This window comes from Leptosomus discolor, chromosome 4, assembly GCF_034619465.1.
Source record: "Leptosomus discolor isolate bLepDis1 chromosome 4, bLepDis1.hap2, whole genome shotgun sequence".
NCBI lineage: Eukaryota > Metazoa > Chordata > Aves > Leptosomiformes > Leptosomidae > Leptosomus > Leptosomus discolor.
The window spans coordinates 7,372,607-7,433,554 of record NC_141394.1 but is presented as its reverse complement, the minus strand read 5'-3'; the positions used below and the strand labels follow the sequence as shown (position 1 = coordinate 7,433,554).

The 60,948-nt window shown below is 38.0% G+C and overlaps 2 protein-coding genes across 2 annotated transcripts in view; both read left to right on the top strand.

Annotated features, from left to right (window-relative positions):
* The first annotated feature begins 393 nt into the window (after window positions 1–393).
* Window positions 394–18,069, top strand: MYOZ2 (myozenin 2). Its single transcript, XM_009948010.2, has 5 exons — window positions 394–469; window positions 5,710–5,879; window positions 8,526–8,655; window positions 10,408–10,591; window positions 17,838–18,069. The coding sequence occupies exons 1-5, from the start codon at window positions 394–396 to the stop codon at window positions 18,067–18,069; spliced, it is 792 nt and encodes a 263-aa protein (XP_009946312.1).
* A 27,822-nt stretch (window positions 18,070–45,891) lies between these two features.
* The window catches only part of USP53 (ubiquitin specific peptidase 53), a 23,947-nt gene continuing 8,890 nt past the window's right edge, over window positions 45,892–60,948 (top strand). Inside the window, exons 1-12 of the mRNA XM_086464251.1 lie at window positions 45,892–46,035; window positions 48,005–48,097; window positions 51,865–51,999; window positions 53,609–53,722; window positions 53,809–53,891; window positions 54,163–54,268; window positions 55,087–55,233; window positions 55,747–55,896; window positions 56,401–56,575; window positions 57,519–57,668; window positions 58,416–58,559; window positions 58,821–59,553. Of these exons, the coding sequence (XP_086320377.1) occupies window positions 45,892–46,035; window positions 48,005–48,097; window positions 51,865–51,999; window positions 53,609–53,722; window positions 53,809–53,891; window positions 54,163–54,268; window positions 55,087–55,233; window positions 55,747–55,896; window positions 56,401–56,575; window positions 57,519–57,668; window positions 58,416–58,559; window positions 58,821–59,553 (2,174 nt within the window). The remainder of the gene's footprint in view (window positions 46,036–48,004; window positions 48,098–51,864; window positions 52,000–53,608; window positions 53,723–53,808; window positions 53,892–54,162; window positions 54,269–55,086; window positions 55,234–55,746; window positions 55,897–56,400; window positions 56,576–57,518; window positions 57,669–58,415; window positions 58,560–58,820; window positions 59,554–60,948) is intronic.

Sequence of the window (60,948 nt, the reverse complement as noted above, 5' to 3'; positions counted from 1 at the left end):
GTCAAAATGTAACATTTCTGAAATTATAAACCAAGACATAATTAGAATATTAGTTATGCATTTACATTCTTTAATATAACGTGTAGATGTGAGAAGGCCTAGACCACTGACACTGATTTTGCTACAGAATTTACGTAGCCAACTCAAAGTCCATTCCTTTGAATCTTCTATCCATCAGAACATGTCCTAGCATCTGTCTGCAAGCAAGAACTGCCAGTGCATTTTGCACAATTTAAAGTGCAGTATTTCTAAACCATAAACAACTAACTTCACTATTCAGCCATTCTAAATGGCTATTAGAAATTAAAGTTGGCCAAATTGTGCAAGCTGGCTCAACAATGTAAAAATGTGTTGTTTTTTTTCAGCAAGGAAAAATCGTATCAGAAAATCACAATGTTATCACATTCTGCCATGGTCAAAGAGAGGAAACAACAAGCATCAGCCATTATGGATGAAATACACAGAAATGGTACAGCGCTGAACCCAGCTTACTGTATATGCAATGTCCTCTAGCCCTCCCTAATACATTATTTTTTAATCATAGAGTTTAACTCTCTTACAGCTTTGTCTCTGGGTGTTTTGCCATAAATAATCTTGTGGGAGTATCACGCTGCCTATGGTAACTAATCCTTTTGTAGTTGCCTCTTTTAATTTGAAAGCTATTTTCAGATGAACAACTGCTGTGGAGGAATGAAGTAATCTGACAGCTGATGTACATTCTGCTAGGATAGCCTTTCAGAATATTATTTGGGGTTAATAACATTACTTCATTCCATTTTAAACGGTTATCATCTACGAAACATGCTGATCTGTACCCTCTTTTTTTTGCTGTTTCACTCTGCCTTTTCGTATGAACGATAAAATTTTTGAAACAAGTGTTTACATCTCTGTTCCTTCCTCTCAAACTTTACCTTTTCAACTAACAAATTTTACTAGCATTTGGCAATTCTCTCTAATGCACAGCCACCAATTAACCTTACATGACGAAATTTTACTTTTCTCTTGTTGCGCTGATGAAAATGCAGACACTGATGAGAAGGTAGTTTGATTTTCTAAAACAGGTTCTTAAAATTACGCTTCTAGTGTAACAACTCAAGAAGAAATTAACTCAGCTGGGAATGCAAATCTGCTTGGCTTTCATTAGGTATGTGCTGGATGCTTTTGGAGATCCTTCCAATCCTCCTCATGAAGCCCTTTTTACCATCTCTGAAAAACCTTTTTACCTCTCTGAAAAAACAGGGAGCTCCATTAATACTTGGAATTTATGAAAATTATACCACTCATGTAGGATAAAACACAGAACATTAAATTCCCGTACTGAAAATCTTCCTTTGTGGGCTTTTGCTGCAAAGAATTTGGGGATGGTTTCTGTACTCAGTCACTGATCACTGTGATTGCATGAAGAGTAGAACAAAAGACACAAGGTTTTTAGAAAAAGAACCTACAAATTTCAGTGCCTGGTCCTAGTCCTTCTGATATTTCCATAGTTTTTCCTGTAATTTCTATTCCTAAGCAGACCTCTTTCCTCTTTCCATCCTCCACTGCACACACACCTAAGAGCAGACTGGCTATCAGACTTAGAGATTTCACATGTTTGTTTGGAACCAGGAATTTCACATGGTAAATGTTGCTACTATTCATAGCAATATTAATAAATCTACCATGTAGTCCTTGAAATCGTTGGTGTTATTGGATAATCTGTGCTGATGCTTGGCATTTGCCTCACATAATCTGTCCTTTTTATTATTTACGTATTATCAGATCTGCTGTCAATTGATATGACGGCTTATCCTACAAGATATGCTGTGATATGTGGCCACTGCAGGCAATACTAACGCTTTAAGTGTACATCCTACTTCCGCATCTTCTCTGGATGCCTGGGATATTTAAATGTTAAAAAAACATGGAAGTCCATGAAATGGCTGTGAGAAGAGTCTGAAATTTGTAACTGTACAAGCTCAGTGAAATCAGTTAAGAAACAGAAGGATAACCAAAGCTGTAATCACATAAAGTATATGCTAGTTGTTTGGGAACAAATCTGAACAATTCTTGGAAAAATCAAGGAGAAATCTGTTTTTTTAAATGGCTAAATTAAGCTCTATCAATTTCTGACATTTTATTTTTCCTTTAATTGTTAATTCAACAAGCTTAACCTGAGATCTGGAAGGTGCACTGCTGTCTTTCTGGGTTTTGCATCACTATCAGTAATGATGGTCCTGCACCTGGCAATTAGATAAAAATTAAATGTACTGTTCCAGCCAGTCTCACAGATCTATGAAACTCTCCACTGTTAACAGAGGCCAACAGTAACGGAAGATTCTGTAAAGTAAACCCCAGTAGTTTGGAGTGACATAGAGAAAGCACGCCTACTGCATTTTTATTTCGGCCCCTTTTTATTATAACGCTTTCAGGTAAACAGGGAATCTCAAATTCCTTGTTAAAAGATATTCATAGCAGAAACAGTTGTTGACAAGATACAAAATTGGCCAAGATTTTACCAGTGTTTCAAGGATTACCGGTCTCTGGGCAAGACTGGTAATGACTGAAAATCCACACCTCCTGTTGGCTTGTGGGACATAACTTTGTGTTTTAGAGAAGTTCGACACATCATAAAATGCTGCAGGAACAGACACTAACTGTAAACCCTCTTATGGTCTTAGAAGAGAGACTGTAGTAGTAAATCAGCATGTGGATATACTGACTTCCCCAACCCCTTGGTTTTTCACTGGCAGACTTGGACTAATCATAACATTTCTAAGGCTACTTGGTAGAGGTAAACATATACGTAAATACACATGTTTAAGGAAGTCCTTGGAGTTCATCAGGTTAGCCTTCAATTAGACTTAAATCTCATGTCTGGTTCTATACTATTTCTTAAATGCATTCTTCAGTAGCTACATGATTACCTATCTTTCATGATATAGTTAAAAAATCTTATTTGTGTAACTACAACAAACATACTATCTGATATTCATTATTAAAATTTATAATCCATATTAAGGTATTTAGAAGATTGTAAACCGGAGGATTAAAGGGGGATTAGGCAGTGAATGCAGAAGGAACTATATAAATCATATTTAAATACAGTCTGTTATGATTTTAAGCGCAGGAGAGGAAAGACTTGGCAGGAATAAATTAAGAAATGAAGCTAAAAGGTTACAATTAGGATTAAACTATGAATTAAACTCCCAGTATTAATTTACAATGTCGATTTATTACATCAATTTTCTTTTTCTATCAACCTCCAAAAGTCCTCCTTTTCTCATTCTTCATCACCTTTTCTGCACTGCCACTGAAACAATCCCTAGACACATCATAAAAGTAGACAGATGATTAGATTTTAGTTGGCAAGGGATTCAAATGAACTTCACACTTATGTTTTTGGGATGCTGCCTGGATACACAATAGTACACAACTGTGGGTTACAAAGTACCCTGGAGCCTTCAGTTAACATTAACAAGAACAGTTCGTATGTAAGGGAACAGCAAGGCCCAAAATAGATAACGTCCAGCGTGTCCCAGAAGAATAGTGAGTGGTTTGGACAGAGACCTGCAATCACCTTCGCACCCCACTCTCTGAGGATGTACATACTACCCACTTTGTGTGCAAAGAAGAAAAGCTTTTTCTATGTGAAAATGTTGCTGATTTGAGGGGTAAAGTCCTTACTAATATAAAACCATCCAACAGTCCACATTCCTGCAGCAATCTTGAGAAACGATAAAATCAAAATATGACTTGTGGGTCTAAATTTCAGGCCACAGGCCAATAACCAGTGCACTTAACCAAAGAGTCAAAACCCCATCACTATCGGTCACCGATATGGCTCCATGGGGCAAGCTGAGTCATTTTCTTCCATGTCAAGAACTCTCTGTTTTGTAGTTACCTCTTAAATAACAGGAGGTTGTTAGGATTCTTTGTGCATACTATTTTTAAAGCAGAAGTGCATGCTCCAGCTCACAATACAGCTAGCTTGCTCTTGCTCCAGTTAAATCCATTGCAAACCTTCAGTTGAAATCAGTATGAACAGAAGTGAATCAACAGTGATGCACTCCAGGGCCCACAAACTTGTTTGATTTACTAGATGGAAAATTCTTGTCTATACAGCTTCAGCTAAATATTTAATATTCCCGTCTCAATTAAGTTTTCCTATATGTCAGCAAATCACATTGTTTTCCTAACTTAAAGTTACTAGGAGACATATGCCATGTTGAACATGCCATTTACTCAAAATGAAACTCTGCATATGCAATACTGACTTTGACATTAGGTACCTTCTGCAGTTTATTAATTTCTAATGTTAATTTTAAACTGGGCTTCCTGTGTGCTTACTCTGGAAGCAAGATAGTGTCTTACACATAATTTTCTTTCATTTCATTTTAATGTATTAAAATATATGTCAAAGTTCAGAATTTTAAATCCTGTAGACCATAAGAATATATGAAGAACAGAATGCCTTATTATTAAAGAAATAACAGAATGTGACTTTGAATAAGTGGATCAAAGAAACATACTAGACCATTGATATAATCCTCAAAGCACACTGCAGCTTCCTATTTTTCTTCCTGAAGTTTATGAACAACTGAGGAGAAAAATTTCAATTAATAAAATGATAAATATTAAAGTAAGTGGCAATAGGAATTATGTGTTTTAAAATTCTGTTTTTACTATGCAATCCAATTATTGTTACATTTGTTAAATTCTACAGCCTTCTAAGCAGAAAAACTTTAGCAGAAAATAGTTTGTTCACTGTTGAAGTTATTGTATTCTAAGGTTTACGCTTTATCTATAGGTTCAGGACAACTAGAGAGAGAGTTCTGTCACTAAGCAACAGCTTGCTCATTGCCACCATCATCCCAGTTTCCTGAACACTAACATGAAGATGACTGGTAGGGTTTCTGATATTCAGAGTTCTCTATTTACAGTCCAAATTGATCTCCCCTTCCCCTGCTTATGCATTTTCATTTTCAGATCCCTCAGGGGGTCACTAAAGACAAAGAAGGAATCTTTCCCAAGTAGTGAATAAAGTAATATTGCATCTGGTAATTCGGTTTCCTCTTAGAGAGAATTAAAAAGGAAATGTTCTAAATGTACCAACTCCTAGAAGCATGCTGTAATTCTTTGTTAGGGCTCTCATTTTCAACACCTTGAGCTTTATTTTGAAAGCTTCTTTAAAAATAGTTAAAAAACAGTATTTAATAGAGACTTTCTAATGTAAACATTTCTTAAAGGTATAAAACATTCCCTGGATTTCAAAAGCAAGCAGAATATTAAAGAATCATTGACAATAAAATGCTTAGAAGAAATAAGAAACCGGTAGGTATGTTTAAAAGGGGTTACCTGTTCATCCGTCCAATGCAGGACACAGAAAGTTAACTGAAGGCTGGATGTGGGAACCCTGGGGTCAGATGGAATTTTGTTCCTGTTTTCAGCAGAAGCCAGTTTTTACTAGGCTGATATTAAGATGATGTGTAGGACAACTGAAGTAAATTTGGAGGTTGAGGTGCTTAGCATCTTCAAAAAAAGCAGGTTTGTGGTGTTCAATAATCTGCTCCAAAATTCTGGAAGAATGATTAATTTCACTAACACCATATGAAGCTATGCTATGTGTTAGATAAGTATACATTATCATGTTGGTGGATTTCAAGTGTAGGGTATGCAATATCAGGCATTTAAGAAAAACAGAGGATGTAATTATCCATTGTATTTCAGTCTCACCCAGCCTGAACCTTGGAAAAAAGGTCAGCACCCCCAGAGATATCATGGTAGAGGAACTATCAACACTCAGCAACAGAGGTGCAAGACTCTTCAAGAGACGTCAGCGGAGATCTGACAAATACACATATGAAAATTATCATTACGTAGCAAACAAGCCAAGAAATGTGAGTATCTGGTAACAACTTATTATCAAAATACGCTGAGACTAGCTTGGGTTCCCTTGGTGCTCATGATACACATTGCACATGATTTATTTGTAGTCTCAGGAAGAATAAAACCAAAATCCTGTACTAGAATGAAGCTAACATGAAGCGAGCCATTCACATTTTGTTGAGCTCCTATAGACAAAAAATCTGAAAGCCTTAATACTTAAGGACATCAAATTCAAATCATTCTCATTCAAATCTGATTCAGGTTACTAGTGATCAGAGTTCTCCTCCTGTAATAACTGGCTCATTGACTATTCAAAATTAACTAGTTAATGTGAAAATTAACTAGTTAATGATATTCAAAACATTGCAAGAAATGAGTCTGTTTCATGCAATCAGTAAGTATTTTTATTAAAATAGGTTGGTGGTCTCAACGTGGTTCCCAGGCAGCAAAGCGACTCTCACAGCTGGTACTAAGACACTTCTGGCCTGCATGTCTCAACAGGAGGAAAAAAGATGGAGATTGTCACTGAAAGACAGTTATTCTTCGAACCAGTCCTTCAGAAATTAGGTTAAAGCATTAGTGACACCCCAGGAATCCTCATGACAGGAACTAAACGCACCCAATGTTTGTCTCATCTGTGGCCTTTGCAAAATACTTAAACCTTTTGCTTAACCTCTGAAACAGGGACAACAACATTCATAAATTTTACCTAACTCTTCAACGTGCTGCAAGGTTTAATTGTTTGAACATGAATACTCTATGCCCAGTCTAATACAGCATGTGAGCAGCCCCTCTAATTCCAGCGTTGTATTAATTTCTGCATCTCAGTTGCATGTATGCATCCCCAGTGACTTTAGATATAAAGGTACACAACTAAAGAAGCAGAATTTGTCCCAGTACTTTCAAGCTGCTTTGAAAATAAAAATAAATACTACAAAAGTTAATTATTATTAATTAACCTAGAAAATATTTCTTGTAGAACAGCAATTCTCTGTCCCTGAAGCTTTTACAACTAATCATTGCATAGGTGGTGCTGTGTTAGCATCCAACCCGTACAGAATCCATACAAAATACAGACACATTTGTAAAATAATCAGAAACAATAACATGAATGCAATTTGTTGACTTTAAGGAAAACCTTTTGTCTAGTTGCATCTCATAATGAGGCTTTGGGAGCAGACAATAAGACACATTTGCAATTTACCGTTGTCCATGCTAACTAAAATGTTGATGGATCTCACAACAGTCAGAGAGGTTATTACTGGATCTGAGTTCAATATTTCCAATATCACAGCTTAAATCTCTAAAATATTTTTGTTCCCTGCTTGAAGAAGGAATTTTCTATGCTTCGTTGACTGTAAAGGTAAATGCATTTGTAACTCTGCGTCCTTTACATTTCCCATAGAAAAAGATAACTTTACTCAAGAAGAAAAGTACATCTTAATACTCCGTGTCATAGAAGAAAAATGTTTGAGTTTCTTTTTTTATGGTGCAGATATTTCAAACTTCTTTAGTCACTCACTCAACAGAAATTAAATTACACAAGGATCAAATGGGATCATGTTTGAGTTTTGATAAATCTGCCTTTTAAAAATAAATCTGCACAAAAGAAATCCCATATAAAAAATCTGAATGTCTATTGAACACCCAAAACCTACTGATAGAATACTAATATTTAGAAGCCCACCTATTAATCCTATCCCCCCAATTTCTCCCTCTGTTGAATATTAGAAGCTACACAGATGAATTTGGAGCATAACACCATTAATTTCGTCAGAATTTCTGTATCCAGTTCCATGTTTTTGCTGCAAAGTCTGACAGATCAGTTCCTCTCTAAAACACATAGAGCACACGTGCTGTACAGTCAGATGATGTCCTGACACGTGAAAAAAACAACACCTCTTTGCTTTCTGTTCCCTTCCTTTAAATGCCTATTTAGCCACCACTGCTGTGGCCTTAATCATCTTTATGATGCTGCCTGCCAAAATCAATCTTTCTAACATACTTCAGGATGGCTAGAAAACATTCTGCTTTGATCTTTTTTTGTTTCAAGTTAAAACAAGTATTATTTGTTTGTTTTCCTACTTTAAGAAACCCTTACTCTATAACAGTCTATATTTAAATTGCTTTTAGCCTATGTGTCATAGCTAAAATAAGATACTGACTTCTTATGAGACTCTAACTCTATATTTATGCAACAATGATTAAGCCTTTGGATGTTTCCTTAGAACCGATGACCTGATAGGAAGGTGGAAAATAACAGCATATCATGAATCTCCAGAAAGTGACCTGCACTGAAGCTGTTATTTCTATTACAAATAAAGGAAAAGAAAACCCCAAACAAAAGCAATTCAACAAATGCAGTGAAGTTTCAACTGACACGGGAAGAGACACTTTGAAGAATCAGTGCTTTGAAACTCAAATGGCTCAAAGTTGCCAGATTTCTTGAATCTTTCGGTAGCAAGGGTGCCAGAAAATCCCAGGGAGTGCTATCTAGCAAGCAGGGTACCGAACAGCAAGAGAGTACGCCTTCAGATAGCATGCCGTGGGGCTCCGATCTGGGCTGTAAATTGCAGTACTACTCCAACTCCCAACAGAGAATCACAGAGGCTTTTTGGCCTGTGCTGTCAATGATATTTATTTCTATTTGTACGCAGCGTGGAGAGCCCATACAAAGTGTGAAAATGGATGGCCTCAGCGTGGAAGGAATCCCCCAGCATGCCCCAATGACACCTCCTAATACACCTGACCCCCGGAGCCCACCACATCCCGACAACATTGCCCCAGGTAATATATGAGTTTACAGAGATTAAAAATATTTAGTTCTCATTTCAGAGCAGAGGAAGGACCTCTTTGTAAAACAGTATCTTCAACAAGAATTTGTTAATGGACTTACTATTAGAAATTGATAAATTTGAATCAGAATCTTCTACAGAAATGCAAAGTGATGCTCTTCAGTTGCTTCTGTTAATTTTTAAAGATTTGATATGCCTTTTGTACTATTTGTCCCCAAACTGAAAACATACATCAATATGAAGAGAGACTGCTCCTATATTTACTGGTCTTACAAACACAGAGAAACAGATCCTCAGATTTAAAACCAGATTAATATACCGATTTTACTTTGCCAAACCTTTTTTTCTAATATGCAACACTGCTCAACAGTCTGAAAGTTATCCATTGTAGTTTAATTACCCATAAATGTAAATCTGAAGTCACTGTAAGTTTTGATAGAAATCTTTACAGAGGAGTAACTTAAAAAGGAATTTGCCTCTGGCTGCATAAACTGTTCTTTTTTAAGTCCTTAACTGTGAGGCTACTGTTGTCTTTATTTAGAGCAGCTAGCTACAAGAAGGCCTTATTCTGTATTCTTTAAAGACTAGAGAAGGCTAATTTGTTTTCATTAATTTATTCAGTGATATAGCCCTTCTTCCTGTTTATGAATTATCCATGAGCAGACTGTGTTTTTTACAAATTCATTCTTTGTTCAGATTTACTCAATGCATGTTTTGTGCAGACCTTCTCTAGTCTATGTAAACTGGGTCAATGCCACTCTGTTAGTGACTGCTAAGACTGTGCATCTATTGGTCAAATACAATGCGAACAGAGGTAATTTCCATTGCTAAGACATGATAGAAATCTTCAAGCCTTTCTTTAGGCAAGAAAGGTCTGGCAAAAAGAGTAGTTATTAAACCACAGGGTCTTTTTAGGCTTACAGGAGGAAACAGCATTAATTTAAAGAGCTACATGTAATGCGAGGGTAAAAGGCTAGAAAAAGTTTCCCCTGTTTTTCAAATAAATAGAATAACTCATATAATTGGATAATGCCTTGTTGGTTTTCATTCTTCAAACTGTACATTAAGGTGTGGCTCTGTGCCCCCCCCCCCCCCCCCCCCCCTTTATTCCTGCTTTATTGTACTTGGCTTTAGAAGAAAACACACTGAATATGGAATTTATTTATTTAGTAAAATTCTGATCAGAGCCTGATCCTCAGATGATTATGCAGGGAAAACAACTGATTCTTCACTTTTTCAGATGATGAAAAGGACCAGCGAACCAAGTAGGTAGGACATTTCAGAGTATCTAAGGCAGAGGCAAAGACAAAAACCCCACTACAATGGCTGTGATCCTAACTCCTTTTAATACTTCTGGAAAATTTCACTCAATACGATAGAATTACCTTAGTTTTAACCAAAAGTCTGTTTTAAAAATCCTTTCGCTAATGCAGCCCAAGGGCCATGTAGCTATAGTCTGGTTTCAAACAAATATTTATAGTGATAGAAACAAATTTATATAAAACTAAAACAAACTTAGCCTCAAAATAGGGTAGAATACTTCGGAGCAGTTACCTAAAAGGCTGCAAATTCCCCCTGCCAGCTTTCTGTTTCTGTGTAGCTTTGGCCAGGTGACTTGATCCAACTGTTCATTTTACCTAACTGTGCAATGATGGTATGTTACTTCCTAGTTAGACAGGATGGTGGGAAGGAAGCAGAAAACACAAAGTATTATTATAATGGTTTTGCCTTGATCGCCTTGAAGGATATTCTGGACCACTGAAAGAAATTCCTCCTGAAAAGTTCAACACTACTTCTGTGCCAAAGTATTATCAGTCTCCCTGGATAGAAGCCATTAGGGATGATCCAGAGCTGCTGGAAGCTTTATATCCTAAACTTTTTCAACCTGAAGCAAAGCCAGAACTGCCTGACTACAGGAGCTTTAACAGGTAATTCCGAATGGACACTGAATTTTACAGTGCAGAGAAAAATTACTGTGAAATGAAATGTTTCCACCAGATCTAAAAAACCTACCACCTGTGTATATGCATAAACATGAACACACACACAGATTACAAGTCACAAACAAGAGCATTAAAGAGGAAACTAGTCTCTCTCTGAAGTATGGACACAAAACTAAATTGTAGAACCAGGAATGTAAGATGAATTGTTGAAAATATTGAAAGAAAGAAAGAAACAGAATCCAGTGTACTCAATAAATGGGAAACATGGGCAACAGCAATACTTCAAACTCCTTTCAGCATTTCTATTGTTGACTTCATTAGGTATGGGATCATAAGATCTATCAGGAAAACCCTCAGTGAAAATTTTATTTGTAAGCTCTACAGTGCAAATCACTTTTTTTTAAAAAAATACAACTCACATGGCTTGTTTTCTAGGCAGGGACAGAACAGTGAATTTTATCTCTCAACCAATCCCTCACGCCAAATAGTCAGCATATTGCATATTTCATTGCATTTAACCTCTTTAATATCTTCAACAACCTTCAGTAACAAATTAAGAGGAAAAATTACGAACAAACTCAAAAAACATTTAAAGTAGAACAAGATTTGACAGTGAAGTTATTTACATAGTAACTAATATACTAAGACTTTCAGTAGAACTTCCAGATATATGGACAATATTGGGTTTTGAACTACTTTGAAAGTTTTAAAACACATTCTTACTTAGGTTTTTTGCTTTCATTCATACCATTCACACTACCTTTATTTATTGATGTCATGGACAATTTTTCTCTAAATAACCCCTGCTGAGTTCCAGACAGCTGAGCCAAAGTAAAACTCTTCCTCAAAATGCCAGACAGCAATCTATTGAAAAAGAAAATGGCTCATGGCAATATAAACTTAAGGGAAAAAACCACAAACATCATTTGTGTTCCTGCCGTTGAGGTGGGCCTCAACTGTGAGTGCAAGGACTAAAAAAATTACACAATTAAACATCAAAACTGGCACTTCAGAGACTACACTAATTCTGATTTTCTAATGGCAATATACATCCCCATGTTACTAATTAAGTCTGTGTGGCACATTCTTCTCAGTAGACAAAATAGCAAATACAAGTCAGAGATGTGGCACAGCTGCTAACACTGGAACAGTAACAGCACAGTTTATGTACTATGGTTATTGTAACTGAAAACAAAAACAAAAAAATGCCAAAGATACATATACGTGGAATACAGACAGAACCAGTTCTCTCTCACAAGAGAGACTCCAAGTCCAGCATGTGAGTCGTTACTGTCAAAGAGGATCAGACAGGGCACAGAGGCCCCATTAATAGGAATACGCATCTTGAAATGGTATCTGATGTCTCCTTTGTGGATTTTTAGCTGCTCTGTGGTCCCATATTCTGTTAGTTGTCCTCTTTACAACACTAACTGTTCAGATGTCTTTCTACGGGGATTTTCTCTACGTATGACGTGGCAGAACTGTGGCTCACCACTGCACCGATTTCTTGAACATATGGGCATTCATATAAGGGAAAGGCCAATATTCTCCCTGGTAACTGCCATAGAAACCTAAAACCTGGCACATAAATCCAAATCCAGAATGTGAAATTGGAAAATTCAAAACACAAGGCATATAAATATAATCCACCGCAATTCTCCTTCTCATGGAAAAAGTCCTCATCCAGAAGAAAACAAATAAATAAATGTCTGATGGACCTAGAAAAGCTGTTACATACAGTACACTCAGATTTATGTTTTCTAGCAAGAAGAAGCAGATCCAAAAAGAAATTGGGAATTTGCAAAATTGACATTCAAGACAGGAGCCTCTTGGAGAGGATTTTACAGCCATGACATAGATGTCTACATTCCTAAAAATGCACAGGAGAGTGGGGTCTCCAGTTATGGGATTCAAAACAGACAGCACGCTGCATGCCAAGCTAACCAACAGAAAACATTACAGGGAAGGCTAATGTGATTTAAATTTCTCTTTGATAAGGCTAGTAGCATCTCATTCTCTCTGCCTATCTTCAGGTCAGGGCTAGAGGAAGGTCTTCTTTTCCCAAAACAGAGCAGGGGTCAAAGGTATCCTACTAAAATTTCTATAGACAATAAAGCTCATTTCTTTGGAAAGAGCCCTTTCCTTGCATGTGGCCAGCCTGGATTTATTTCTACAGGAATGTCAAACCTTGAGGAGAGGTGCAACAACCTGGTTTGTGGCTCTTTCATGGAAGAGGTGGGAACACTCTTCACTTCTCTTAATAAGGCTTGTGCCATAGTACAAAAAATAATGAACCTCTTTGGACTAGCGGGAGTAAACATCTTTCTCTAGCTGAACGATTAAAGTCACTCAGGGAAAGAGAAACCTGAGCCTACATCTGATTCCAGACCTTTCAATCCCCTTTGTTTAATTAATGCTTACAGTAAATTAAACACATTTAGGAGCAGAAAACAGGACCTACACTTCTCTGCTATTAGTCGTGTGGCCTGATGTCTAGGCTAAGAGTGCTACTCTGACTAATCTAAGCACTATTTTATTTCTGGGTAGCATTTTTGCTGGAGTACTATATGTGAGCAGTGAGGTCCACACTTACAAAGAGAAGCCCTCAGGCTGAAGAGAAACCAAATCTCTTGCAGAACGGTTCCGGTCACAGACATACTATTATTTCACACAGAGGTTCAACATTAACAGCCATGGATTTTGAGTGAAAACACCCTGATGTGCTATTTTGCTCAAAACTTGCTGCAGTAGCATATTATGTGTGCTTTGAAGCATGGAAGTTTAAGCAAAAGATTACTAAATAGGGAATCACAGATGAGCTTTGGTGTAAGATAGGTGCAGCTGCCAGTATAGCTAAGAAAAAGGCAGATCTGAGCATTTGTATAAGGCAACTATTAGACATCTCAGGAATTTTGCAGCCTATGGGCTTTGCACATAAGGTGAGATATCTCTTCGGACTTCTGTGTCCAGATCCTACTAAGTCATTCTGTGCATCCAGGTCACAGCTTCCTGGACTTCTTTAATTGCAGTCTTGGAGAGAAAGCAAATGATACTCTATTAAATAATTAACGTGTGATAGAATGGCACCATTTTATTATCAGTGAGGGTACCAAATAAGGCTTTCTATCATGCTTCATCATTCAATAAAGTGCCATCATTTTTGTTCTCCTGCAAAACACTGGTACAGTCATCATTAGTCAGGAGGGGGTGTGGTTAACAATAAGCGTGATGCATAGACTCCCAAAGGAAACCAGCCTGAGAATCTACCCAGTTCATTCAGTGGTATTTGTTAAACTGGCATTGAGCCTTTATAGGCCATATTCAGGTTCCTTTCAGCTTTCCTTGTTACACAACAAACTGTAAAAGCAACACAACTTCAGCAGCTAGGGATGTCTGATGTGTTGGAACAGGCACATACGTGCATGGCTTAAAAGTATATTCAGGACTAAACAGCATTCAGATTTTTTTTCCACTGCCAGCAATGAAGAGGTGACCCTGGACCCAGAAGCAGTTCAATTTTTGTAACAGTAGCAGAATCAGAACTAAGGAATTCACAGAGGTATTAGTTGGGGTCTAGTACACATTTTATGCTGCAGGGATCTTGCAATACTGGCAGGTCAGGGAAGGAAGAAGCGGTGGCAGCAAATGTCAAATACATTTGCCTTCTGAGGCAGGGCATTCTGTGAGACAGTCAGTAACGGTTGAACAGGAGATAGCACTAGACAGAGTGCATAAGCACAGAAACTGAGTTGTGAAGAACTCTGAATAGACTGTTCAGACCACGCCACCTTTCCTCCTCCTGGATGAAAATGAATCTGTGCTAGCAGAAAAACGCTGCAGTCCAGAGCCATGCCATCTGATTTCTCTTGGAGATTAATTCCTACTAGGATTGAAGAACTATTTACTGTTGAAAAATTTTCTTGCCTCTTTTACCAGTGTGCAAGAACCTAGTGATCATCTGTGGAAAAGACAGCATGAACCTACATTTGTTGAGGAGTTTGTAAAATTAGTTAAATTAGTACCTTTATTCCATCGGCTTTCTTGGAGCTGGATAAAATGTCAAGGTAGGATTATGAGTAACATACGAAGCACTACATCTTACTCACATAAGACAAGCAAGTCTGACTAGTTCTGCCTCTCCTACCAGACAAATTCTTGCTCAGCTTTCTCAATTCCCAAAGACTGCTGTTTCAAAAACACTACAGGAATCCGGTCCATCTGGACTGGACTTAGTTTTTATTGATTAATGGATCCTGAACTCTATTGTAAAAACGCTGAGATCCAGAGCCTCAAAGGAATCTTGGGTACTAACTTAAAGTGATGTGAGATTAGTGGAAGCTGGGTGCTTAGCCAGTTCCTTAGCACCTAAATACCCCTGTGAAATCAGCATTAGCTCTTGCACTAAGCTACCATGAAGCTCTGAGCATTTTGCAGGATCCATTTCCTTGCTCCTATGTCTTCGTTTTGTACAGAATTAGTGACACGTGGTATGTTTTAAGAATGACAGTCCCACTTTAAAATATGAAACATATTTTTTTGTAATTATGCAATTGAAGGTGCTGATCCAATACAGTTAAAAGACTTCATCAGACTTTCCCAAATAATCAACTACAAGTAGCCTTCTATGTTGAGACAATATAATGTTCAATACCAAAGGCTGTAGAAAAAAAATACACAAAAACAAACAAACCAACCAACCCACCAAAAAGAAGCCCTGATAAAACAACAGCTAAAAATAAACGTGGTTGTGCCTCCTATTGCTAATCATACACCTACTTTTTAGGAATATGCAAAGTGAATATTAAACAATCTCTTACACTTCCTGGTGCCACTTCCTACGGCTCTGAACCAGCATTTCCGCCCTTAGCATGAGCAATGACTACTGGAATTTTTTATACACGAGTTCTAGGCTTCTGTATAATGAATCAGAGCCCAGGTGATACAGTTGATGTGCACACAACACAGGTCATTACAACAACTGTTGACAGCCAAGTTATTGCTCACAAAAATACACTGCTGCCGTAAAGGAAAATTAACTCTATTAGCCAATTACTGTACTCTCCTTCATGTTGATCATCATGTGCTTCTGCCTAGCATGCTGGAATGCACAATTTTCTGAGGCCAGACTTTGTATAGGAACTACATAGGGGTTTTTTTCCCACAAAAGATATCTATATTCCACAGAATGCCCTCCTGTTTCCGTTACCTACAGAAACACACTGTATTTAAAACCCCAAAATACTATAAAGAGTAAGTTTTACACTGTAGAATTGTTTTGCATTTTATACAGCTATTATTGTTCTGTTCATATTGATCATCTCTTTAATTTACATAATGATGAGAATTAAATATTACAACAATGTGAGAATGTGTACCTTAATTAGAGCAGCAATTAAACCAATCTTTATTATCCTGTAAGATGTAGATCACTACATTCACTCTGTGCCAATTACCAAGCAATTATTTTTAATCAGTGTCATACGGTATCCAATTTGACACTGTGACCTAGAAGACAGTTTCACAAGAAAAGCTTGATACCACAGGCACTCTGTATAAAGAGTTTCCTTTGACCTCAAGAGAATTTAATGCCCGGACTGGCTGCTGCTGCAAAATCTTGTCTTATCTTCATTTGAGATACAGTTTTAGAGCTTAATCCAAAGCAGCACTCCTCTCTCAGGAAGTGTGCATGCCCAGAACTTTCATGATTTTTTATATCTTACAGGATTGATCCTTCGGAGTTAACACCATCTCCTTCAACAAATGCTGCTCGTACTGAAATTCAGTGCATTATCTGTGTAATGACACACCATCTCTTTTAGGTCACGGATTCATTTTTCTTAATTAATCTCCTTTTGTGCACGTGTGTTGTACTTAATTCTCTCTCGGTTTTGTTTTATCTATAGTTATCTTGCTGAAAATCTTCGTCAGATCTTCTAATGATCTCTTTTTGTTTCTGTTGGTATTAATTTCTCTGGGCTTCAGCTATAATACCTGGAGACACTGGAAATATATACCAGCACATCTGGTTTGTATTCAACACAGAAAAGCTGGTGAAATTCCATTTCAACAAATATTCATTTTTGCATGCCGCCGTGTATCTAGCTTTGCAGAAATCAGGTGCTCATGTGTAGCTTAAAAATCTGACGCTCTTAACTGGCCAAAATACATCCCAGCAAAGTTATGCAGCTGATCAAAATGCAGAGCACATATAACAGTCTGTTTGGCCACATTTGCTTATACAAAGGAGTCTGGAAAAAGTGACAGAAAAGCTCAGGGATTTTTTTTTTCAGCCTAGAAACCTGCAAGTGTAGAAGAATCATAGGATGTATTTGGAAATACTGTTGTTTTAAAAATATCTGCAAATGTATGTAACAGTCAGTTCCTGATTAGTATTTCTTATCTTTTAATTTCTCAGGCTTATCGCCTGAGGGAACATTTACATTTAAACAACATGAAGGACACTGGCCGAAGACTAGGGGCCAATTTCAGTCAAGTGTTTCAAGGTTTAGTTACACAAACATTTTCTTCAGAAACAAAGGTGGAGTAAGAAGTCCCCACCCATTCCCCTCCTTTCCAGAGCCTGTTGTCTTTGGCTGTTCCTTTCTGCTTCACATTACGCTTTACTGTCTCCTCACTTGTATTGCTACAATTGTTGGAGCATAATGATATAAACCAGATTGCTGAAATAATTTGGATTTTAAAATGCTCCTTTGCTTTGAAAAGTCTTTGTTTAACCCAGATCACATAAGTGACCCAAGTTTATAGCACAACCCACATACATTCTAACTGGTACAACAATATGGTGCTGAAATACAGTGTGGTGGGAGGAACAAGCAACTGGGGATGAGAGAAAATGGGGTAAGAACTTCCTAAACTAATTACCTGCTAGAGAGAATGTGCTGAACTATATTTTCAGACTTATCAACTTATCACCACAAAATAAGTTTAGTAACTGTGACTCACCAATGACAAGGTTTTCTTGCAACACCTTTTTCCCTCGGCTTTTCCGTCTATTTGAATTTTAAAGGCTGAAGGCTTTATCTAAGGGAAAATAAATCGAATCATAAGGAGCATTTTCCAGAAAAACAATCAGAATACTTTTCCCAAAAGTTTGAAAATGTAAACAAGAAATTGTAACCTAACTAGCTTTTGTTCTTTTCAGCTGCTGGAAGGAAACGAAAATAGGTATTTTTAAAATCACATTTTACTTTTATTTTTCTAATATCTACAGAGTTGCCACACCCTTCGGTGGTTTTGAGAGAGCATCAAAGCTGGTTAAATTCAAGGTACCAGATTTTAACCTACTGATGCTAAATGATCCCAGATTCATGATCCTTGCAAACCCTCTCGCTACCAGAAGATCCTTCAACAGGACTCCTAAAGGATGGACGTCCGAGAATATTCCTGTAGTGTTCATTCAGCCCTCAGACTCCAACACTGTTCCAGAAACAGAGGACCTGTGAGTGAAGCTGCACTCTACATCGTACAAAATGCTGAAAGCTGCACGTCCATGTATTTTTGGTCCAAATATTACTAAAGGCTACTGACAAAATTTTTCCTTGGCAGCTGGAGTATAAGTAATAATGTCTGATGCTGTGTCTTTTTTCCGGCACCTAGTTTCATCTGTAGGCATAATATAAATAAAGTAATTTGGCAAATATGACTGAGATATTTTGTGTTTATGTTTACATGTTCTTTTACTTTAGTGAAAATGACAATATTTCTGAAATCTTTCTTTGTCATTTAAGAACAAATGTATTAAGGAAAAAAAGTGACGCTGCCATCAAGTGATGCTACTATCACGGTATGCTGATTATGGTGAAACAACCGAGCAATACCACAGCAGTGCACTCAGCGCACTCCAGGTACTGCCTGCTCAAGATAAGCTCTGACAAATCAACCTTTTTTCCCAACCCTGCTTTCAGCTAAAGTTAAGAATTTCGTCATTACTTCAGTGACAGAGAGTTTAGGCCATTTTCCTCCTATGTGGCTCTTACTCAGCTTTAATTGTGGACATCAATATCTGTGTCACCTGGATTTGTTTACAGAAAATGCAGTAAATTTGGCAATGGGAAAGATTACGTAGTGGTATGAAAAAGTACAGAGGTATTTCCTGGGTAAGTCTAGAATGTTTCATTAATCACTACTAAAAAACCCGCCAATGACTGGTTACGTCAAACACACCAAATTAGTATCACTGAGCTATGTTACCACAAATGCTTTTGTTACTAGAAAGAAATTTCATAGAGCTTTTCCTCTACAGCTATAGTATATACTGAGACTTAAAAGCATGCAAGTTTTCTTGCTCTCAATACACTGGTAAGCTCTGACATTTTAGAAATACAAGTATCAGACCCTTATTAAGCATCTGTAGCAACATAGGGAGCAGCTAAAAATCGTAAGAGGGCCACATTTCAGGTTACAACTACATTCTAGTAAGAGGTAAGCATCTGATTAATAATTGCTTGTTTCTAAATGCCCTCATGTTTGAGAAGTACACAACATCTGCAGGCTGGATATTCTAATACACAATTTCATTTCTATGTGTTCTGAAACTGGAAACTTCACTTCAACAAATAGGCCACTCTCATATATGCTAGATACTTCGCTAGGTCATTATGGTCTCTAAGCATGCATACAACATCCAGGAGGTTTCTGGGTGACTCAGATACTTACTTTTCTTTAAATCAGAGTATTCATAAAATTTTGCAAGCTCTATGGTAACATGTTAATCAAATTTTATTTCAAAATGAAACCCACAGATGATGATGATGGTAAGCAAATAAAATGTTTTTCCAGATATTTTCCTTCTTGATGGTTTTGGCGGTGTTGAGATACAAAACTGTGTATTTCAGAAAGAATCTCAACATCTGAAGAAAAGAATGGTAGGGTGAGATTTAAAGTGGGAAAATCACAAAAAGTTTTGCCTACATTTTTGTGGTTGAAATTTGTGTTTGTAAAAATGGTTTCCAGGTTTCAAATCTGATTTCAAGGCAGGTGGTTGGCAAAGAAAATTGAGTCATCTATTTTCTTTAATTTACTTTGTCACATGACTGCACAAAGAAATGTACAGGTCCTGAACAAATTTATGAAAGAAAAAAACACACAACCCCATTAACCGAGAACCCTTTCCTAGCAAGGGGTTACTTTGGGGACCTTAACTGTGCACATTGTACAATTATATGGACAATGACAAACATATGAATTCTTCAAGGCTAGAAATGCAAAGACAAAAGAAAAAACCCATAGTGAGGCGCAATGCAAATGAGCTCTGCAGGAATTTGGTTTTTTATGAGCCAGCATAAGCATTCATAAACCTATTTGAACAGAAATACAGAAAATCGATGCACAGCATATACACAGTGAGGTTTGTGAAGAAGGGATACATAATTTTATTGTATACTCTGTAAAAATTGCTTATATCTGCAGAGCATGCCACTGTGCTTCTTACACAACACAGACAATGCTAACTTTAGTTTCCTACACATCTATGGAGCCACTCACGCAGAATGGGCTCGGGAGGCTTGAGATGTTTGAGAAGTACGGAGCCTGCTACGCATGTGTTCAGTTGATGATCCAAACAACAGCATTAGCTGCGGCTGGAAATTACCGACACTCCTTAAGTCCCCAAATTCTGTCTGAGACTTCTGAAATGAGCTGTGTCACAGGAAAGCTGGTAGCTCTCATTCAACACTCAGTTACAGTTATCACCTGCAGCAGAAGAATAAGAACTCTGTGCCTCCTGCTTTCCTAGCTCTACTACCCCAGAGCGCACACACACTATCAATCAGATGTGCCCAGATCTATCTTTTTAAAACTAAGGCCAGCAGTCAGAGAAGAGGCAGCAGCCATACTATTTAATCCTCCCATACTGGGTGGCTTTTGCCAAACTGCCTATTGGGAACAGGCCCTTGACCACACTAAACTCTTGAACTATGCTTGGGAACTGTTTGGGAGAGCATGAATTGGCAGAAGCCAGGACTGCGCAACGTGCTAAGTATTCAGCAGCCCAGAAGGTCGAGTGCCAGTGTCCAGGAATGTTCCCTGGCTGCATCAGCTGAGATGTAGCCTTATTGTGTAAGTCTCACCGCAATAAACAAATCTCTCTGCCAAAACCCAATTCCTTTGCCACAAAGAAAGATCTCATTAAGACTGGGAATTCAGAGATTCTTTATTAACTTCATGGGGTTTTAGCATGTGCATTTATTTTGTGAGACTTACACGGCACTTGAAACGTATCCTGTAACTAGAGGAAAGATTTATATTCATTTTTGTAGACAAATAGACAGCTCTGAATTGAGAGAATAAATGTCTCCCTAGTTATAGGTCTGGAAAGATCAACAAATACATATTTTTAAATTTTCAGTGGTGCTTCTAAAAGCCTCTTCTAGCTGTAAGGAATACAGCTGAAAAGACAGATTAAAAGGAAAAACACACGAGCAACAGCTTTACACAAACATAACCACAGGTATATAAATATTTCAGAAAATGGGCTTATAACATCATGTACACTTTATCACAAGACACTCATATTTGCTTCCAAAAGAGAAAGGGACTGAAGGGTATGATGAAAAGGCAGAAATGTGGTGGGAGTAAATGTAAAGTTTAAAAAGTCTAGAAGTCTTTGTTCCCAAAGTTTTTTTGGCCTCATTTTTAGTTATATTAAGGTATCCATTGCAGCAGTATAAAGGAAACTTAAAAATTAATTCAAATGTTTTCACTACAAATGTGGTGAATTGAGGAAATAGATAGGCTGTTTCCCAATCTACACAAAATTCTCTGTGATTACAGTATGTAAAAAGAAATGAGATGTATATTTCTGAGTAGCTCCATGAATATAAGAGTTTTTTAAAAAAGTATGCACCTTAAACTTCTTTGGACATGAAAAGCCAGGGTTCATGGCCTGTACTGTCTGCACTGTTGAGGATAAATTGATATCAGCACTAACAGTCATCAGAAGGAGTTCGTTATTTTAACCCTATATAGTTAAACTGAATGAAATGAAACTATGCTTATTGGTGTCTCTTATGACGTTCCTATTTCACACACTTTTGTCAAACTCATAAAAATTATAAATACATATTTCAATTTACTTAGCTAAGATAATAGGCCAAATTACCCTAATATGTAAGTCCTTCACTGGCAGCACTGAAATAATTTCAGAAGTACTACATACAGTACATGATGTGAAATTTGTTCTTGAAGCCAGCAGGCCACAGTCTCTCTGACGCTGGTTTCTGATGATGTGCTATTTGCTTATGTCTGGTATAAGGTATGCTTGTACAAATGGATCAATAAAAAAAACATATGGTTGGTCTCTCCCATTTTCAACAGAAGAACTGCAGCTGATTTGTTCTCTGGATGTTGTGTAATACAGATTACGTATCAGTACCAGGAAATGAACAATTCATGTTGTTACTTATTACTGTCCAGAAACATTTTGTCATACCTAATCTGGTACTTTGGATGCGTATCTTTTTAAACTGCGTACGTCCTTCTTAGACATCTTAAAAATGTCAGCATGTCTTGGCTGCTTTCCCTCCTGCATAATCTATACAACTGACAATTGTGGAAATAAATTATTATTAGATTGTCTCAAAGTATCCGTTTTAATTAATTTAATACGCATTGCCTCAGAAGCAGAAAAATCATACTGGAAATGGAATTCTGATCCCAGTGAAATCAAACAAGGGTTTTGGCACTGACCTCTGTGCAGACAGAATTTCACCGTTTGTGGCATTTATTGCATTTCAAATGTGTATTTGTAATTGAAATTTATGCCACTACCAAAGCTACTGCGTGTTCAGCATCAGAACGGATGTTTTGGATTATAGAGCTTGGCCTAACTATGTATGTAGTTTGTTTTGCATGGTACATACGATGAAGTGCAAGCAGCCCCAATAATGCCTCAGTAATACTCTGGGAAACTGCATGGAACTGTAGGGAAAAAATAAACACATATCTACGAAGATCTTTTTAAAATTATTTTCAGACCACTCACGAATGACTTGCACTCTGCTTCAGTTCTTAGATAGCCTTACTAACCAGCAGAAAATATTCTGGGCCATACCTAAGACAACAGGATAAAATATACTTCCTGAAGTACAGTAAGACTGTGAGCATAAAATCCCATATATGTTAGATTAGAATTTCTCAGGGTAGGGTCCACAAATTATTAGTCTAGACAGAAATACCAGAACATCCCCATAGGGCTGACAAGTCACATAGTACTGGCACCTTCATTATTCCCATGATAGGGGGCCATATAGAAAATATACTTTCTAACCGAAGATATATAGAAAATATTAATAGAGAGCTACGTAGAAAACGCTAAAACTATTAAAACCTGCTTTCCCAGAACTAACATGCATGCAAGTAGGCAATTAATTACTAACCGCTGCAAACGGCCTGAGAAGGAGGCCTGGAATGCTGGAGAAAGAAGCTGATAAGGGGAAACAGAAAAGACGAAACCAAGGATGTAATTCACGGTTCAAAGGTGTCAAAGGCAGGAGGAGACAAGGGCTAACTAGGGCTAGCTACCATCCATCTTCAAACAATAACAAAAGGGAGGTAGCCAGATGTGCACTCAAGGACAGACCAGGCCGAAACCCGAAACCCATCTGGGACTGCAAGCTCAGCCAAATTAGAGATTTCAGGGGAGAGGTGAAAAGTACACAGCAAGGAAGACCTATGGCCTTCATCCCTGAAGACCCCTGTTCATGACCACCTGGAGGGACTGTGCAAGCACACCAAGGAGGGGCCCAAGGTGGAGATTATGGAAATGGAGTGACCAGAAGGAACTGCCTTTTCGGGGATAGATCATGAATATGTACAGATGTCTCTGGAATATGTAGTGTTTTAATTGTATAAATACTGGACAAGCAGCCACGATGGGCACGCACCTTTGTGGTGGAGCGATCCCCCGTGCATCTGCGTGCAATAAACATACCTACTTTATAACCTTTCAGGTTGTAGGTTTTTTTCCGCACGTCACCCAGAGGCTACAGTCTGTTCACAAGCAAATAAAGTGCTCTAAATTATTTATAAACAGTATATTTGGCACAGAGCTGCTATGTAATTGGGTGTGAGAATATAGACTATAAAAAGTTATAAAATGCAGTCAGCATATTGATATAGTTTAAGAAACCAAAATTGCACAGAAAATATTCTTATTAAAAGGAAATTAAAAAGCAACTGAAAGGGTAAAATCCTTTCAAGGAAATAATACATTAGTTTAAACAGCCTGTAGGCTAAGTGTTCAGAGTAAGTTACTAGAGTTCTAACCTGTTCCTCCAAAAAAATTAGCATGGTGTAAGAGTAGAATAGAGGAGACTCAGAAAAAGACAAATAAAACTTCTCTGCAAGGAAACAGTATTTAGACTACCTGAACACAAATAAAAGACGTTATGACAGAGGTCTCCATGAACGGAATAGAAAAGATGAGGAGGGAACAATATCACAGGAGCAAACTGACTCTTAAAAAAAATGACAAGGAACCAATTTTAAAATTATCAGAAAAAATATTTTTTCAAGAAATGCCTAGTTGTGGAACCTGGTTCTTATAAATGTCGGGGGTCAAAACTATTAATAACTTCAAAACAGGATTAACCAAATTCATAGTGGTAACTATGGCTATTACGGATAATGGCTACTACTGAGCTGAATCTGGGGCTTATCACTGGAAAATAGGAAGCTGTGTGAGAAAGATCACCCCACATTTAGCCGGATTCTTTCTATAAATATCTTCTACTGAGCACTGTCAAAGATAGATAAAAGAAGGATCTGGCAGTCCTGTGAAAGGCTTTCTGGCTGTCTTCCGAAAATCATGTGCTAAAGTACCACGACAATTCTAGCAGGTGCCATTAGTACAGGTGTTTATTCATTTACACCAAAACACCATTATGGGAGCAGTTAGAGGAAAGCCAATTTCCACATGTGAATGAGAACACTTAAAATGTAAGTTAGAACCAGAGAGCGCCAGGGTTAACTTAAAACCTCCCACACCGCGAATGGGCGCTGCAGGGAACACAAAAGCCTGACCTCAGCTAGCCTTTGGCAAGGCTCCTGATCCTATGCAGTGAGACCTCACCCTCCCGCCTCCACACTCACCATGTTCCACACGTTAAGTACACACCAGCTCACAGTATATCAAAGGAACTTTTCAGTAAGTTATGATTATTATACAAAGTTTAACGAAAATGGATAAACGAGAAAGGAAGGATTCACTTCACTGATTAGAACACAAGAGTCTTGGGGAAAAGTCTGAAAAATCCAAGCTTTGTACCTGGCTTCAGACTGGTTTTGGACACAACATATAAAATCCATTCCTCAGTTTTCCCATTAATAAAATAGATATACTAATGCAGGCAGTATAAGTTTTTTGGGGGTTTGTTTTGGATTTCATTTAAAACAAGAAATTTCATTGTAAAAATAAAGAAAGTAAAAAATAGGTTTACATGAGTACACACATAATATTCCAGGCTATGGTGCATAATGAATACAAGAACCATTACTAGTAGAATAATATTCTACTTTCATTTTACTTGAAATGACACATTTCATTCTACAGTAGGCAGATTTGAACTGATAAAAGTATCAACAAATTAGTATTTGATGTTTTAAAATATAAAGATGTAACTTTAGTTTTTAAAAAGTCCAAATAACTTCTTTCTTACAGTTAGTTTTTGGGCAAAACTGTGAAATAAATTCAAAGTATGAAGTATTTTCACAAATATTTTGTTTTCAGATGGAAATTGCATTTCCTGTGAACAAACTGTTCATCCAAAACACCTGTCCCAGCATTTGCAAAACTCCCCTTCTTCACATAGACATTGTGAGACAAAGTTAAATAACACTTGCAAGAGGCAGAGGATTTATAAATCACTGCAAGAGTAAAACTAAGCTGACTGTTGTGAGCCAACTATTCTTTCAAAAGCAAATGGAGATTAAAATATTCGACGGAGTTTGTACAAAGAACAGCCTGAACTTTGCCAGTTCAGAGCTGGCTGTACTCATTAACGCCAGAATGCCCTCAGGCTGCTTTCTGCGGAAAGCGTAACTTAGAACTGGATTTCTCTGGAGTTCTGAAGGACATCTGGACAGCCATCTTCCGAAAAGAAAAAGAAAAAAGCTTCACATCTTGTCATGACAGGACCCTTCAGCATGAAAATACATCCAGTTCCTCTGACATAGGAGCAGTAAAAGAACAGAGAAGGATTTAAAAGGACAGTGTAGGGAATGAGGAGGTCTTGGGTGGCATATAGTGGAGCAGGCTAGGAGTCCCTGTGGTGGGAAGGTTAGCAGCCATGCAGCAGTCTGGAAAGTATCACTGTATTTCCTTTGTAAAGTTTCTCTGTAGAGCCAAGTTACTCAAGCTAGGCAAAATATTAACTTTAAACAGTAGTGACTGTAGACATTACACTCAAGATTACTGAAAGATGACTATGCAAGATAACTACAAATTATTATAAACAAACATTTGAGGCATGACAGGCTCTTCCTAGGCTGGCCTACTGTACGTCAAGAAGCCAAGTAAGGCTTAATTCTGGCAGCTGAATTCTAGCAATTTGTCATTCCTCAAGTTCTTAATGAGAACATTTTGACTATTTATTGGCAAGGAAAAATGTAAGAACATGCTGTTCAAGTAGGAAGGAGAAGAGCAAGCTGAATAGCTACAGCAAGCATTACTGAACTAAAATGGAATATGCTTATATTCTAGCACGGTTTTGCAGTAATACAAATTCATTTCATTAATGTATCGTTGCTGAAAAGAAAGTGGTATTACACACAGTTCAAAATAAAACCAAAAAAGTCTCCATATATTTAATGACACTACTTTTATCATTCATTCAGATATGGCTTATAAAATAGGCACAGAGAATGGAAAATATGGAAATTGGAAGCACCAGTGGAAGGAAGCTGTGAAGCAGCTCTGCAGCTCTGCACTTCCATGAGGTGAAGACAGGAGGCATTTGCCCCAGCCCTCCTGTCATCCTCTTCCAAAAGGGTAGCAAAACCACTAGCAGCACATTTTGTTCAGCACAGCGCTCGTATCTGCCACTTGCACCACAGTGGCGAAATCTTAACAATTCTTTCTACCACCCGTATCAGTCTGGCTTAACCTATGGTTGCTCTGAGCTAGTATAGATGAGGCAGTTCAGAGCTGAGCCTGCTCTACTTACAGCTTAATGAAACACAGGACAAAACAAATTCCATTCTACAATGTGTCCCTTGCACATTAAATTTTCTCTTAGCAATGTTTAGAGGCTTGGCCAGTTAAAAAACTTCCTCTAATTTCCAACTGAAATTCATCCATACCCAGCTTAGAGTGATTTCTTAACAAAACTTTTTTTTTTTAATTAAAACAAGCTTCTTTCCTGTCACATTTGCTTCAACTAGGATATTCAAGGACTGTAAGGTCTTCTACGCTTCACTTGTCTAAACTAAACAATTCAAGTTCTTTTAGCCTCTTGTCCACTCCTCTGTTCTAGTACAAATTCTTAAATTATTTTACAACTCTTCAAAGTCCAATTTCTTGCATGTGGATTTCCAGATCTGTTCTCAGTTTGAGAGATAAAGCTTCACCAGCCAAACGTACCACACGTGGCATTAGTACTTCCTTATCTGTGCAAGAAATGTAGGGCTGAATTTATTTAGGCCTAAACTTACATTTTTCACAGTAACATCAAATCATTGGCTCACAGCCACCCTTCCTTTGGCTTATACATCCAGTTCTTTCAAATTTTCTCATCTTCTCTGAGCTTATATCAGAAAGCCTTTCCTATTAGTCCCTGAGCACATGACCTTGTACTTTTTATTATCCTATTTTATCTCATTTTATTTCTCTAGTCCTCAAGGTCATCTAATTATTCCAGTACAACACCACTCTACAGGGACAGCTTCCCAACTTTGTGATGTCAACAAATTTCATTAGCAAGTTCTAGATTTTGTGCCAAGATCACTAATGAAAGTATTAAACAATACCCGTTTCAATTTTAATTTTTGGACGGAGCTCTAACAACTTATCCCTGCCATTCAGCATTACATATTGCCATCTTTTCCTCCGAGATACTTCTTTATCCATCTAACAATTAATTTACTAATTACCCTCTTGTTCAGTTTAACAATTTTCTTTGTCTAGAAAACCAGTTACTGCACCACAGAAAGAAAGCAGCCAAGTCTGGCATGATCTGTCTATGGAATAAAGAAGTTTTATCCTATTTACTTCCACGTCCTTTTTTTTTTCTTTCCTCCTCCAGATTTTTTTTTTTTTAAATCTGTACAAGAAGCTAAAAAGTGCCTGTCCTCTACAAAAAACCCAATATGCCTTAGTGTCCATGTCCTGTTCATGTTACAGAAGACTAGTCAGTTAAGATGTTCATTTCACCTTTGAGCCTCACCAAGAAAATCTTCACTCCAGAAGCAAATGGCTCCTACTCCTCCTTTGCTTGTCCAGAAAAATAGTAGTGACATGCTTTTATAACAGAATCAATAACCAGGGACTAAAAGAAGTTTCTACTAAAGGTTAGAATTGACCTGGCTTTAAATTCATCTGACAACTCAAAAAAAATGTTCCCACAGATTTCTCTACAATTTAAGTAGAGCATAGTACCGGTACATTTGAACTAGCTAGCTCTGGAAACAGAAGAAAGTATAGATGTCTCAGCATAGTAGTTCCTACAAAGTCATCATGTTCTCTGATTACTGGGATTTAAATTTTGTACAGACTAAAGTCATATATATTAAATTTACACCCGTAAAGTAACTTACTAGTTTGCAAATGAAACCCACCATCTTCTGTGCATTGAAGTGTGGCTAAACATTTTTACATTACACTATAAACTATACTACAGGAGTTCTGAAAATTTCAGAAAGGATTAAAAAAAAGAAAAAGAAAAAGAAAAAGGATGAGCTAAATCCTGAAATGCAATGAGCACTGAGAACACCTAACAGATCAAGTGCCTTTTTTTTTCTTTTTTTAATCAGCCTATTCTATAACACAATCCTGTTAAATTTTGCTTGGGTATAGACTGAGGTGTGGACTCAGTTCATATATTTTAAATCAAACAACGTCCAGTTTCTCACACAGGACAAAATCAGCTTTTTAAATACTTGCTAACATTTTTGCATTCTATTATCTGAGGTATTTCATGTATTTTCAACTTTCAGTGAGACAGAGTCTATCTTACATAATGCTAACCACTGTATTAGTCCCAACTTTATTCTCGCTGAATTCTGCGCTTTTGTCTTTGTTTTACTTTGTTTTTACTTTGGCACTTTCACCCAAAAAGCTCAATTTAGCCACACAAACTGTCTATGTGAACCCAAAGACTGAGCTTTCTAAGGGAACCTCTCTCTCATTCTATTCTGTTTCTGTGGCAGACATCCATTCTTACTGGTTTATATCCTAAGAGAAAACAATAAACCAGACCTGCAAATTTGAAAGGATTGTGCAAGACTGATGCAACACAAGCAAAGCTCATCATTAAAACTTTATGTTTTCAAAGGCACCCAGATGAAGACACAGTTTCAAAAAAGTGCCTGATATATACAGCATGCAGAGAATTCTCTCATACTTCTCTTCCAGAAACTAACTTTAAAAACAGAACAGCCTAAAATCGGAAAGGATTTCAGTTGCACTGTTGTTCCACAGAAGTAGATTATTGGACTGGAAACTGGATTATCCAAAAGGAAAAATATTCATTTGCAAGATTTATGCAACCCCCACCCTTTCCCTGGTTCCTAAAGAATGAAGACAATCACGTACACAGAGATCTTGTGCCAGGCCCATTATCATTAAAAAGTCTGGAGAAGAATGAAAACCAATGTTTCTTTTTCTCAGGGTAAAATTCTAGATGACTTCAATGAAATTGCTTTTGCCACCCCATTGAACATTCTAGCACTTGAAATACTACCAGGGGAAAAATGTATGGTCAGGATAATGTACAAGCAAGAGCAAAATACGTTGCATTTTTTCCTGCACCTAAAGAACAAAAACTTAAAAAAAGCTGGTTATGCTCTATGAAAATGTGTCTACAGCTAGCTGGGAAGAGAAGGAAGGAGAAGAAAGTTGAACCGAAATGACAGGAAGTTTAGGACCTCAGCCTGTAAGACAGCATGCAGCAGGCTCCTCCCTGTAAGTCTGTAATGCCCCTTTATTTAAACGCTCTTGCGGTCTCCTGTGTTCTGTATTACCTTCTTTTTTTAACCTAGCTAAAATACGTCAACACGTCTTGACACTCTCATTGCTTCTAAGGCTTAGCTTAGAACCTTTAAGACAAAAACAGTGATGCTTTTTCAGACAGGATCAATTTTCTCCTTCTTTCATTTGTGTCTTCTGCCCTCAATTTCTTTTTCCTTCCTTCTCATCTTACTGCTGATGCTAGCCCTTGTTTCATTGTTTGTTCTTATTTTTCACCTTTACTGTTGTCATCGCTATTCCATACCCTCCTGCTAAAACTGTGTTCCTCCTCTTTGAGTTCTCAACTCTGTTTGGCTCTTGCCCAGCCCTTTCTCATAGACCCAGCACGCATGGCACAGGCATGCAGCACACCTATCAGCAGAAGCACAGCCAGCAAGGCTACAAAGAGCAAAACACCTTTTAAACACAGTGCTCCAGATAGGATGAAAAAGGAGTTGGAAACAAGCTGACTGCACGTCTGCCTGAATGAGTCTTTAAAGAAATGCTCCACTAGCCTATTTTGTAGAAGAAAAAGGTATGTGGATGTGCATATAAATTTTAGACTCTATTACAGGATGTGGGAAGGACAGCAATCAGATGACTAAGCTTCATGTGACTGCTTGCTACAGGCTACATAAGGAAAACCTCACTAGAGTATGTTCAAAAGGAAAGATTGTGGGTATTGGTACTCATGGCAGGGGAGACTTGAGGACTGGAACATAGTTAGGTCAAGTTATCCAAGAAATAATGTGTTCTCACTTAGCTTACTGCAAGCTGAAGAGATGGTTTTTACTTGTTCTGTTCTTGTTTTGCATCTTTTTGTGATAATACAGCTGAACATACAACCTAGAGAACTTGGACTAAAATGTTGTTAGGGTTTCCTTTCAGGCCCCCTAGCAAATGCATACTATTATTATTTCATGTTGTAAGTAATAAAAATACTATTTACTTTTTCTCTGGTTCTTTTACTCCTTTATGGTTCTCCCTCCTACCAATCTGTTTTCCTTATTATGGGTAACTCTCACAGTATTATGAACAGCACTGAGCTAACCACTCGGTGAAAAACCACTGCTCCTGAAGCCAAATAACTACACAAGAGTGTCTTGGAATTTGAAAGATTCTTCCTCCTTTGCATGCAGAAAAGTTCAAATACACAATCTGACGATACCCCAAAGGCTTAGAAAACACGAAAAAACACATATTCTTAAGTAGTTTAGCAACATAGCATCTTAAGTAACCCTTACCTTACTGAAATGAACTTTATCCTGCTACTGCCTATGTAGAATAGTGCCTAGCTTCCCTGGTATCTTTCAAATTGCAGGTTCTTCTAGAAGAATGATTTTCTTCATTCTTCTTCTTCTGAGCAGAGTAGCACAGCCTCAGACACTCTCTTAAGAGCTCAGTAATTACTTCACAAAAACACAATGGCAGTTCCCAGCCACTGGAATCAAATATACTTTCCAATTACAATGGGAATGTCCCGTAAGTGTCTTAAAGTCAACGATAAGTGGTACTTAACACATAACATTCTTTACGATAGGCCCGTAAAACAGACCGGACCATAACAGGCAGGATAATGTGTAGTGCTGAATTACGTTAAGTGAAAATACTTAAAAAAAAATATTTAACTAATAAACCACACATTAAATTCTGCATTAGCTTGTGGAATTTTCTGCCTCAGACCCTACACATAAGATGCTAATTTATTTTTTGCAAAAGCCCCCAGTAAGTACGGACACAGTTCCTGTCTGTTCCTGTCCACAAATCCCAAAGTTAATTTCACACTATTACCACCTCACGAGGAGGAAGAAAGATCACTGCAGGAGAACAAGAGTAACAATGACAAAATCAATGAGCTACTCAATAGAACATTACTTAACTAATTTTTTAAAACCCACAAAATTTAGTCTTCTGTCCTTCCAATATAAGAAGATTTGAAGCAGCCATAATTTCTGTGAATCATTTGAACATGAAGAGGATAGTAACTTGTTTGAAAAGGTTATGAACGTGCTCCAAGTGTTAAGAAGAAATATGAAAGAAAATATAGAACAGGTGTTCTGGTACAGCTACAGGTATGAAAATCTCCATAGAAACACATGATACAAAAAAATTATTTCAGAGGATGGAATCAGAATTTATCTACAGATCAGATAATGGCAACAACAGTACAGATGACTGGAACAGAAAAGTTCTAACTCAAAAATAAACCCTTTTCTGTGCACCTGTGAAACACAGAGTTGCAGCTCGTTCATCAATGAAAATGAGGTATGATGCCTGCAGCTTTGAGCAAAAATATTTAATGTAATTACTTTTAAAGCTTTTGATGTCTCCTAACTATGTTAAGATCTTTCTTTTGGTACATAACTTCCTATAAATATGTTTTAACCTGTATTGGACATGCGCAAAAACTCAACACCCTGGATACGCTTAAGGATCTAGATATGGTCTGCCTTCCTTCTCTTCCAGCTCTGTGTTTCATGTCACACCCCGACCCCCCCCATTAACCACTCTGCCACGCTGTTCTTTTTTCCTTTTGAAAATCTTAATATTGGCCTGTTAGCCTGAAGCCAAGCTCAATGGTTGGATTACTGAGCAGAACTGTAAAAGTCTATTTTACTTTACTCTGGATCCCTCTCCTCCAAGTTTAGCACCTTTTTAACTCTCTGCTCAACTCTCCAGTTCACCAATCTATGTTACTAATACTACCAAGCTTTACATAAACATCAGCACTAAAACCACGTAAGCATTCGTCTGCACCATGCATAGCACATATCCTGTACTGACAATAACTGCAACAGGAAATCATTTGCCCTTGCAGCATTGTTTTGTACTTGCACCATTTATTCTAATTTTAAAATACTTCTTTTAGCTCATTTAGGGCTTCCTGTGCCGCACCTGTGTCATTCTGTGTCTGAACTGTGTGGAAGACTCAATATTAAGATTCACTGGTAGAGAATCTTAAAATATATCATAATTAAAGCTCACAGACTACACTTGCTCTGAGATAAAAGGAACAGAAGAAACAGATATAAATCCCAAGGGACTTCTAAAAGATTAGCAGTGAGAAACAAATCTGTGCTGAAGAAAGGGCAGAGGCAAACAAGAAAGCAGAGTCCACGGAGAAGCAAAAATATCAAAACGAGGTCATAATCAGAATGAGGTCATAATCCTACTTTGGGATTCACAGATGCCTTTGCTTGGCTGGCTTTGCACAGAAGTAATGCAGGGATCAGGGACTAAACTGATACTAACCAAAATGATAAGCAGTATGGGTTTTTTCTAAGTATATAATAACAAGATGCACTAAAACAAAACTGGATTTTTAATGGTAATGCTAACATATCAACTTTTAACATGTTTTTATATTAAAATTTCTAGTGAAAAGTAGAAATTCAAATACCTATCAATAAACAGCTAAGAAAGAACTATTAAAAAAACTAAGAATGCTTATTGTGCCAATATACTGTACAGATCTTAGAACAATGATAGAATCAGATATTCGATACCCTTCAAAAATCACATCTACGAAGCTTTTCAGAAAATAAGCGGCAAACAAATACAATATCTGTTAAAAAAAACAAAAACAAGTATATACATGTCAATTACCGGCCATAACATCTGAAAGTCTCAAGAAACAATACTTTATACAAATCCTGTATTAAGTAACTCAAACTTGTGAACATAACACAACTATCCAAATCACTGAAAAGTGTGGCCATACATACATATATATACACATATAAAGAAAGACTGGAAAATGTAATGAAAATCTCCCCAAAGAATGTTTTTAGTAAAAACTTGGCCACTGGATGAAAAATGAGTGAAACGGACAATTGCCTTTATCAGTGGGCTTCTTGTACTAGCAATATAATGAAAGAAATACTACCAAAAATATTCCAATCAGAATGTATTAAAAAGGACTTTTAAAAAATAAAATGGATAAAAGAACAACAAAAAGTGTAGTATTTAGATATAGGCAGCAAAAGAATTTGATGCAGTGCCTTGTGTTCCGCAGAATCAGTTCTGGAGTGAAACACCGCTGCTATCTGGACGACTTAAAGGAGGTGCAGGAATGGAACTTTACACAGAAATTATTCACTATTGCAGAAGGTGCTCTTGGAAAAGTGAACATGCTTTTATACAAATAAGCACTTTTCCAATCCTGAAAGACCATAAAAAAGGCACTTGGGAGAATACAGAAAGTTCTATTCAGCAGCACGTGCTAAGGACTGATGTTGGGTGTGCTAACACTTAAAATATCATTACTAATCTAGAAATGAAGCATGTTAGTGAAATCTACATGTTTATCCAGGAAGATGATCATAATAGCGAAATATAGAAGGCACTTGAGCAACTACCGAGTATTTATCAACATCTCATTCCTTTTGCAAGTAAGAAAAGGAAACGCCCCTCCCTCCCCAAAATAATAGACGAGATAAAAATTGCAGAGAACACAATTTAGGGCAATGACTCTCAGGCAGATGATATAGAATATAGGACCTTTCTGGGCAACACGGAACTCAAATGCAATGAAGCTCTGAGATGTATGGACAGTTGTTCAGGGTTTGGCTTAAAAGCTGCCCTCACTCCACCCGCGTGCATGTGCTATTTCACGGGCATCTTAAGTAAAGCCAATGTGCACAGACAGATATCCTGAAACGAGCATTGGGAAACAATTGCTGGAAAAACAACTGCTGCCTTGTTCATTTTAACGGGTTATTAACTCAAAAACCCAGTGGTTTGGAATAGTCTCAACAAAGGCTTCCGGGGCTGTGACCGGACGACTTCGAGAGCTGCTCCCCAGTCACCTGAAGTACTGCCACGGCGGCTTCCACACTTGGGACAACCACACCCTCGACCACTGATAAATCGGGGAGGGAGGACGGGGGCGGTGCGGCAGCCCCTTACCTTGGCACAGCTGCCCCTGCCCTCCGCCTTCAGCAGGCCGCGGCGGACCCGCGCCCAGGCCCCGGGCCGCCCGTCCCGCCTCAGGCGCTGAGGGGCGCGAACACCCTCGAGCGCGAGGTCGTCGGGTGTCCCACAGCCCTCCCGCGCCCCCATATGCGCATGCGCACGCACCGCCTGGCGCGGCCACGCCCACCTGCCGGGTTTTCTCGGGGCGCTGTGATTGGCCCGCCCGCCGCCTCCCTCCTCCCGGCGCCGGGCACGCTCGGGAAGATCCGGGCTACCGCCGAGGAGACGCGTTCCCCAGGCGGCGGCGGTCGGCGCCGCCGCTCCCGGCCGCTCCATTGCGCAGGCGCGCCGCGGAGCGCGAGAGGGGCGGGGGCGCGCGCGGGAAGGCGGAACGCGCGCGCGCGCGCGCGAGAGAGAGCGGCCGCCCCCGCCTCCCGACGCGGAGTGGCTGGAGCGCGCGCGCACCCGCGGAGAGCGCGCGCCTCGGGGAGAGAAGTGCGGCGGGGGGAAGCAGAAGTTGCCGTGAGGGCGGGGCAGCGCCGGGAGTCGCCGCCGGGAGGGGGCGAGAGAGGAGCTGCGTGCGGGAGCCGCTGGGGACGGGAGGTGAGTGCGGGGGTCCCGGCGGGGTTCGTGTCCCCGGCGGGGCGGGAGGCGAGGCGGCGACGGCGGGGGAGGCAGCCGCGGTCCTGAGGTGGGGGACGGGGAGCGGAGTCCACCTCTCCTCCCCCGCGGGACGGGGCGAGGTGTGCTGGGCGGCAAGCGGCCGGGGGACGGGATCGGGCGTCGGGACCTCCGCGGGCCGTTCACCTGCTGCTGGCGCGTCTGGCGGCGGGCGGGGCGGGCGGTGGGGGGGTCGCGCTCGCCCGCTGGGGCGGGAACCGTCGTCTCTTCAGGGCGCAGCGCGGAGCCGGTGAGTGGCCGGGCCGAGGAGCCGCCGGCCCCTCGCCGGGCACCCACGGAGGCGGCCGGCGTGGATGGGGTGGGCGGCACCGGGGTTAAATCCCTCCTGAGGATGGCGTGGGTGAGGGTCAGCGACAGATCGCGGAGGCGGGGGGGGGGGGGGGGTGCGTGCTGCTGCCGCCGGCTCCGTCTCCGTGCGTTGTGTAAGCGGCGGGGCCGGCTGCCGCTGAGGCGGGCACGGTTTTGGGGTCGAGATGGAGCGGGCGCGTATGTTGGCTGTGTAGGAGCCAGACCTGAAGTTAATGTTTAACGTGGTAGTCACATGCCCATCAGCGAGTTGTTGTGGAGTGTTTTCAAAGACTGTTTAGAACAGGAAATGCCGGTACAGGTAGTGTGGAGCTGTTTGAAATGTAATCAGTTTACAGTATTTGGAGGCTGTGTTATTTGCTGTATTCATACAAATTAGGGTTTCAGAGGTATGTAGGTAGATGTATACAAATTGTCTGCTTAGCCTCTGGTCCAAGTTTATCCCTTGCTTTGATTTTTCAATGCAGAGTTTATCCCTTGCTTTGATTTTTCAATGGAAATATTTTAAAGTCAGCTTTTCTGTCGTCTTCTCTTGATACGTGTTTTCCCCTTCCCAAAATAACTGTTTTACATATCTCTGCTTAATGCTTTGTTTTGCACATGCAAAAAAAAAAAAAAAAAAAAAAAAAAATCCCTTCTTGCTTAACTTCGAAGCTGCAAGGATTATTTTAAGAGCAAAAACTTAATCACGTGAATAGTATTGTGCCTGATTGATGATGCAGTATCCCCTTCCCCCTCAAGGCGAAGGAAATTGACTTTATTAACTGTTCTGTTTTTGTAGAACGAAAGGGTGATTTTAGATATCAATATAGTGAGATCTTATGTTATAATCTGAACGTAAATTAGCCTGATCAAATGATACATAATCCTGTTTTTCCCCTAGCAAATGTTGCAAAGTACCAGTATTTGCTGGTTGTTTTTTTAAATATCACATTACTTTTGTAAGAAGTTACTGTCCTGGACCAGTGCGATGTTGACAGTAAAAACACCAAAAATATGTACTTGACTTTCCTATCAAAACTGGATAGTGCAGAACCTTTTTCAGTCGGACAGTGTGCATGATGTACTACTGACAGAATTGTTTGGCTATGAGACCCACAGGGCTCCAGGGTCAGGGTATTAGCGCTATCACGTGTTTTAGTTACACTCCCTTCCAAAATCTTGGCAGCAACACTTCGTCATTTTTCCTTGGTTAGTGCCTCTTAATAGAGTAAAACAGTTTAGCCACTTGAGGGACATAGTGATGGTAAGAAACCCATGCAAAGAGTTCTTCAAAAATGTGCTCGTGGTTTAAGCAGAAACAAGTTGGAGTTTGTTGGGGCCAGGTGGAGGGATGATGGGTTGAGGCTGTAACAGGGAGATGGACTGGATCAGAATTTGAGATGTGTGGGCTGTGTGAAAAGTTTGTGGATAGGTTTGTACAGATTTGTTCATGAAGAAATATATGAAGTGTAAAGATTCAGAACATGCTTTTTTTTTCTTGTCAAGCCTATAAAATATAGGTGGGCTTAAAGATGATGCTCATATTACCATTCCTTGTAACTCACTTACATAGATTTCCTGGTGAAATTAGAAGAAAGAAATAAGAAATTAGAAAGCTTTTTGAGAAGGAACAGAACTTGATATTTTGCACTTCTGTAGATGATCAAACATTTAGACAGAAAACTGAAACGCAAGGTTACAGCTTGGACAGATAATCTGGGATAAAAAGGCAATTGTGAGAATTATCGTTGAGAAGATACCTTGTATCTTTTCAAGGTTCAAGAAAGAGTACATGGTGATCTTTGAATAAAGCACTTTGTAAAGGAGTAGGAGGATGCAGAAACAAAAATCTTCTCTGTAGTTTCTGTGCGATGATTCACTGTGAGCGCTGGCCCATGTCATGGGTTTGGAATTGCACTCTTTAACATCTTTACTCAGAGTTCCCATTGCAGCTATTTCTAAAGTTGGTTTCTAGTTGTTAACAGCCCAGAGATGCTGAGCTGTGAACCTGCTGTTTTGGTTTTGGTGCAAACAGGAAAGTTTTTATTGGAACAGCTTAAAGAAAAAATTGAATACTTAACACAACTTACACAAAAGCCATCTGGGATAGCATCTACACTTCTGGTTCTCCCATCTTGAAAGGATACAGAGAAGTATGACGTGCAGGAGCAGTGGTTTGGCGTGAGGGACAGCTAAATGGATAAGGGCTGGAGAAGAGACAATAGAAGTCTTTAAAATAGAAAGGGTTTAAAATCTTCGGAAACTGGTTGGAAGAATTTCCAGAAGAGAGAACCAGCAAACAGCCCTTTTGGCTCTTGGGGACTTCTTAAGTCAGTGACTGAAGGCAGAAGGATTGTGTCTGGCCAGTACTGCTTGGAGATGCCCCACAAAATCAAGGCTAATGGTCACTGCTGGGAATGTGCTTTTTTAATTTTTTTTTTGGTCTTGTGTATTGTTGTTCTTGTTTTGTGTTACATATGTGGCAAGTAGGTGCTATTAATGAGGGTTTTTTTCTCTGATGTTTCAAATAGTGAGAATTTGTGTTCTTTTGGACGTATTTCTTTGACAGCTTTTGAAGTGAATAGTGTTGTTTTCAAAGACAAAGACTGGTGGCTACTAAAAGCGTTAGGCATATCTTATGGCAAGTCAGATCTGTTAACATATACAGTTCAACACCATGGTGAAAGTGGAAAGGGACAGGATTTGTTCAGGGACCAAAAAAATTGAGTCAACCCCATTGAGGTGGATTTAAGGGTGTTTTCATTTCAAACTTCTGCCTTTTTCTACATTTTAAAAGCAACTTCACTGTTCTGGTTTGTTTGTTTTTTAAATGTGAGGGGAAATCATTACAACCTGTAATGTTGTCACAGTACAAAGCAGATTTTTATTATGTTGACAAAAATTGGCAATTTTAAATGTCAAACTTTTGAGCTGTGGAAAACAGTCAAATTCTCACAGTTGCAAGTTGTTGAATTTTTGAGGGGTTTCTTTCTGTTGAGGAGGCGAAAGTAACCGTAGTCCTAATAATGTTGGCTCACTGCAGGAAACCAGTGGTTTCCCATCATAAGTTTATTCCCTTGCAATACATTTAATTACTGTCTTACATTTTTTTGTTTACTTATCTAAATTCCTGAGTTATATATCAGTTTAGAAATGGATTTACCAGAGTTGATAGACCATTGGGTGGGTCGTCAGAGGCTTAAACTGCCAGCACAAGCAAAAAGCTGTGTTGGTTAAAAGTAACCTTAGCATTGGGCATGAGAAAAGTTTGCCATTAGTCATTTATGCAACACACTGAGAGAAGTTGCAAAATGAAGCTGAGATGATGTAAATAATGACTCTTCAGCCAAATTTCAGAGGCACACACAGTCAACAACTTTTGAACCCATTGGCAGGTTTCCACCCAATTTGGCAGAAGGGATAGAAGTCTTAAAGATGATTATGTGTACTTAGGAAGTGCAGCTGGCTGGAAGAGAGAGACCTTGTAAGAAAATGTAAGGAGCAGAGTTGGCATATGCCCCAACGAGGGAGAAGACTGTGCAAGAGCTCAGCTGTGGGACATAAAACTGTGAGGAGCCAGGCATTGATAGTTCCAGTGTTCACAGTACCAACTGTTTATCTCATCAGTTTTATCTAAATGGGTGTTAAAGACACCTAAACCCAAATGGGATTGTAGAAAGTGATTTGTTTAGGTAAAATAGTAACTGTACTGATTTCAAAGCTAGTTTAGTGACATCTTGCATTGAAAAGGCTGTGCCAGCTGCAGTTCCTGACATGCTGGGGTACACCAACAAACCAGGTGATAACGGGCGTTTTTGCTAATTGGTGTATTTGTTGTTCTGGAAGCTCTAAAGGCAAGTGCCAAAAATTTGTGACAGGCATGTATTTTGTCCTGTAAGGCTGCACAACTAGGACTAACCGGGTGCTTGATAGATTGTTGATGACTGAAGAAAAGTGACTGAAATTAGGCAAGGTGGAAGAAGTTACGCTAATAAACAGATGTTGGTCTGAGAGTTCATAGCCCTTGTTTACTGTCTTTGGTTGAGAACAGTCATCCAAAATTGATCCCTTTAGTCTGAAGGGCAAGAATATTTCTTTAGCGGCTACAAATCTTATGTAGCATGTCTGTAATGCTATGTGAAATAACTGTTTTGCTTGAAGGTTGCACCTATTGAAGACTCTTTGTAGTTTAATGACTTACGATCTGTCCTCGGTCACCCACACCTTTGCCAAGCCAAGAACTTACAAAGAACTGGTAAACCTCAGTGGCTAATAAATGCTACAGTGCTCTTAGCAACACTGGCTTACCACAGACATGTAAGAATAGTCTTCCGTTCCTAATTATAGTCCTATAGAGTGTTGAATTTAGGTTAAGGGAGTCAGTGGTCTGAATCCCAGCCATCTAAAAGCTTAACCAAATGTTATGGGGTGGGATGGGGTGTGGAAAGAACCAAGGTTGATCAGCAGCATCACTTCCCTGGTTTATGGAACAGTCTACAATGAGGGAAGGGTTGTCAGCAGAGGAATAATACTCTTGGGGGATGGTCCAAATCCAGAAAAATTTGCTGTGACTGAAGAGCGTACATCCTTGCCAGCGCCTTCCACAATAGCTTTCTTTGATCTTGACTTTTTTTTTTTTTTTAACGAAACCAAACTTTGAGATACTTGCACAATATGAGTTTCAAACCAAGATGCTGCTATAACTTTCTCTCCTTAGGGAGAGGCTGTGATGACAAATGGATGACAGAAATTAATCCCATCCCATCGGCACCATTGGAAGGCTTGTCCACAGTGCTCCACTTACTAGTGAATAAGAAGCTATGCACCATAGTATTTGTTGCAGGGTATTGGTGGAGAGAGAAAGGGTAGTGGAACTTCCTACTCGAGGCTAGGACTTACTAGTCACGTTGGCCAGAGAACTGCCTGTGAAGGTACTAGTATTTCATAGCTGCTCTCTGTTCCTTGGATTGGCTGTGACCGTTTTTGGGGAGAAAGAGTAGTAGATAAAACAATGGGACTATTCAGTGCAAATTTCTAGTTGAGTAGTAGAAGCACAATAATCTTTTAAATGGAATACCTTTCTGATACGCCCTTCGTGTTTTTTCTTAAATATTTGACACGTTTGAATTGCTGTGGGGGGGTGGGGTGCGTACATTTAGTTTGACGTACACAGTTTAAAGACTGCATTTATAGAAAGAGTGGTTTGAGAAGGCTGCATGAATATAGTTTTTAAGCAGCTCAGGAGTATCTTTCAAGTGTTGTATTCAAATTTCCAGAAAAAGGTATACTAATGTTGCAGGAGGCCATATGAATATGATATCACAGTGCTTTGGAAAGTGGGTATCTGGCTTAAGTATGAAAACTGTGCCGTGGATGTGTTTGGCAATTTATTACAATAAGATTGTGTGCACTTACCTGGTGTGATAGTTGAAATTGTATTCACAGCTTTGTGGATGTGAAATCAAGCGGCAGGCATCTTAATGTGATGTGACAGTAACATAGAGCTAATCCAGAACCATTTTATTAAATTCTTGCAGTGAATCATTATAACTTTTCTGAGACCCAGACGAACAGCTATATGCTTAGTGCATGGGATGTTTGTTCTAGGGCATGTCTGAAATGCAAGACAAACTGACTTTCTAGAAGTTCGTAGTGAATGAATGCTTTTTGTCTTAAATTGTTCTGGAAGAACTCTTGTTTCCAAAACAGCGTGTTTATTTCTTAGCAGTTCAAATACAGACGAGGTAAATTCAGAGGTTCTCGCCCTGCCCCCGCCCCCTCTTCCCCCCCAACATCCACTCATAAATCTGTTGTTCAGAAACATGGGGAAATTGTGCTTGAAAGTGTGCTAAGAAAGAAACATGAAAGTTGATGGAATCTCTTCTGCCCTTCTGACTTAACATAAGTAAGTCCCAGGCTGAAAATGAGAACTACAGAGGTAAAATTTTTCTGAATGTTTTATAGTTTTTGTCTGTTGATCTTAGGGGTCAGTTTCACAGATGAGTTTGTAGTGGCTATCTCTGGTTTACACTTAAAAGAAAAAAAAAAACCCACAAATGTTTCACAAGTTTAACATGACTTTGGTTCTATCATTCTGCATTTCTTCAGATGAGAAAATAACTTATGTGTGAAGCAAGGATTCACCTTTTTTTTTTTTTTTTCGGATGGAAATGAATCCTGCTATTCTTGTCTATCCTTGGATTTCTTTAAATAACCAACTGTAGTCCATCCTCACAGTTGAATATGCAAGATCTGTTTCCAAATGAAATTTAGATACCAGAAACATGTAGTTTCCCGGTAACTTCTGTAATTTATCATTGGCATACAGTCCACCTTACTTTCCATCTCCTTCCTTCCTTCATTTTGGCTGCTGTATGCCGAGCAATCGTTACAGTGGGATGCAGACAGCAGGGGACAGGCTGGTTGAATCGCCGCTGTTGGTGGCGTAGCGCCATAAGAGTGGTTTTGGAGATGAAGTGTAGTGTATTCAGTAGGGAATTTGTTTTGGGTTGGGAGAACCTGATACCAAGCATGGTGTTTCTGGGTCAGAATTGTACCGATCCTGTTGTTCCTGTCTAATCAAGGGTAGGAACACAATGAGGGACATCTCAAGTGTGCGTTGGAGTGCAAATACACTTTGCACCGTTATGGCTACCACAGGCCATCTGCACTGTTCCTAATCCAGTCTTTCCTGTGCTTTCCCCTTCAGTGTACCCAGTTTGATATTGCCGATTACCAAAAATTGTTCATCTTAACTTAAGACTTGTCTTCTGGGGCAGCAGCAGGAGGGTGGAGAAAACCACACATAATTCTCCATATGGGAAATTATGTAAAGTGGAATTAAGAACTCCCTATTGCCAGGAAAATACGTGCTCAAGATGATTCTCTGGTATGTCAAGGAGCAAGCTCTTTTTGTGACAAAATATATTAGGTCAGTTTTTCAGTATGGATGTAGAAATACTAAATTGGAAATCAGTAGAAAGTAAATTTGGTGGTTGAAAGCATTGAATGTAAGATTCTTCTGGGCTTCTTAAATTTATTTTTTAAAATCATAATTATATGTTTTTAGGAATTAACAGTTATGGTTCCCTGTGATAGCAGACTTTGGGCCAAATGATGCTTCATATTTTTAAGCCCTTTTGATGTGATACTGACTTCTTGAATATATATGTATATGTATTTTTGTATATGTGTGCATATATATGTATCTGATTATAAACAGCTATACACCTTAGATTTTTTCCTTGAATATTTTTCAAAAATTTTCCTATTTATTCATCTTTACTGCAGTGATTCGTTATATTCTGTTTGTGTACTGTGCTGAAATTTTCTAATGGAAACAGTTGTTAAAAATGGTCTCTTTCCTTTAACTGCTCTGTACAGGTCATGTTATCACTTCTGCATACCTGACTTCAGAGAATCTTTAATCTCTTTCTGTGATAATCTTTGTTTTAGTCTTACCTTCACCTCTGTCCCTGTTTTCTCAGAGTTTGGTCCTTTGTAGAAGAATAGCTGTTTTGCTGTGGAGCACTTTGACTTACATGTGGGGGGAAAAAAAAAAATCAAGTTGTTACTTCTTTTCTGAGACCTCATATGGAATATTGTGTCCAGTTCTGGGCCCCTCAGTTCCAGAAGGACAGGGAACTGCTGGAAAGAGTCCAGCGCAGAGCCACAAAGATGGTTAAGGGGGTGGAACATCTCCTTCATGATGAAAGGCTGAGGGAGCTGGGTCTCTTTAGCTCGGAGGAGACTGAGGGGTGATATCATTGATGTTTATAAGTACGTAATGGGCGAGTGTCAGGAGGATGGAGCCGGGCTCTTCTCGGTGATGGCCCGTGACAGGACAAGGGGCAACGGGTGCAAGCTGCAGCACAGGAGGTTCCACATCAACATAAGGAAAAACTTTTTCACTGTGAGGGTGGCAGAGCACTGGAACAGGCTGCCCAGAGACGTGGAGTTTCCTTCTCTGGAGACATTCAAAACCCACCTGGACACGTTCCTGGGTGACCTGCTCTGGGTGGTCCTGCTCTGGCACGGGGGTTGGATGAGATGATCTTTCAAGGTCCCTTCCAACCCCTAACATTCTGTGATTCTTTTAATTAATTTGAAGTTCTAGTAAGATCTTAAACTGATATGCATTTCCCATTACTTGCTATGTGGTTTGTTTTTGGTTTTGTTTTCTCCTTTTCTGGGTTTACTGAAGTGAACATAAAGAAAACAAAATTATCACATGATATTCTGTCAGGGTCAGTTTCCAGTTAGATTTCAGACTCCTTGCTCAGTGCTGTCACAAATCACACTTACTGTTTCCAGTATTACTGGATCAAATTACTTACGGATGAGATACAGTAACATCAGTAAACAAACAAAAACCATCTGATTATGCATGGGGCAAAAGGGTCTTTTGGTTAGGTTCCAGTTACTGATTTTTTTGATAATGCAAGCAAGTACCAATGTTTCTTTTAAATAAAGGGGAATGGTTTTAGGGGTATAAGACTTCCTGTGGGTATTTTTGAAAGTCATGTGAGTTATTTCTGTGGTATCTGAGCTGTACAATGTTTGAGAGCTGTAGAACTGTTTGACATGAATGAGGTGTTGGTTGTTCTGAGCTGGGCGAAGCTGTCTTCCAATTAATACAGCGTTCCAACTATAGAACTTAGTTTTGTTTTTTCATGCTGCTCACCAGTCTTGAAAGGCTTGCACAATGGGAAAAATTGTAGTGAGAAGTGTGCAAGTTTTGAAATATACTGTTAAGTCTTTAGGGTCTCATATGCTTGTAAAATCTAAGGTGAATATCTTGTTGTCATGTGAGGCCCAAATGTCACCTTTTTTTTTTGTGTTTCCCGAATATGCAGCCTTAATCGCTTCAGTTTATTTGAGTTTATTCTGTTCTTCAGATGCTTATGTGGATGATGTAGTAATGCCAAACTGATTGAATAATCCATTGTTGAGAGGTGATCGCTGCAAGGGCTTTACATGTGCCCATGGTGATGTTCTGAATGATGAGTCATTTAACCTTAAATATGTACCTTCAGCAGTGAGATAGACAGCTGTTATTGATGGAATTTGAAAATCTTGAGATTGGTTATTGGGGCAGCTACCAGAATGTTCTTGCTTTGCTATTAGCTATGTTTTTCTGCATGCTTTAGGAATGCAACTAGGTTAATGACATATTTATGCAATGTTTACTAGGTAGTACAAAATTTTGAAAGCCGAGTACTAGCTGAGAATCCATCTATAAAATCTTAGTAATCTTAAGACATAGATATACATATCAGTTCATGTGATTTGCTGGGATATTGAAATCAAAACTATCTTAGGCTTTCAAGTGTTGAATAAAAATATTTATGTCTTGGTAACCTTTTTATTAGACTTGGAGATTCAAAGTTAGAACAGCTTATGTGTTATATGTTCTTTTTATAAGCTGTTGCATATTGTTAGCAGAACTTTTACAGTAATGTTACTGTGGTCTTTAGAGGTGTATAATAAGTTAGAAGAGAATTGATTATGATGGATAAAATAATTTTCTGACTTAAAAACAACTTTTAGGTGGCATTGTTTCTCCTCCTCTTCCCTGTTATTGCATCTGCCTTTAGATTAAGAGGTTGTTTTAGCCATAGTATCTTTTATGATTTATGAGGTCTTTAACATCTTTGGAAACTCTATTTTTATACTTTGGTTTTTATTCTATTTCAGATTCACTGGAAAGAGAATGAAATAAACATGGAGTCTTCTAAACTGGAATATATTTCATGGGTCACAGTTAAAAATAAAAAGAAGATGGAACGAAATGAGAGAACAGGAATATAACACCTGTCAAAAACTTTCCATTTTTGTGATATATATAAACTTGAGATGTAATACAACTAATGATTTATAGTAATACTTTATCCCTGGAAGAAGCAGTTACGGTGCAACTTGCTTAAGAACTTTTATTCTAATGGCTTTTAACATGTTTTAACCTTAATTGGACACTTTTTTTTTAAAGTCAGAGTTAAAAACTTTATATAGCTGTATTTTAACTGGGAGACTGATGCTGATAGATGGCTGGCACCTGCTCGTGGAAAATGGACTTGAACCGATGGATGGTTGCTACTGCACGGAGTTGAATGGGATGCCATGACTTTAGACCAATTCTTTTAGGACCTAATTCTTTGCCTTGCATCCGTTATATCCTTAAATATTTAAGCGTAAATATTGCAATTATAAAGTCTAAAAAATAATGGCATGGGTGAAATTCTTAAGAAAACCTGGGGGTAACCTTGGAAAAGTTTATCAGCCTGGAAGTATACTGTCCTTGGCCCCAACAAAAGGCTTATTAAATGAACCAGGACAAAACAGCTGCTTCCTTAATAGTGCTGTTCAGGTAAGAAAAAACTTGATTTATTAAACAGTTCTGGTTTTGTAGCAGCTTAGATGGTCATAGTAGGGAAAGCGTTCTCTTGGCAATGCCATTTTTACCATTTTTATTGCAGTATATGTATTCTACAGGAAAATACAGCATGTTTTTCAATGGTGTTAAATTAAGTTTGCAGTTAAACTTCTTAATGATTCCAAGTAAGACAGAATAGCATGACAGCATGTCTTTTTGGAATGGACTTTGCTAAAAAGTAAAAAAAAAACAAAACAAACAAAAAAAAACAAACCAAAAAAAAGGCAATTGTAGGAAAAAGACAACTGTGTGGAAGTAGTTTTATTTAGCATTTCATTTTAAGGAATTGTTTGAGAGTATTACATAGTTAATTTTGAAAAAAATGACAGCATGTTATTATGTTTGCATTAAGAATATCAGAAGAACTTTCCTTTTGTATTTGGAAACTTATGACTCATTAATTCAAAACTTGCTACTTGAATTTTAAAGCTAATGTTTTTCAAGCATAGCAGTTTTATTACTTGGCAAAATTTACAAGATACCTGTTAATGTGGGGAACCGGTACTACTACTTTTATTAAATATGACACTATTTTTATTAAAATACAATTTTCTCAGAATTAGCACATGAGTCTGTGGTGCAGAAGATGCACGTATAGTTGAAAACTTTGATTCTTATCTTAAGAAAGATTAGAGTAGGAGAAATACTTGATATCAAAGAAACATGACTTTGATTTCTTTTTACTGTTTATATGCATATGTGTTACTGACCAGCTTCTTGCATGTGTTTACACACTATTCTGTTTTTACATTAATTGTAATTGAAAAAATGTTGGCTCTTTAGGTCTCTCAAGTATAGTTTAATAGTACAGTGACATTACCATGATAAAAAATTGAGTTTGTACAAGCCTAATTATGGCAGGGAATATGGGGATATACTTAATTCTGTGACAGAGCAGTGCTAGCCTTCCCTGTTGCCTGCAAGTCAAATGCCAGGCACAGTTTAGTTTATACTATAGTCTTTTTAAATCCAGAAATTAACAATAACTACTAATTTCTGGGCTGCACAAATAGAGAATAGAACACTGTATGTATGTATTTTTTTTGGTAATGCTTAGATTTTGAACCTGATCGTTTTCAAATTGTACAGAATTATTTGCCAAACTGGCAGAGGGCTTAATAGATGCATAGACTTCTTAAAAAAAACCTGCAAGTCTTAAAAATTATATGGATTTCATCATAGGAGATACAAGAGATGTTTATGTTTATGGAGTATGTTTAAAATAAAAATGTACAATAGATTTAGTAGAATGAGTTTGCTATTTTACATTCAATGGGAACAGCATGACCTATATTCTCTTGCAGTTTTGCAATTTTCCCTTAGGGTGCCCTAAAATTAAACCCTAAGTCATTTTTAGTTATAGTTTCAGACAGTCCTACTACTTTACAACCTACTGCTGTTTATCAAATGATGGCTGATTGTTGGTGACTGCCCTTTTACAAAGGAGGAAAGTGTTCCTTTTTTTTTTTTTAACCTCTGTTCAACCTTCAGAACTGAGGTTCAGACATTAATTTTCAAATACATCTTAATTTTAGCTTTTATAGATGGGATTCTTTTTCCCTGGATTTGCAGCTGTTGAGTTACTGTGCCTCTTGAGAACTCATTTTTGGGGGTTTAATTTTTTTTTAATGGACAACATTCTGAACTACTGCACAGTACATGGTTTGCCATTGTTTCAAAAAGTTTAAAAAGGAGATCTAAATTTTAAGTGGTGAATGCAAACCTTCCACTTCCACAATTTACCAAACTAATGGAAAAGGACCATAATTCTTGTACAATGTTGGTGCTCAAGTTGTACATGTTATGTGAAATTACAAAAATGAAAATCTACTGTACGTTGCTGTGTTAAATGTTAAACCTTCAGAACTAATTACATATTTTCTGTGAAACTTTATTTTTATAGGTATTATGGCAACTTGACATATTTCGACGAAGTTTAAGAGGTTTAACTGGACATGTGTGTCAGGGAGATGCGTGCATATTTTGTGCTTTAAAGGTAAATAATAATTTTTGAAAGAATCATCTCATTTCAAAATGAGGGAAAAGTAATTTAACTAATTTTTACTAATTTGTTTCCCTATCATACGTATGTCTGGGTGACTCATTCTTGCATAAAGGAACAATTTAGATTTAAGGACATTTATAACAGATGAATTGTAACAGAAATATTTTGTGTTTAATTTGTGTAAAAAAAATTTAAAGATGAAATTTTAGTGCGTAAATTTTACAGTCTGCTTAAACATAAAACTTTTGACTGTTAGAAGACAGTATAACTTATTTAAAAATTTCTAGCTAGCCTCAGAGATTCTTTTTCTTCTCTTTGCAGGCATATGCTTTTTTCTTTCCTGTAATGTTTACATACAGTTCTTTTACAATAACTATTACTGTTTGATAAGGTCTCAAGATTGTTTTCTGCAGTAGATGGTGGTAACAGTGCAGAGCTTAATTGTTCAGATTTTAAGTAATGAAAGGCAGGCAGTGGTCCTGGAAAACTGATGGAAGCTGGTAACTTTTTAGTGTTTGGAAGTAACTCAGATCTGCATATCTTAACTAGTGCTTCAGTTTTCTAACTCATCTGAAGTTGGTAAACAAACATTGAATTCTGTTAATGTTCTTACTGCTTTTACTGCACTGGTATCTGTCTGCCTGCAGTTACTAGGGAAACAGCTGTAAGCATGATACCTGTTTTATTGGGATAAAAATCTCAATGAAAAAATGTATAGAATCTATTTTTTAGTAGTATGCACTTGGTACTCTTACTGCAATTTGACAAAGACATTTTTGGATTCTAATACAGGACTGTAGAATTGTATAGTCAAATACAGTAGTAGATACAGTAATATACAGAACTGGGAATCACTCATCTGGAGGGAGCTGGCAGGGACAACACTTTGAAAACGTAGTTCATTGAGGAAGTTTTTTTTGACAGTGCTAAATCCTAGGCAAGGATAAGCCACCTGTTCGAGAGTTTATCCGGAGGGAGTTTCACAGACCAAACCTTGTTACTGAGTGTTTTAGGCAAGAACTGTTTGCAGTGATGTTTATTTAACCTTTCAGGAGGTAATCTATGTACTGTGTGGGGTTTTTTCAGCTGTTTTTAGTGTTTATCGTGATTGCAGCTGGTTTTGAATGTGTGTCTGTCTTTTTCCAAACATAACCTTTTCTAAAAGGTGCTATTTTGTTTCTTTGGTTAATTTTAAAAAGCCAACAAGTGAAAGTGGGTTGGGACTGCGCATATTGAGACTAACTTCCTGCAGCTCTTATTGCAACCTTTTTACGTGCTCTTGACTCTACAGAACTTGTTGGGACATTCAGTTTCACCAGTGTTTTGCTGCACATCATGTTCTTCTGTGTGCTAGACACTTGATCTTATTCGTACGTAAAGTCCAGACCATAACTTGGGCGTACCTATGTTTTCAGATAAAATCTTATCTGTCTTGGGATGATAGCTTCAGTTTCCTGGAGTTTTGTGTGTATAGGGATTCATGTTTATATCTGATGTCATAATAGTGTAAACTTTATGGCCTTTTGATTTAACCCATATTGCATGTCAAGTTCTGGTCATATAGTCTTGTTCAGTGCTGCACTAGAACCAGCTTTAAGAAATGGAGAGGGCTTGAAGGGTTGTTGGAATGTACATGTTACACTACATACTCTTAATGACTAATCATGTCGCTGAAATCATAGTAAAAAAATAACGTAGCAGCTTCAGTGTGCTCAGACGTGAAGAAGGTAGTGCTCATGGTGTGTTGCAATTGAACTTGTAATTGATCATTCCATTCTAATGGTGCACTTGTTTTTTTCAAGCTAAGCATGGCACTTGCTGTACCTTAATACTCTCTCCCTGTAGTTTTTGGGGCTCCAGTTCAAAGCAAGTGCATTACTTTGTCACCTTTCAAAGCAATACACTAGCTTCAGCTGCTTTGTAAGACTGCTGTAATTTAGGACTTGAAATTTTCTTTATTCTTTCAAGTATCTTTTCTTGAGGGATTGATTAATCCCATGATGCGTGTTCTTTGGCGATTTATCCAAATGGCTTACTGTACCTGAATACTTCACATTACCTGGATTGTCATGTCTTCCTATTTTGATACGTTCCCAAGAATACTGATAAGAAGTGGTATTGGTGCCTGTTCTGAAATTGGTTAGAATGGAGTTTGTTATTGTTTTAACAGTATAGTTGTGATCTTTGTAACTCTGTGGCCAATAGCCTAGGTACTGAACTCAAAACGTTGTGATTAACTCATTTGGAAGTGTCTGTCCTCAGTCATTATGTACACTGCTGGTTTTGCTTTCTTGGCTTTCTAGAGATACTGGTTGAGTGATTCTGTTTGTTTTTCTGTGTTCAGAACCTGGGGTGTTTTGATTTTTCGTGCAGTGTATGTGCTGGATGAGGATGCATTTCGGTAACTTGTTTATGACTTGGGTGTTTGGGGGGGTTTGGGGTTTTTTTTGTGGTCTTGGGCTATTTTAACCTTTCTTACTTGTTGATCAATAAAGAAGGATATTTTATCAGCCTCTCCTGTAAACTAAAAGTATGGCAAATAAGTTCCAGTTTACTTCAGTTCAATCCATTATCTTTTTCTTTCAGCGGTGTTCTGAGAGTTAAATATGCTCTTTTCTTCTCTGGCTAACACCGAGGTGGGACTTTGACTATGCAGGCCACTAAAATGAGCATACAGGTCTGCATAACTGCTTATCTGTACTTGTTTTTAGCTGGACATGTAAGGCTCTGTTGCATACCAAAAATGACCTAGCAGCCAAAATGAGAAGTGATGCCTGTTTTCAAAGTGGAGTTAACTTGTATTGCTAGATCTGTCAGAAACTTAATTCTGAATGTTTACATTGAGATACCGACTGTAAATTTTATCAGTAGTCCATGGTTTTTGTTATGAGCGGGAAGTTTAAGTATTTGACAGACACTTAGCATGGAAGGCATCATGGTTAAAGCACTACTTTCTGTTAGCACTAAAACTTTCCTTATCTGTTGTATCTTTGCCTTCTCTCCAACAGGTTGGTTTTTTGTTTAACCATAGGAGGCCTATGTGAAGAATGCATATACTTATTTATATTTTACATGGCTTCTCTTACTTGCTTTGTCTTTATTCACTTCATTTTTCTCTGGTGTTTGGCTTAGAATTCTTGACAGTGGAATACACCCTTTAATATCTGCAAATATTTTCTCATTCATTTAATATCTTTCAGTTCTTTCAAAATCAACCTCCCTTACTCGCTGCATGATGAGGTCACTTACATATGTATCTCTGCCAAAAAGAAAAGTAACAGCCATCAATCTCTTGTGGGAAATGAAGAAAAAAATCAAGTGCAATTTATTCTCGTGTTCTGGAACTGCCGATACTGACCTGTTCTCTTGTATTGTGTGCACTGGCTCAGCAGAGAGCTGAGATACGTACGCGTGGACAGCTGTTCCAGTGACCAAATTAAAAAAGCTGCATAATTACAGACGAGGGCTTGTGGTCCTTCTGGGAGCTAAAGTCAATCACTTGCATTTTTGTCTACTTCTATGTTGTTTTTGTACTGGATCAAAGTTCAGTTTGGTAGCATAACTTCTTATAATGCAGTGAGTAACAGAACATGGAACCTAAGGAACTTCAAGAGAAAACAATAATTTCTAAAGTTATATAGATTTATAAACATTTTATATATTTGCTGTTTTAGGCATGGTGCATAAGAACGGATATATTTGTGTAGAACCGTAGTGTCTAGTCAAGTGGCTAATGAAGTAATCATACTTCTTCCTAGGCAATATTTTCACAATTCCAACACAGTCGAGAAAAAGCACTCCCGTCAGATAATATGAGACATGCCCTGGCAGAAAGTTTTAAGGACGAACAGCGTTTCCAGCTTGGATTCATGGATGATGCAGCAGAATGCTTTGTAAGTATTCTTGGTGATAGTTGAGTAGAACTACGTTCATTTTGTGGGTGCCAAGCTGGCCTGTTGGTTTGGTGGCTTGAGTCTCACAGGTGGGGTACAAGTGACATAGTACTCCTGACCTTCTTTATGGTGGTTTAGGGGAACAGACACATGGAGTAAGCTTCTGGTGACGTGGGACAGAGTAATCTTGCATTTGCTCCATGCTTTCTTCCCTAACTGTGTAGCTTAGAGGGATATGTGAAAGGTGGTTAGTACAGGGGATCGGTGAGGATGATGAGCTCTGAATCACTCCTACAATTTTTGGATGGAGAGAAAGGTTATGTTCTTGGGAGAAGACACCTAAGGATTTGAATATAGTCTGTTCCTCCAAGATTCTCTCATCAGCTATTGAAATATGTTCCATTACAACTAGCCAGCTCATTACTGAAGTCTTCTGCAGAAGAGATTTCCATTTTCATAGCCAAGAGTGAACTAATACTTGAAGATCTTGACTCTTGCTGCAATTTTATGCTTTTATGCTTTTATGAAATGTCGAATTGAAAAACATGAGCTGTTACTGTGGCCATAACAGATGATTCAAGATTGCACAGAACACTGGTAAAGAAGCCTTTCTAAGAAGCCTGTATTAGACCATAAAAAAGAAAAAAAAAAAAAAAAATTATGTTAACTTTCAAACAGATTTGAGGGACAGAAAAGATGGTTGCTACTTTGATTACTTTCAGCTTTGGACATTCTTTGGAAACATCCACAAATGAAAACCTACTTGCCAGATGCATTTTCACATATGTAGGAAAATCCAGTGGAGAACACCTGAAAGTGGCTGTTTGAGATCTTGCAGTCAGGTTAATGGATTGCAGTCATGAAAGAGAATCTCTTGTTAGTGCGCCGTCTGAGCAAAACGCATTTGGACCCCTGAAGTAATCGGCTGTCTGAACAGTCTACCAGAATAGATTCGCTTCTTCCTGTTACCTCTGGTATTTTTGGCAAAAGAGGAAAAAATGGTCATGCTGATTCAGGGGCCAAACCGATGACAGTCATGGTACTTTTTTTTTTTTTTTCCCTCTTTCTTTTCTTTTAAAGTTAAAAGGTGAGACTTGGGATGGGATCAGACATGTGCTATTTATGAGGGTTTTTTCTGCTTCTGACAACAGTGCTTGTGTTGGTGCATGTGCTAAATGTGATCAGATTGATAAGCAGAGAAAAACATAAAAGGGTGAAGAACAACTGAGACAGAGGCCTGATGCAAAAAAAAAAAATTCATTTGCATGCAATGACATTAATATCGTGTCTTACTGTAAGAACAGCTTTTTCAATTTTTCTTGAAGATTTACTTCCTTAAAGGAGAACGCACTCTGGAAGAAAAGTTGGGTAACTGTTGTCTAATGCTGTTTTGTTAATGTTTGGAAACCTTGAGATGAAGAGAATTCCCATCCACTGGGTTGTGTGGAATGGGGGGATGGAGAATTCCAGTCCACTGGGGATGGAATTAGATACATGTTAAACTTTCGGGTGAACTATTTGGAGCCAAGGGGAGTATTAAACTGTAGTGTTGCTCATATATTCAGACTTCATCAGTTCAGTTTATATTTACGTTATTATTTCTATTTAGGAAAATATCCTTGAGAGGATTCATTTTCACTTAGTGCCAAACAGTGAAACAGATATGTGCACTTCAAAATCCTGTATTTCTCATCAGAAGTTTGCTATGACGCTGTATGAACAGGTCAGACCTTTATTTGATTGCTTTAACAAATAATTTGTTTCCGCTGTCCTATGTAAATAAAAACAAAAGTATTTTTATTTTTGTAGTGTGTGTGTCGCAGTTGTGGAGCATCATCAGACCCATTGCCTTTTACGGAATTTGTGCGTTATATTTCTACCACAGCCCTGTGGTAAGAGGTTTTATTTTTGTGTATCATTTTTCTATATACACCCTTCCTGTAATAATCAAAGCATGCCAGAGAAATGCTGGAAGTATTAAAAATGAATGTGTATTCCTTTGTTAAAAAGCGTTTTTGAGAGCTTGACAAAAAGTATGTATTGCTACTGGTTTACCTCTACATCTTTTCTTTTTAGTAATAAGATGTAGTTAACAGAGTTGACTGAAAACTGGTAGCTCTAAAGAAAGGAGATCCACAGTAATTTCCATTTATTTTTTTACAGTAATGAAGTAGAAAGAATGATGGAGAGGCATGAACGACTTAAGCCGGAAATGTTTGCAGAATTGCTGCAGGCAGCAAATACTGCTGATGACTACAGAAAGTGTCCTGTAAGTAAACAAAGATGTTGTGTTACTTTAAGATACGAGGGAGAACTTTTTAGGATATTTAATCAAGCTGAAGTGTTCCCTTAAAGCAGGATTAGCTGTGGCCACCTCAGCACAGTCCAGCTTAGGGTAAAAAAAAAAAGCCCTTAAATTTATATTTTATTGCCCCATGTATAGATAAACATTGTACTGTAGGTGCAAGTGGCCTGTTTAGGAAGTTGAGTTATTAGGTCTGTGTTTTATTCTTTGTTTCATATTCCATATAGAGCTAAATGGTTTTGATTAGTTGGAACAGGTGTATTTTCTGGGTGAAGCTGCTTTACTTCATATACACTGACAGCTTGACAACATTGTCTTCTATTGGAATAATTTTGTGCTTCTATTGACAAAAATAGTCTCTTTTAGCTTCTTCTACTTAATTCCTTTCTTCCTTAAATGGTTCTATGTAAATAATGTTAATTTAGGAACCATAGAAAAGTACACAAGAGCATGTAGACCTAAGCTCAAATGAAGGGCGGGGGGGGTGGGGGGCATGCAAAGGAGAAATTGTGATGGTGACTTGGATGTTTTCAGAGACTTCTGTTTTAAGGTGGTGATTGGAGGTAGAAGTTCAGGTATAGTCTTCATTAGAATGTTTTTTATGATGAAGAATTTTGTCTTTAAATTGTTAGAAACAAACACCATTAATTAAATTTAAGAATTAGAAAAAGTTGCAGAGTTGTTTTGTTGCACTATTTCTTGTCTACTAACTCAACTTTGGACTTCCATTTTTTAAACATCTTTGTTTTCCCTCCCGTTGCATTTCTTTTCTCTTTTTCTAGAGTAACTGTGGTCAAAAAATAAAAATTCGTCGTGTTCTTATGAATTGTCCAGAGATTGTCACAATTGGTTTAGTCTGGGATTCAGAACACTCTGACCTGACGGAAGAGGTTATGCGGAATCTGGCAACACAACTTTATCTTCCTGGGGTATCTGACCTAAAACTTACTATTTGCTTATTCTAGAACTTAATTTTACATGTATTTTATTTGTATGTAAATATAAATACATAATACACCCAGGTATTTTTTTTAAAAAGCACAATTTAATTTCAAAGTTTATGTTTACTTTTAAGAGTCTTTATAATGTGTTGCTTGATGTAGTTTCTGTGAGAGGAAGAAGTCCCATCAGAACCGTTGGTCTTGTGCCTAAGTACAAGGATGAATGTAGGTGAATTCCTAGTTGAAAATCTGGGAATGTCATGTTCAGTTTGAAATTCGTGCAATTATTCTAGGGCATTGTTGCTTTACCCTTTCAGCTCTGCAAAAACAAATGTTAAAATGGACCTAATAAGTGCAAAAATCATTATTTATACTCCTGTAAATTTGTATAGTACAACAGGATATTTAATATCAGTTGCCTTGGTGAAATGCTAGTAGTATGTCTGGAAATTGAGGCTATATGTTTTACACTTATTTTAAAATATGTAACCATTTTTACAGCTGTTTTATAGGGTTACAGATGAAAATGCCAAAAATAGTGAACTTTTTCTTGTGGGAATGATTTGCTACACAAGCCGACATTACTGTGCCTTTGCCTTTCACACCAAGAGTTGCAAATGGGTGCTGTTTGATGATGCTAATGTAAAAGAGGTAAATATTGTTTTTACTGCTACCAAATTTAGTGATCTTTACTTTTCTAGAATGCACTCTTCTGACACCAAGCTTGGAACAAGTCAAACAAATGTCTTTATTTTAATAAACCTTTAGTTTTGTAAATCAGTTTTTATAAATCAGTTTTCACAAACTTAACTTTAGAATTGACTTCAGTGCAGTTCTGCCTTACAAATGCTGGATGTTTCAGAATGTTAATGTGTTTGTCTGCTGTTGAATTTGTACTTCTTTTAATAAAAAAGACGACCTGATTAGTGGCATCTGTATTTGTAGTGTTAATCTTCTGATTGTTAGCCCCTGTAAGACTGGTTCTAGCTTTTTGCCACAGTTTACATAAACTTGATGTGCCGGAATGATGAATCTTAATATACCTTTGGAATTAGGCATTTGGTACCTGTTGCTTAATAAATTATTCTTTCCATAATTGGGTTCAATGCTATCAATAAAGTTTTGGGGGTTTGTTTTTGTTTGTTTGTTTCTTAGATTGGAACAAAATGGAAAGATGTGGTCTCCAGGTGCATTCGATGTCACTTTCAGCCATTGTTGCTATTTTATGCCAACCCAGATGGCACAGCTGTTTCTCCAGAAGATGCTCCGAAGCAGATTATTCACTGGTCTCAATGCAAAGCAGCAGCAGGAGGAAATGGGGAAGACTTAGGTAACTGAGAGTTGATACTGTTATAAAAATATATCTATCTCTCTCTATTTCTGAAATGGGGATTATAAAGGAGAAGGTAATGGATTAACTGCTTTGTTCTTAAATACTTTTATCAACAATTATCTAAAGGTCTCGAAAGAGATTAGTATATCAGTTTTGTGTCTAATAAGGGAATACAAATTGAGACTCATGGAAAATTGGGAAAAAAGATTTTCTATTGTAGTTTGTTCATAGCTACTTTACACAACTTCAGTAATCTCAGAAGAAAATCATAGTATATTTGTGTTTGCGGACGTTCTCATGTGTATAGATAAATTTAAAATATCATTAAAAATGCTATAAAAAGGTACTTTAAAGCTTCATACAAATGTGGAGATATATTTCGAGCACGTGGGTTTGTATATGTGTATCTACACACATACACACAGAGCACAATTCAGAGCTTTGGGAAAAATCGGAAGGACCTGCAGGAAACTTTTCTCCAAAATTTTTATAGGACAGGCCTCAATATGTAAGAGTCCAGTCTTGTGGTTCTGTAACTTGTGCTGCTGTGGTTTTGGTTTGGTGGTTGTTGTTGTTTTTAATGTTAAACATAACATCAAGTGAATTAAATAAAAGGCCAATTGAATTTGGTGTGTTCCTCTTCACATATTGAGTAGCAATAGGACATAGACCGCTTCAGGGAAGAAAGAATTGAGGACCCTGTTTCACTACAGCTTACCACTATAAATATAGCAGTATATAAAATATTAGAGGACCTTATTGCCTAGTATATTGAAATGGGGTGTGGGTTTTTTGAGGCTTTTCTTTAGTTTGGGTTTTTTTTTTTTTTAATCAGCAATTAAAAAATTTTCTTATTTTTTAATGTAGATATTGGAAACTTTAAATTAGGAGGCTTTTCATTTCTAAAGATATATATATATATATATATGTTATTTGATAGGATTTGAAAGGCATTCTGCTCCTAAATCAGACCATACGAAAGAGAATGGAATTGGAGACCCCACTAATCAAAGGAGTAATAAAAAACTTCAGCCAGATAATTCAGCATTCAGTAGAAGCCATGTTCAGGCTAGTGGTGGTAGAGGTCCAGGTATGTATCCCGTGATATGCAACATTATTTGTAGTCCTGTGTATTAATGGACTTTATCTTATGTTTGGAAAGATAGTAAAAAAAGTTCTTAACTGTTTAAAAATCCATTCTACCTGTACGTTAAGCTTCCAAGTCAAGCTATAATATGAGGCAGTGACTTCTGCATTACTTGTCAGTGCCTTTGCTCTGAACTCCCCATAGTTCTCAGGTGGGGAGATGCTACCTTCTCTTGAGATGTCTCTGTCTTTATTGCTGAATTCCTAGACTTTTTAAAAATGAGGATGCCCAGCTTGGTAACTTTTTTTAATGGTGGAATGATACTGAAAAATGATCAGTAATTACCTTTTCAGAAATAGAAGGATTTATTTTCATGAACAGCAACTTCACTGTTTTATTAAAAGTAAAACTTCGCATTGAGACAACATTAAACTTAGATTAATTTTTTTCAGTGTAATTTATAAAATTTGATGTGAGTCGTATATGCTTTGAAAATGGCTTGAGCATTCAATTTTAATAAGAGGTGTTTGTAAGACATGCTTGACATAATGCTGCTTTGGTTACTTTCATTACTGGACTCCTTGGAGATACCCATACATCTATATCTGTACTCTACATCTCATTTACTTAATCTGTGTTGCATAGTTCATTAGTACTACTAATATTAAAAACTAAATGTTATGGTACATAAGTATTTTCATATGATGAATGACTTTAATAATGATCTTTGACAAAAAGTATTCTTTGCAGCTAAGTTAGGTTTCAGCGATCAAAAGGACAGGCTAAAGGACATATCCAGAGAGTGTGCTCAAAAAGCTGCTGATATGAAAAACTTCTCATCTTTACGAAAAGATGCAGACAGAGGACCAAGAAAAGAGTCTGGGAGACAAAGAGGTACCTTTTTAAAATATGACCAGAGAATCAATGGATTAAATAGCTTTTAGCATCAATAATAGCTGTGTAGACTCTTTTTTTTTTTTTTTTTTCTCCTTTTAAGAGAACATGCTGTAAGATTAGAGTTTCCCAGTTTTCAGTATTCTGAAATAACGTGCTGAATTTGTTGAGGTGTAGTGTAAGAAACGGAAGTACTGTCACCGTATCGGTTAAATGTTGGTGAGAAATTTAATGGAACTTTTTTGGTTTTCCTCTTGTAAGATTTGATTGGGGAAGATCGTTCCAATGTGAAGTCGGGGTCTCCTCCAGTTGGAAATGGATTTAGACACTGTGCTGATCAGCGCATATACAGCAGCCAGGGAAGAGGCTCCTATAAGCATGACAGTGCACCTCACCAAGCAAAGCTTTCTGTACAGGTGCTTGGATCAAATAAACCAGAAGCTTTTCCTGCTGGGGAGAAACCAATGATCAGGACCCGGACAGATGGTATCGCTGGTTACGATACAGACACCAGTCAAGACTCTAGGGACAAAGGAAGCATCAGCGGCAGCAGGAGCAGAAGTAAAGGTTGGAAACCTATGCGAGAGACACTAAATGTAGACAGCATTTTCAGTGAGACTGAGAAGAAACAGCATAGCCCAAAGCACAAGGCAAACCTGAACAGTAAATCTAAGCATGAAAAGGAGCGAAGCTTTAACCATTGGCCAAAAGAGAACCAAATCCAGAAAGGTTTAATGACTATATACGAAGATGAAACCAAACAGGATACGGGAAGTCGAAGTTCACTGGATTCGGAGGGAAAAGGGAACGCTGAAAAAAGCAAAGGATTTACAGAGAGAAAAATCCATGGTGATAACTGGCAAATTCAGAGGACAGAATCTGGATATGAAAGCAGTGATCATATCAGCAATGGATCTGCAAATCCGGACTCGCCTGTTATTGAAGGAAGCAATCCAGCAGATGTCAAGAACGTTAAAGAAAGTGCTTCTTGCAGGTAATGCTAATGCTCTTAGAACCTGCCTAGATTGTGTTTGCAGAAAAGTAAGTTCTTCTAATGTTCATGTGTTGTTTAAAAAAAAAAAAAAAAAAATCAAGAAAACATGCTTTGGAACTTTATCTGCTTGAGGTCAGGAATGTAGAAAGCTAGCAATGTATCTAGAAATTAAGTGTTAAGTTTACCTTCACTCTGAGGCTGCAACACTAGTCCTGTTTGGAAGGCACAGAGCCACATTAGTATGGTGCTGAGCCAGAACTGCTAGGCCCTGCTGAGGGGCAGGGTGTGTGAATTTGAAATAATTGCTACACTTCTCTAGTTACAAGTTTTTTAGAGTGTGGGTAACTTGCTATCTGTAATGGAATACAAGTGTCCACCTAAATCGTATCTGTAACAGTTGCAGAGACAGGCCCCTGACAAGGAGATGGGAATGGCCGTAGCTGAATCTTGTGTACTATTACTAATCACTGCTCTAAAATTCAGTTTTCTAGAACACCTCTGATATATATTGATCACTTGATAATTGATTGACCTATTTGAAAGGAATCTTCACTGAAAAATGTGAAATTACTAAAACTGGTCCAAAATGTTGTTAGTAGCCAAATGTTATTAAACTTACTAAGAACTGATGTATGCTAGTAACAAGTGTGTTGAGCGGAGACATTGTGGAGTCTCTGTCTGTGAAGATACTCGCAACCCAACTGGACATGGTCCTGGGCAAACCCACTGTAGTTGACCCTGGTTGAGCAAGGGGGGTTGGACTGGGTGATCTGAAGAGGGCCCTTCCAACTTAACTGATCATGGGGAGCTGTGAAATAGAAAGTTATTGACCTTCCACATGCAGTTTTCTGTATTGTGTGGCTTAAACTGTATATGGAATGTAGTTCCTACTAGAATCCAGACATACTTCTTTGGAATCTTGTTTATATCCGTAAAATGGAAGAGCACAGTTGTGAGACCAAGCCTAGTCACAAATGATTACTAGATCTGAGCAAATTTTTGAACATGTACTTTCATTTTACAGGGGAAGAGAAGAGCAAATACCAGGAGATCAAAAGGCTTTGACTTCTCTAAGCAGAGATACAAAATTTAAAAACTTATTTCATAATGTCTTGTAGCAAGTTATCAAAACAATTTTTTTTTTTAATTTAAAATGTACAAAATACAGCTTCTGTATGTATTGAAATATCTTAGATTATTTTGGAACTGCAAGAAAGCAAAATCAGTCATTTGCTTTGTTCTTGGTTTAATAAGCACTTTTTAAATTTTTTATGAAATTCTTTAGTTTACAGTGAGGAAAAAGTGCAGTTGGTTCTTACTCACAGGTGACACATCGTTTTTCTATTGTCGATAACTTTGGGAACCAGCTAGCTTTATTAAGCAGGTTAACATGAT

Excerpts from the sequence above, each read along its gene's own strand:
- MYOZ2 (XM_009948010.2), top strand. The coding sequence starts at position 394 with ATGTTATCACATTCTGCCATGGTCAAAGAGAGGAAACAACAAGCATCA. Across the intron at positions 5,880-8,525 it reads TAGCAAACAAGCCAAGAAAT|CGTGGAGAGCCCATACAAAG; the intron begins GTGAGTATCTGG and ends ATTTGTACGCAG. Across the intron at positions 10,592-17,837 it reads GACTACAGGAGCTTTAACAG|AGTTGCCACACCCTTCGGTG; the intron begins GTAATTCCGAAT and ends TAATATCTACAG.